Genomic DNA, 69,870 nt, shown 5'->3' on the forward strand with positions numbered 1-69,870 from the left:
GCTTCTGATATGTAAATGAGTTGGGGTGGTTTCTCTCCCCCCTTTTTCGTGTTTTAGTCGTGTCACCTCATCCCACTCGTGCATTTCTGATGTTCCGCTGACAGAAGCTCAACTCACTATTTCACACCCGCAGAAAGTGCGCGAGCACTTGACTCCAGAGATCCGCCCTCGATCGTTTTGGACGCTTTTCTGCAGGTCCAGCACTCATCTACGACCTTAAATGGACCAGACTAATGGATTGGTTCGGTCAAGCACTGTAGCATCCGAGGAGCATCTGTGATCCGTGTGTGTGTGTGTGTGTGTGTGTGTGTGTGTGCGTGCGCGCGCGCGCTGTCCAATCCGGCGGATCTTCATTTATAACTTTCCAGAACGCTCTTGGAGAGGTTTCACTCTCACGGTATATTGGTTTGGAAGATGTCCCTAAAGAATTCCAAGTCAGGATTCTCTGTCCGCGATATTTTAGACCTCCCGGACACGAGCGATGAAGGATCGGTGACTGAAGACACTGAGGATGAGGCGGATGAAGGGTTTTCTGGAAATCAGCAGCGCGCATCCTCTGGAGATGCGCTTTGGCTCGGATCTCCATGTGGCCACAAATATCCATGTAAGTTTACGCGTTTTAATTATTTAAATAAACACTTAAATCTGGTGCTTTGTTATTTTAATATCTTAAAAAAATAAAACAATAAAAATTGCAAAAAATCATATTCAATTGCAAGAAATGCAATCATCATGATCATGGGTTTTACGCATTTACGCAATTACCCTCTTACAAATAAAGGTTACTTACTAGCGTCGGTTCCATAAAGAAACTTAAACAACTATGGAACATAAAGGTTCTTTATAGTGGGAAAATATTCTTTAGATAGTGAAACATTTCTCACACTAAGAAAAACGGTTCTTTTAAGAATTGTTAAGGGGAAATATTGGTTCTTCTGTTCCATCGCTACGAAAACTCCATTTTGGAACCTTATTTTTAAGAGTGTATGATGATATATATATATATATATATATATATATATATATATATAATTTTTTTTATTTTTTATAATAATAATTATGTATTTTCAGCAGTGCCATCCGCATCTCCAGAGGAATTAACTCCAGAACTGTCCACGGATGAGTCTGTTGATCGGGACAGAGAGAGTTCAGAGGACTCGGGGAAAAAGCGCAAAAGGAGAATCCTGTTTTCAAAGGCTCAAACGTTTGAACTGGAGAGACGCTTCAGGCAACAGAGATACTTATCCGCGCCTGAGAGAGAACATCTAGCTAAGGTCTTACAATTGACTCCAACGCAAGTGAAGATTTGGTTCCAGAATCATCGGTACAAAGTGAAAAGAGCCCGAGCCGAGAAAGGAATGGACCCGTATCTGCTCTCTCCGCGCCGGGTTTCTATTCCCGTTCTGGTGAGGGACGGAAGACCGTGCCATGTTCTCAGTCCTCAGGACATCACTGCTGCTGTTCCAGCAGCGGCACCATATTGTGCATTTAATATGAAGCAATTCCCTCAAATTCAGCACTGTCACAACATCTGCTCCAGCATCACGACACATCTGACATCTGTCAGTCATCTGGGCCACATGCAGCCGTGGTCCTGGTGAAGAGCTCCTTATGGAGAGTTTTTACGCAACGGAACTTTCGCTTCACTAATTAGGCTATATTTCTACAATGTGGACATATATTTTTTAAATATGTTTTTTATATGTTTTTTCCAATGTTGCTTAATTTTATTTTCGATAAAACTGTAATACTTACAACCTGGGACATCACCATCTCGTAAAAGTGTTGTTTGTAGATATATTTATGCTTTACAGTGAGTAAATTGAATTCATATTCTATGGTCAAATGTGTCACTTTTCGTTCAATTTAGAAAGATTACAAGTAGGTTACTGACAATTTGACAACGTTTAAGAAATTAATGAATTAGTTTCAGAGCATTTTCATCTGTTGTTTTTATTTTTGTTTTATTTGTATACTGAAATTATTAATTATTCTGACTAACCTGTAATAAACATTTTTTTTTCTGAACATCGCGCAAAAGCGAAATAATGTTTTTTTTTGTAGAAGTGTGTGTGTGTGTGTGTGTGTGTGTGGCTATAGCTTCTGTAAATAACCACGCGCGTCCTCGACATTATTTTGTGATTAAATCTGCTCTTTTTCTGCAACAGTTGCGAGAAAAATAATCGAAAATCTTTTAAAAGACTTTCTTATTTTATAAAAGTAGGAAAAAAATATTAGAACAATGCGCCGTATTTAATTATTCAAATACAGGACCATCTTCCCGTCGCCATATTGTCAGTATTAAGATAGGCCTCCTTGCCCCCACAATCGATTTTCAAAGCCACTTTTCTTCTGAGTTAACTGGAGTTATTTTCTGGACGTTCTGTGTTTTCAGAACGGATTTAAACTGTTTCACAAACAACCCCCTCTATACAGATATAGGCCTATTCAACAAATAATGGGACAGAGTAGAAAATAGCTACTAAGAATAGATTATTATTTTTTTTTTTTAAATATATCAAATGCTACACATAAACAAACAAACAAAACCCGTGGAATTTACCATGGGTCAGTTTTGTTTAAATTTGGGGCATTTTTGTTAAACACTTTCGGTGGCACTGGGTGAATTGTTGCTGAGATCAAGTAGTTGGTTTTATTGTGCCACAGGCAAAAAAAAAAAAAAAGATAACCTAAGAAACTGATGTCACTAAAAGTCACTATAGCTTATTATCTACGAACTGCCGAGCTGATAAATGTGCCTATAACGGGACGCACGCGCACTGCATTCTCTTCAATGACCACTTGGTGGCAGCATTGTATTTCATTATGATTTAAACGAGTTATTCGTGGCTCGGGCCTAGATATTGTAATGAGCAAGCACTAAAAAGACAGAATCTGCTTTTCGTTCAGTTGTAATTCAAATCAGACCTAATAAGTTTTTGTTCAGCTCTGGCTAACAGACAAATAAACTGCAAATAGGCTACGCCTACTTCTCACATAAACTTATTGTAATCGCAAAATGCGTTCGATCATGCAAAACTTTCAAAAGACGATTTTACAGCCAAAAGCAAAACAGAAATACAACCCAACATATATTAAAAGATAAACATGTGAACTTCTTAGTAGATTTATTTAAACTGTAGAAGCTGCACTGTCTTGCTGTTGGTATAAAGGCACATCGGCTTATTCACGATCAAAGTTTCTCTTCTGGACTAAACTTCTAGACCGAAATGAACATGTCCAGTTTAAATAAACATAATCAATTTGATGACATTTAATGCATCTTTAACTGTGCAACCTAAAGGAATGAGCTAAGTAGGCCTGATACAAAATTTAATTCAAAGATACCCTTTGCAAGTTTATATGGTAAAATTATATTAGACAATTATTATTATTATTATTATTTTTATTTTACTCAGATCATAATATCTCAAAACTGACCTTGTCTCAGTTGATCTCTTCATGAAAACCATGTTTTTAATCTTGATCATTTTCACCTTGCCCTCACAAACAACTGTCCATTTGATTCCTCATTGACTTTTGTTTTTATTTTAAAGAGCTCAATGTTTTACAATTATGGGGAGGATATGACGTCAAGGTGGACGCCTGAACGTCTCAAAACAATTTTTTTTTTTTCATAAATAAATAAATCTCAAAATTATAAAGCTGCTTTGAAAGTAAATGGAAGGCTGAACATTCTAAACGTTCTATTTTCTTTGGCCTGGAGGTGGCGACATTCCAAAACAGTAGACCATCAGTTTTGTGTTCATAGTGATCCAAAAGGAGAAGGAACGTGTAAATGTACGCTTTGAAACTTTAAATCACTTTTAATCACTTTACTACATTCAAAAATCCGTTCATTTGTGTAGAAGACTCTGTTAAAAAGTCGTTGGTCTTAAAATTGGTCCTATTAGTTGCTGTTTAATCACATGGTTGAATCCTATTGAATCCATGGAACCTTTTCATTTGTTTATTCAAATATTCTTCACACTAAGAATTTTTTTTTTTTCAAAGAACTGTTCGCTAAAAGGTTGTTTGGGGAATCAAAAATGAAAAAAGAAAGAAAGAAAGAAAAAAAGCTTTAAACTCAGATCTGGCATGAGATGATTTGGCTGGTGCCTCTCTCTGAGTCATGTGTTTTGAAGTGATGGCAGGGGGAGAGATGTTGTGATTCTGCTGATCCAGAACTTCTTTTTGTGTGGTTGTGTTTGCTGAACCTGAACGTCTCCACGTAAAGTCAGATGTCATTTGGTTGTGTGTGGATGTACCTGAGTGCTCTGAGCTTTCTCGAGGGCTCTTCTGAAGATAAACATCTTCACAAAACATCTGCTTACTTCAGCAAATATCATGGAAGAAGCAAATGTCAGTTCGTCCTGACGTCCTTCGTTGCAGTGGAGTGTTGACACAGATGCATAAATAGGCACAAAACAACCATTTCCAGCAAAAACAGACCTATGACGTACAAATGCTTTGTAATTAACAGAGTAATGAAGTGAAATAAATGTTTGCTGTCTGTCTGTCTGTCTGTCTATCTATCTATCTACCATATCCATGTACCCTACTTTATCATTTATTAGCATACAATATTGCCAAAACATAAATACTGTATATTATTTAATGAATCTATCATTCTGTATGTCATCCTATCTATCTATCTATCTATCTATCTATCTATCTATCTATCTATCTATCTATCTATCTATCTATCATCTCCATGTAGCCTACTTTATAATTTATTAGCATACAATATTGCCAAAACATAAATACTGTATATTTAGCTAATCCAAATGAGGACATACAATAGACTTTTACTCTTTTTTTTTATATAGGCTAAAGCTAATTATAATTACTACATTAAACCAAACCAAACACAACCTGAACAGCAAACTTAAATAATAATAATAATAATAATAATAATAATTAAAAACTCTGTCCAGGGACTGGTTTGATGGGGTGATGTGGGTCAGCTGTGGGGATGCCAGGTGGTCTGAACCGAGTCTTTAAAGTGGACAAAGTGGGTCGCCTCTTCAAATGCTGCAGAAGCTCAGCTGCCTGGCCTCCTGCTCATCTCATTTAAACCCGAGAGAGAGAAAGAGAGAGAGCCTGAGAGATTTGCTGCTTTAGGTAAAGGGGAAGAGGAAGGACAAAGAGAGGGAGAGAAGGTGGGTAGGTATGTGAGAAAGAACCGATGGAAAGCTCGGCTGAAGAGGGGGAGGAGATTAGAGGTCAGATGTGAATTCAACAGAGAACATGGCCTAAAAACCCATACGTTTTGTTTTGGATATATTTGGACTGGGAAAAATGTTTACTTAGATTCATTTGTAAGAGATGTATATAATATTATATATTATACATTATATTGAGATATTGCTCATATTGTGGAATTTCTTCTTATTCGTTGGTCGGATAATATTGTGTAAGATTTGCATCAAAGTTTTTACTCCAAGTTGCTAGTGTCCTTGTTTTATAATGTAAATTAAAAGGCATATTTTTTGGCAGATAAAAAAAAAAAAAAAAAAATGTATATATATATATATATATATATATATATATATATATATATATATATATATATATATGCCTATACGACTATAAATTGCACAACAGCCTTAATAGCGCAATTTACTTTGACGTAATACAATTATTTTACTTGTAAAACACATTGTACTGGCTACAGTGTGGGAGAAATAAAATCTAATTATCACGTTAAAAATGATTAAAAATGTAATTATCACATAGCACACTTACCACACATAAATTCATAACCACAATCACAAATTCTTTTTCCAAGCAATAATATATTTAAATCAGTACAGTTTTCTTTTATATAAAATCATGGAAAATGTCGATATAGTGTCTAAGGTTTAGTGTCTCGATGTGCGTCTCGCACAGCAAGGTTTCGTGAAATCTTCATTTAGGCCTATAATTTACGTGACAGAAGCTTAAATTAAAAGGGGCAACAATCACAATTAATATATAATTAATCAAAAACAACATATTATTTATTGTTTGATTAAAGCATGATTTAGCCATAAACATTCGATTTTCTCTACCGTGAATAAAATCTAAATAGCCTGTAGTCTTTCATATCTATGGCCAGAAGTCTTGTTTAGTGTTTTACCTGACACGTTACAGTGGATATTGTGCATTTTTAATAAAAACAATCAGCCTAATTTTTAAAGATGATATTGGCGATATCGAAATACATCTCTAAAAACGTTACTCGGGAGATTATTTGTTTGTTGACTATATTAAACAGACTTTATTTATAAAGCATTATATAAACTGTACATATTAAAGCCTATATTATATAATACTATATATGAGTCTATGGCACGTTCTTTAGATTTAAGATGTATAATAAACGCAAAAAGCATGCACTGTGCAAACACACGAGCAAAGAATAGCCTACATTTGGAGTTCTGCAGCAAAACATAATCCATAAGGAACTGTATATATTACAGCAGCTAATCTGGTCATGAAATCCTACATTTAACTATCTAAAGTTTTACGGTCTTTAAACATCCTTATGCTTTACTTTTTGTAAAGACACGCAGAAAATAACCTATGCATTTCATGTGAACCAACAATCTCTGTAGTTTTGTTAGCGACAAAGAAAAGAAAATGAAACCCTTGTAAAAAATAATAATAATGAAATAAATAAATATATAAAATCGAAAACTTTCAAATCGCCTCTTTCCCAAACTGCAAGGCAGTGATAATGTAAACTCCTCCATTGGCATATTTTGTTTCCCCATCACTTCAAGTAAAATAGTAGAACATATAAGTTTCAAAAGATTGTGTCCCATTTTCATTTCGTTAGATTTTTATTTGAAAGTAATTATGCCATGCACTCCATCTTTATTATTATTATTATCATTTAAAAAAAAAAAAACAAACATGCTAACGTAAATGACAAATAGTCGTTTGGAAATAATGTACCATATTTAGTCTTTTTCGAATGTATTAAGATAGTATAAAATCGATTCTAAGCACCGAGCTCAGGCCTGCAACTCAGTCCGAGTCTTTATTAGGTCAAACAAATCTGTTCGCGGAGCTCATAAAGAAACATGTAGAGGCATTAAAACAGTTCCGAAGGCTAATGATTTTATTAACATTCATTCAAACCTTACCTCATTTGAAATCACTGCAGGGAATTCTCCTTAACTTACACATTTTTATAAACGCGATTCTAATCAAATGCAATGGCAAACTGGGTTTCCACACTGCAGAGGCTTTCTGTCTAACTATTAGCATCATTTCAGTCCTTCAATAACATTAATTGCAGGAGGCAGCAGAAGAAAGGCTGTTTAAGTGCTCTGTCACTTGCGTTGGACCTTTCACCTCATCACAGGCTGGAATGCGTCCTCGAGAGCGCCACGGTGCCACATGTACACCTGGAGATTCACCGTGCACAAGACTCTGGAGGGTAAAATAAAGGCGATTAAACAAAGAAAAGTCGTTGTTTTCTGATTTCCGATTTGGACCTCTCAGCCGCAAATATTTACCAGCTGATTCACGATTTAATTACGCGCAGAAAATAAACTTTTAATAGGCTGAAGGTGTTTTTGAGATGACAAAAGTCACGGTTTACATATTTTAAAATATTAAATCTAATATCCATCAACAACAAACAAAAATAACTTTCATGTGAGGTTGTATTTTACGCAAACAAGTGAAGCCGTTCTTTGTTGTTTTGGAAGGTCTGTTAAACTGCACAATCCAGTTGATTTCTGACGTTAAACGAACCTAAAATTAAGTCCTTTCAGGTCTGAGTGTGTATAAAAATGTAGATAACCCGTGTTATTTATTTACATCATTGCATGAGCTGCGCGCCACGCGCCACGCGCCTCTGACCTTTCCAAATGTTTCATGACATTATATGGAAATCGTGCAACTGTTTCAGGCCTTGTATTTGTGGTGGCGTTTTAAACATGCTTTATTTTGCATTCCCACAGTTGTGGTTGAATAAATAAAATATTACCTTTTCTGAATCTCATTGCGCGCGTTTAATATGTAGATTACACGGTCAAATAAACATCGGGAGTAGGCCTATTCGTTCGTTTACAAACAAATAAGAAAAAAACCCGCACAATCCTCTTCCACGTGGACTAATTGTTAAGATCTTATCAAACAAAAACAGATGATCAGATTTAAATGATCAAGAAGGAATTCTAATAAACTAATTTCTGGAAGCGTCCAGTAAAACACGCTTTGCTTTTTGTGTTTTCGTCCAGACCGTTTCTTATTTCACTATACAACTATAAACAAGCACACGATTGATTACCTGCTGTATTTTTGAGCTTTCATTTCATCGAACCTCTGCCTTCGACTCCTGAGAAATCCAAGGCAATGAACGCAGGAATTATAGGAATATTCACTATTTAGAAAGTTTTTCCTTCGCTTTTTTAGTTGCAGGTTGCTCTCCGCGGACTGTGGCGCTGGGAACACACGGCCGTTTTGTGGTTGTTGGCCATGCCCTCTGACTTCATATTCTACAGGGTTAAAGGGTCCTCAATTTGCATACTGAAAAATCCCACAATTCTAGCCATAAACTTTAAATTGGCTGATGCATCATGATCTTGTATTAAAAACAACAACAACAACAAAAAAACAGAAAACGAATACGCGTGAATGCTTTACTAAACCACATTTATGTGTTTTGAAAATCGTTTTATAACGTTTAAAATGATTTCATACTCGTGTATAAATTGAAACCAGGCTTTATTTAGTTTCGAGTTTTTTCTATAATAAGAACACACTGAATTATAGTTGCGGTTCGGTGCCGTCATTTCAAACCAAATAAATATGTAATCTTTGTGATTTTAGCATAAACTATCATCACAAGTGAAATTGCACAACCTGAGCGTCCGATTCTGACGCACTGCGCGTCTAACCGAGCTCTCAAGTTCGCGTAAAAAGAAATCTCCGATGTTTGGAGGAGAATTCGCCACTTATCATAATGCGAAAGCTTAGATAGATTGATGTAAAAAAGCTGACGCCACTTGGAAGCTCAAAATGATACAAATTTGCGAGCGGAGCCGTTCTGAAGGCATTCTTTGCGCATCTTTTGCTTCGTGAGTATTTTCTTCAATTACTGGGATGTCAATGGCTCGTTTGGCTCGTCGCTCCGCCCCCCGTGTTTGTCGTAAACCAGCAGTCTGACGGGAATAAGGCAGAAATAAGAGCGTCCAGGACTCGCCTCTTTCTCCAGGACGCACACTCGGACCTCGGAGAACGCGGTTACGCACGGCGGACACTTTGGCGTCTGGCGGCAGCGCGCGCACCCACGGGCTTGTGGCAGCTTCAGCAAACTCGCTCGCGGGCTGAACCATGTCCTTGAGCCCCAAACACTCAACGCCTTTCTCAGTGAGCGATATTTTGAGCCCGATCGAGGAGACCTTCAAGAAGTTTGCAGCCATGGAGAGCAGCGCGAGCCTGGCGTCTCCTCTGTACAGACAGACTCAGGTGTCTCAGGCGAACCTGCAGCAGCACAGCATGAGCCATAACACCTACCACATGCCGCACTCGCAGTTCTCGCACAGCGCCATGGGAGGATACTGCAACGGGACTATCGGCACCATGGGAGACCTGCCGTCCTATCAGGAGAGCATGAGGAACGGCGCGACGGCCACGGCTTGGTACGGCTCGAACCCGGAGCCCAGATACCCAACAAGTGAGTCCGATCAACAGAATCATCCTGCGTGTCTTAACGGATCAATATCCATCTAAAAATGTCATGTTATTAAGGCTTTTGCCATTTAGAACCACAAAGATTTCTGTAATCCTCTCGTTTTTAAAGGAAATCAATTAGCTATATTTGTTTACACACTGTCAAGCTGTCATATTATAGAGGCTTATTCTGAATGTATTTCTTTCTTTAGAATAAATAATGCAAGTCCAATGCCTACACATCAGAAACCTGCGCATTTAATATGAAATATTAATATAAACAAATAGGCCTAGATAGATGGATAGATAGATGAAGTTATTAGTATATAAAACATTATTTCAGTACGTTTTACGTATATCGTTTATTTCGGTCTTTCTGCGACACTGAATTCAATTTAATGTTTGATTCCATGTTACTTGCCGTTTTCTTTCACAATTTGAGAAATTCATTGCAATTTCTAAGTGAAAATTGTTTCAAAATAAATCCTACACAATTTTTAGTGTTGATAGAATTTAATTTAAATCATTTTTGTTTAATTCTTATCTTTATTCCATTTAATTTATAATAGGCCTAGCCTATGTGAACGTTTTGTACTCTTGTACACTTTTTCTGTAAAACAAATATATAAATAAATAAAAACTGTAAATAATATATAACCGGCTTAGGCTATAAATGCAGTATAATTTATATGAAATACATTTTAGTTTCATACCAAATACAACGAAAATAAATTTCAGAAACACTCTTTACTCAGTGCTGGTAAATTTCACAAATAAACGGAAAGTAACACATTGAATTAAAAGTGAAAACTTGAAGTATTTTCTTGTAAAAAGCTTTATTTACAATTTTGTGTGTGTGTGTGTGTGTGTGTGTGTTGGGCTTCAAAACACTGCATAAGGTTTTGAAACTACCCGTCGATGTTAATTTTAATTCACTTGCTCTCTCAAGTCTCCAGGTTTATGGGTCCCTCGGCGGGCATGAACATGGGAACATTACCGGGCATGGATGCAAGTAAATCTATGGTGACTTTACACGCGACGCCGCGGAGGAAACGGCGGGTGCTCTTCTCTCAGGCGCAGGTGTACGAGCTGGAGCGCCGCTTTAAGCAGCAGAAGTATCTGTCGGCGCCGGAGAGGGAACATTTGGCCAGCATGATTCACCTGACCCCGACCCAGGTCAAGATCTGGTTCCAGAACCACCGGTATAAAATGAAACGCCAGGCGAAGGATAAAGTGTCGCAGCAGCAGGACAACGGAAACCTGTGCGCGCAGCAGTCGCCGCGGCGCGTTGCAGTGCCGGTGCTGGTTAAAGACGGTAAACCGTGTCAGAACGGCTCCAGCACGCCGACGTCGGTCCATCAGCAGGTGCAGAGCGTGCTGGGCAGCGAGACTTTAGCTTCGGCCGAGGATCTGGAGGAAATGTCGCCCAGTCCTCCTCTGATGAACAGCCTCTCTCAGACTGACGCCGCGCTCATCGAGTACACCAGCGGCATGGTGAGCTCCAACCTGCTGTACGGCAGGACGTGGTGATATTTCCGCCGGCGAGCATTTTTACCACACAGACGATGAGTACGACAATTGAATTTCCTCAAAGACCTTTTTTAAAACTCATTTTTTTAAATCAGCATTCGTCTGATGCAGCGGTCCGAGGACCCTCGCGCGAATTGTATGGATTGTAACTTTAAATCGTTATTGAATGAAAATCTTTGGTGCGGATGAGGAGTGTGTGATGAAGACTAGTCTAGCGTGATGCCATTAATCCGACATCAGTTTTGTTGCTTTGTAAAATATGAGCTGTAGATGAAGAAATGTTTTGTGTACATATCTAACATTGGACAAAGAATGCTTTCTTGAAGTCTTTTGTAAGTTTAAAAGGAAACAAAATAAATATGAGTGCTGCAAATATGAAAGAAACCACTTGAATGCAGTGTTAAATCTTTTTTTTTGTTACTCAAAGTTTGATAGAGCAAACCAAGCAGCGATTACGCATTACATGTCTAATAGAAATAAATAGCTAAAAATAAAATAAAAGCATTATAGTAATTATAATTCAGATCAAGAAAATCTAAATGGTCACTTGGTCAGACTAAATATAGGCCTACGCTAAAAGTTTTTTTCGAAGTTGTAAATTTAACAATTTCAGACTTTCTACTTCAAAATGTAACGTTTAATTAGGCGTTTCACTTAATGTTTCTTTGCAATTAATTGCGAAGCTTTCTAGCATCTCTGAATGAAATTTCATATTTAACCGTGCAAAAACGCTTGTTAAAGAGCTTATCTGGGGCGATTTACATTTAAAAAAAAAAAAAAAAAACCTTTTAGTAAAAGATACTTTACTTTTATTTGCTATAAATTTTGAAAGCAGTTATATTTTTTCCTCTTAATTCCGACTGAAAAGCCACAATTGATGTCAAAGCAAGATTTATTTATTTTTTTACTGTTCATGAAATGCATTTCTTTATGAAACATTTACTAATAAACAGTTTGTTTCCCAAATTATTACATATATTTAAATAATTTGTGTATATTGACCTTTGTTTTTGCATTGGTCAATCTTATTTCACATGATTTTAACGAAAATTTTGTCTAATAGATCAAAAATAAAACAATTTTTTTTTTTTTTAAATTGCAGATTTACTCATGTTGGTCATTTTCATACAGTCCACTGTGTTATTACCGTTTAATCCATTAATTAATTCAAGACTCATTTTAAACAGACTCTCAAAATGTCCATCTGCATCTATAATTGCCAAGAGATGAATGAATATTCATTTAAAGATTAAAATAGACTATACAAAAACTGACTCTGCTCACCACAGCTATTAAGAGTTTATAAATAGCTCTCCATAAAAAATTGGGTACCTAATGAATTCCTAATAAAACACACAAACAAGGAAAAAGCAAAACTCAGCAGTCTTGTCTCTTATGTGTATTTCATAAGTTTTACAGGCATATTCTTAAAAATCAGTACATAAGAACATTTAGTCAGTAAAACAAGAAAAAAATCTTTACAAATTAACAGCCCAAAAAAGACAATGTTTGCATGGAATAGAAAATAAGAAGCCTTCTTTCACATAAGGCTGAGAGTTCAGTTCCAGTTGTAGCGTCGTGATGGTGGAGGCAACCCATAACCCTGTCCAAACCCCTGAAAGACAAGCAGAGCTTTCTATGAGCATGAGATTTTACACCTGCGTGTTTTCATTGAAATGTTGAGGCGGCGGTCAGACCTGCTGTTGTCCTCCTCTGCGGCTGTCCTGCTGGTTTTGAGGGGGTCTCCATCCTCCTTGTCCTCTCTGCTGGTTCTGCTCGTACGCGGTGCTCTGGGACTGCATGGCCCGATCCCAACCGTGAGATCCATGCTGGAACCTGTGGAGATCAGAGCACTCGCTTCAGCAAACACAATGGTCACTTTAAACACTCACAGAAGAGAGGGAGCGAGAGAGAGAGAGAAAAGTCTTCAGGAAGCTTCAGTAAAGAGAGAGAAGAAAAAAAATAAAAATCAACCCGAGCAAGTAGCTAAAAAACAAATTCCTGATAAAAAGCACAATTTCTATCAGTGGAAATATTTCTAGAGCACATCTAGAAAAAAATTTCTTTAAAAGAAATTTCCATTGTTTGCCAGACATTCCATGACTTACCGATTTATTTTCAGTCATTTGAGACTGTTAATAAATAAATAACCAAACAAAATATAACAGCATCTAAATCTATCCAATATTTTACATTTTTATTCTAGTTTTGAAAAAGTTATATTTAGCAAGGATGCAATACATTTATCAAAACTGTCAGTAAAGAAATTTATAATGTTACAAAAGATTTACAATTTAAATATATCTTATATATATATATATATATATATATATATATATATATATATATATATATATATATATATATATATATATATATATATATATATATATATATATATATATATATATATATAAATATGGTTTTCACAAAAATATGCAGCAGCACAACGGTTTTCAACACTCAAAAATGTCTCTTGAGCAGCAAATCAACATATTAGAATGATTTCTGAAGGATCATGTGAATCTGAAGACTGGAGTAATGATGCTGAAAATTCAGCTTTGATCACAGGAATACATTACATCTTCAAATATATTCATATAATTTTTTTTTTTTTTTAAAATGTAATAGTTTCACAGTTTTTTGATCAAATACATGCTCCCTTGCTGAGCAGAAGAGCCTTTTAAAAACGTAAAAAAAAAAAAAAAGACCCTAAAATTGAACAGTTATGCATATTTAGCTAAAAATACTTTTTTTAGGCTTGTATTATCACATTTTTACCATTCCCTGATATTTTCTGGTTTTCCCAAGACCACGGAAACCCTAATCTTTCATTTGAACCCACAAAAATCTCAAATCCAGCAGTACAAATAATGAGATTTCAGCTGAAGTGGCTTTGAAATGCAAAGGCCAGCTCGTTCTTTGATTCCCACTTCACTCATCACCATCAAAACTAGTCGAAAGTCTCCCGAATGCTCCAAATAACACGGCTGTAACCTGCGCTCGACCGTAAACCAGCTCACCTACCCAAACATCTATCATTCTCTAAAGAAGAGAGCTGGACATCAGCATCCCTCATTACTGACGCAGCTCACAATCTTCCTGAGGAATCCATAATCCCTCCTCCAGGTTCCTTGTGCGTTTCATTCGGCTCCGTCCCGAACGGTTAAAGAAACTCTGCTCTAATAACTACTGACCTAAGGTGACACAGGGCCACAATGGGCTGCCGGGCCTAAAAAGTTGAACCAAAAGAAGCTGATTAGTCACTGAAGTGGTCTGGAGCCAGAATCAATGGCGGCTCTGTGCGGCCCCCAGTGGCCCCTGCGCACAAGAGACGGTGAAGCGCAACCGCATTAGTGCTGCCTCATTAAGCCCTGCAAACCTCTTTAAGAGAACATTTGTTTAGCACGCAGAGAAACTAATTCAGTCCGGCCCCCCCAGGAAGAACATCAATAACTCGTATCCTGCACAGGAAGACCACTAACACCGGGAGAGGAAAGGTAACTGGAGTCTGTTCGGTCATTTCAGAGTACTTCACAGATAAATCAGTAGGCTTTGATCGATTATTCCAAGGTATCTGCAGGATTTCTAAAATCAAATTTACGGTATTACAAGATTAAAATAAAACGAATACCGTATGAGCTGGGTAGGGCAATGTCTACGGTAACATGTTAACGGTAAATCGTAAAATGACTAAGAAACATGATTTACGGTTCAGATACAAAACCATTGACAAAAAATAAATAAAAAACCTTTACATTTCAGCCTTCAAAACATTTTTTAATAAAAGGGGTGAGTCAAAAGTATTAAAGGGGTAGTTCACCCAAAAATGAAAATTCTGTCATTAATTTACTCACCCTCATGTCGTTCCAAACCCATAAGACCTCGGTTCATCTTCGGAACACAAATTAAAATATTTCTGATGAGATCCGAGAGCTCTCGGACCCTCCACAGACAGCAAGGATATATTACTACAATCAAGGCACGGAAACGTAGTAAGGACGTCGCTAAAATGGTAACATCAGTGGTTTAACCGTAATTTTACGAAGCTACGAGAATATTTTTTGTGCACACAGTAAACAAAAACAATGACTTTAAAAATATCCTAATTAAATTAAATACCCTTTAATTATAATGTTAATTAAAAACAAATATATCTTGCTGCCTTAATTGTTTAGATTTCTTGAAAGGCATGTTAGCTTCTTATCGATCCAACGGTTCTTATTTACAACTGCGTTAAAAAAAAAAAAAAAACAGGCTTTCATTCTCACCAAGTAGGCAGTGCTTTGTAACAGCAGAAATATAGTAGTTTCCCCGGTAACAGCTTTATTCAAATGCTACTTTATCAGGCATTAATGCCTTCAATACTTATCCAAAGACAGACAGTTCCCTTCATTCAGTGCACAAGTTTTGACTGTGAAATATGCAGCTCATATTTACTCAATGAAATCATAACCTTCAGTAGTTTAATCCAGTCATATTGTAATTGATTGTCTTTCCATCCCCAAATTTAAGACCTCTTGAGATTATAAATAAGATTTTTGCACTATTTTAGGCATTTAAGACTTATGGCCTTAAAATTATACATATTCATATACATGCAGAGCTGCTGTATATCAGACAATCAAGTTAGAATTCTAATTGAAAGTGACACTGACACCATTTTTTCATGTTTAATACTGTAAAGCTGCTTGCTTTAAAGCAGTGTATTGCATAAAGTTTTATAAATAAATGCAACATAACGTAACTTTACTGGAGAGCCGATCGCAGAGCTTGTGCAAACATAGATGCTTTCCTAATTTCTGCCATATGGACATCAACTTGACAGTCACCTCTGATAAGCTAAATATAATGTAGAAACTTTAAAATAGAAACTTAAATTTTCTGTAAAGCTACTTTGCATTGTGAAAAGTGCTATACAAATAAACCTGAATTAAATTGAATGAACTGTTTTCTTACCACTGTCATTGTTTGTTGTGTTAATTTTGTTATTCAGAGGAAAGTGTGCAGCATGTATTTCTATCTAAATGCCGCTCTCAGCAGTGTCGGGTGTTTGCTAACAGTAAAGCGTTGTTTGCATATCCCAAACTTTATTTTTACCCCTAACCAAGGAACGAAAATAAACTTTGCCTCGAGTATATCAGGGCCTTTACACGACAGCATTTTGTGTTTGTAGTTTTGTAAAACCTTCCCCTCACTCTACCGGTTCGGTTTTACGTGTCTTCTATTGGACTGCATGTGGGAGGACTGAATTACAGTCTTGCGCTACAGCGCCCCAATGGTCAAACAGTGGTATTGCAGGCCCTTACATTAGGTCATATGAGATCAAATGACTATTCAACAACAATATATTTTTTTATAGTCAACGTCGTCTATAATGTTGAATACTGATTTCAGCCTTTGTATGCTTGTAGACACATAATCCAGAACAGCTGGAAATGTACGGTCACAGGTGCACCGTAACCTTCGGGACCAAACATACGTGACCATGAGTAAAGAGAAAACGACTTACCTGGGATACGATGCAGTGGCAGCGTTCATTGGAGGCGGTCTGGCATCTGTGAAGATGAAAACAAGCAATTTGTTTAATTAGTGGCATTTACTAAAAGCAGTTCCATTACAGAAAACCAAGTAGTGGTTAAATTAATGCACAATGGTAATAGAAACATGAAAGATTCATCAAATTGTGTGTCTTGAGGAGAGGTGTGACTTTACTTTTCTAAAAAGGTCAGACTTATGATTCCTCTCAGATATTTATTAAGCAAAGCAAACTTGGGTTGAGGTCAAAAATAAATAAATACAAAAAAAAAATAAAGTCTGAAAATAACACTAAAAACATTATTTCCCCCCACCCAAAGAAAAACTTGCTAAATATCTTCCCAGCTATTTACATTGAAGATGGACTCACCCGAGACATTAAGAAACCACCAAGCAACTACCTAGAACATCCTAGCAACTAAAGCAAAAACATATCTTAGAAATAAGAACAACATATTTGAAACACCCTAGCAACCACAAGAATACCAAAAAATAATAAAAACCACTAAAAACACAGACTGCAACAGCAACCACCTAGACTGAAAATACCTTAGAAAGACACTGGCCATTACCCATAAAACCCCAGCATTTTAGCAGCAAGTTTTGGATAGGCAAGCACCACTTAAAAAATAAATAATAATAATAATAATAATAATAAAAAAGTAAAAAATAAATCTGTTTTAAAAAAGAAAATCCAATTCATTTGTTTGCTTTAATGCAGAACCTTGAATCTAAAACTACAATGATTTTCTGAAGAGCTGCCACAACTGGCTAAACAAGATAATATTTCAAATGCTACATGAAGCACTGCTGAGTGGGATGTTTTCTATAATATCAAATTTGTAATTATTCATTGACATTAAGCAGCAAAACAACCACAACAACAACAACTCCAGGCTACAGCAGGGTAAAAGGTCTCAACGCTAAATAAATGAGATAGAATTCATTAACCTAATTTGTATCAGCTTCCAATTTCAGGGAAAACAGTTTGAGAGATGAAGTGAATTGTGTTCAGTAATATGAACAGGATTTAGTGTTTGGGGGACGTCAAAAGTGGCACATTTGCATTTCTTCCCGTGCTAAATGAAATAAGCATTCATCAGCCGGCGCTGCGGCGAGCTCAAGTGCTCTAGTTCCAGCGCTGCAGGTCCTTCACAAAGACAGACTTTAAAAAAAGTAGCAAGCGGCTTCTTTCCTGATCCGCCGTTGCCAAGGTGATCACCAGCTGCGGGGCTCCGAGCTGTTTGTTTTATAGGGGCAGGAGCGGAGATGAGTGTGTGTGTGTGAGAGAGAGAGAGAGGGGGACAAAGACAAGAACTTCAACCCAAAAGAAAAAGCTGTCATTTACAAATGTAGGCTTGAAGGTGGAGTAACAACGGAAAGAAACCAAAATAATTTCCCTGTTTGGAAGCCAAAGGGATTTTATGGCTTTAAAAACAACGACCTAGGGTCAATGCAAACAGAACTTTAACAGAAAATAATAATAATAATAAAAATAAACAACTGCATTTACAGTAGTGCACTTATAAAAGGAAGTCTTTGTGTGCAGAGGGCTTTAAAAGCCTTTATTTATTTTTTTATTTTTTTATAAAGCAAGCTCTAAAACGGCATTCTCAAATCTGGCCCACTCCTGCAGAGTTCAGGTCTAACCCTAATCAAACACACCTGAGCATCCCAATCAGAGTCTTCAAGATCATCAGAAAAATCACAGGTAGGTGAGTTTGATTAGGGTTGGAGCTAAACTCTGATTTGAGGAACCCTGCTCTAAAAGTTGTGAAAATCATTCTTTGAGCAAGAAAACAGGACTAAAATCGTGAACAAAAGAACACTTACTTTAAACTTTAAATAATATTTGAAATTGAGATTGTTACATGCACCCGATTTAATTGACTTTAAGGCAGGGGTGGGGAACATTGATCCTGGAGGGCCACTGTCCTGCAGAGTTTAGCTCCAACCCTGAAAAAAAAAAAAAAAAAAAAACCTGTATCCTGAAGAACATGATCTGGTTGATCAGGTGTGTTTGATTAAAGTTGGAGCTAAACTCTGCAGGGACACTGGCCCTCCAGGATCAACGTTCCCCATCCCTGCTTTAAGGCTTAATTAAAAAAAAAAAAAAAAAAAAAAAAGCACTGTGGAAAGAGGTTGCATTCAGTTAACGCCTCTCTGTGCTCATGAAGAAATCAGACAAATAAATTCACTGAAGTCCATGGAAGTACACTGTAGTCACTGCAAACACAGTTTGTATTTGTATTTCCTAAATGCGCAATAAAGTTCATTAAAGGCAGAGTTCAGCCTCAGGTTATCCAGGAGTTTGTTTCTTCATCAGATTTGGAGAAACAGCATTGCATCACTTGCTCACCAATGGATCTTCTGCAGTGAATGGGTGCTGTCAGAATGAGAGTCCAAACAGCTGATAAAAAACCATCACAAAAGCTGCATGTTTTTTCAAAACAACAACAAAGGCGTTTTTAACTCGACACTGTTGTTTCCAGTGAAAAAGTCATCTCATTTGAATGAGTAGAGAAATATGCACAGATAGAAATATGCACAGTTTACAAGTAAAAATAGTCTAAAACAGTTCTAAACAAAGATGTGGGAGGATTTTGATGCGTTTTTCACTGGGGAAAGCAAAATTATGGTTAGAGGACTCATATTTTGGCCAGAAGCAATAGTTTGACATTAAAAAAAAAAAAAAAAGTATTGATGGATTTGTTTCTTACAAACATGCAGCTTTTCAGTCCACAAGATGTTACCTGATGGACTGGAGTGGTGTGGAGTATTGTGATATTTTTATTAGCTGTTTGGACTCATTCTGACGGCACCCATTCACTGCAGAGGATCTATTGGTGAGCAAATGATATAATTCTACATTTCTCCAAATCTGTTCTCATGAAGAAAAACTTATTTATATATCTTTAATGGGTCTGAGGGTGAGTAAATGTTTATACTTTCATTTTTGGGTGAACTACTCCTTTACTAATGCTTTCCCAATGCTTGTACAGATAGCTTTTTTTTGGTCATAATGGAGATTTAAAGTTGGATATAACTTTGAAAAGTGAATGTTACCAAACATTTAAAAAAAAAAAAAAAAAGTTTTAATTGTGCATTTCAGCTACAGTGTCTTCATCCATCGCATTTTATTGTATACGCATCACTATAAAAGCAGGACGAGAGACACTCTTCTGTGGTGATCAACAGCATACAACAGATGCTGTCAGATGTCCTAGACGTTTAATTCAGCAGCCAATAAACACCTCCAAAAATCCAGTATGAGATCTAATGACCAGAGAGAGAAAGAGGCCGGACCACCCACTTACACCTCCATTATCAAGCACTAATTCATCCCGGCTCATCTCACAACCAGTCAAACGAAAGACAAAATTACAGCCAATTCATCCTGCTCTCAATAAACACCATCCACAGTCCACACACTGAATGTTGGGAAGTTAAAGCCAGTTGACACAAAGCCCAAATAGGATTACGCATTAAAAACACAACAGTAAACGGTGTTCTCATTAACTTAACACAGGGATTACATCGTCCCAGAGCGCAGACGTACACACAGATGGACCCTGATCTCTGTAATGAGCCTGTAATGAACCTCTACAATACAGCTTATCAATATCCATAGAATGAAGACCGCAGGACTGTAATACACTAGTTGGTCCTTTAGCACCAGCTGTTTTGATTAGGGTTAACAAAAGCCTTCAGCGTGTCGCGGGAACTCCGCATTGAGCCGACACCGCAGGAGGGAGAGGGAGAAAGACAGCGAGCTGGGAAAAGTTAACAAGGATTTGATCACTGGCACACAGACACACTCCTCACCAGCAGAGCGGTCTGAGAAAACGTCACGAGCTTATCAGTGCAATGACGTGACTGATGAAACTGTTAAAGGAGAAGTTCAATTGCAGAAAAGCAAAGAATTTTTTTTTGGTGGAACACAAAAGGAGATGTTTAGGAAAACACCCATGCTGCTCTTTTCAATGAAAGTGATTGGGACTGTGTTGAGCAACGAGGAACCAAAAAAAAAAAAAAAAAAAATCTGCATAAAACTGACTTGTGTCAGTTAATAAATTACTTGTGTACTACTACATTAAGTCATCATCATGAACAAAAAAAACAAAACAAAAAGAAAATAAATCAGACTTGTTGACATAGAACTAGAAGTAGGTTGCATAATGCAATGTCAGAAATCTTTCTAATATGCCGATTTGCTGGTAAAATAATAATTTCATATTTTTAATCAAAGTTGAAAACAGTTGTGCTGCTTCATATTTTGTGTAAACTGATGCTTTTTGTTCCAGGATTCTTTGAACAAAGTTAAAAGGAACAGCACTTATATGAAATGGAAATCTTTTGTAACATCAGAAATGTCTTTAATGTCCCTTTTGATCAATTTAATGCATCACTGCTGATTAAAAGTAATCATTCCTTAAAAAAAAAAAAAAAAAAAAAAAAAATTCATTTTAGAGTTTGGTATCATAAATCACCACGTTCATCATATGGGAAAAAGAACAGCATGAACATTGTGCTAAACATCTATTTTTGTGTTCCACAGAAGGAATGATAAATTTGCACAAATAAAAGAGTCTAAAACTGACATTAAGCCACTATTAAAGTTGACTAAAAAGGAGCTGATTTATATAAAAAAAATAAATAAATAAATAAAAAAAGCCAAATTATCTCTCAGATCAGCTTAAGAATTGCAAGCAAAAAATTCTGAATAATTACTTTGATTGCCTTATTCATAGAAGCATGAATGGCATACAGGCGGGTTAGTGTGCTGTACGTTTAACTGGAGGGTTTTGCATGAGGGCCGCAGCGCACAGGCCAGTGAAGAGCAGAAGTGATCAGCAAAAACCCCCAAACCTCTATTTGCATCAAGTGGCAGCAGGGCGGCTTCCATTCGCCCACAGATGCGATTATTCATCAGCTTGCAAATTGCCACATCAAAGTGACGGCGGAGGAGAGCAGCACAGGAGACAGGAGCCGCTCACGGGGGCGACAGAGGAGGACAGAAGGTCACTGTACACGTCAAGAGCGACTCCTGTCCCTCAGTGTCACCAAACTACTGTATTAAACACTGCTTAGAAACAAGAACATTCTCTGGGACACTGGACTAAGAGTGGACTGTATGACAAAAGCCATGGTATGAGGAACCGCATGTCATAGTAAGTTACTTTTACTGGATATTTGACCAATAAACGATCTTCTTTCTTCTTTGTTGGATGTTGAGATAGAAAAAAAAAAAAAAATAAATAAAAGTATGCTCATGCTGCTATTAAGATCCAAATATTTACTGGAATATGCAGTACACAGAATATTGTCATTTTGCAAACATTTTTTTGTTAAATTAAAAGATTTCCAAACAGACAGTCTCACTCTTGGAAAGTGTAAAACTCACACTGGTTTTGAGGGTAGTTGTCTCTTTGGGGTGGACGGTAGTTTCCTTGGTGATAGTTTCTGGGGGGCGGGGCATTGCTGTACTGACCGCCCCTATGCTGAGGTGGGCCGGAGCCAAACAGACCCGCCCCTTGATTTCTGTCCGCATAGTGGCTGAAAAGAGAGAGAGAGAAAACATTAACGGAAGAGATATATATATATATACACATACATACACACATATACATACACACATACATAAAATCAGGGTTTTTAGCCTCTGGAGGTCATTGAGGTTTTCAAAAATTGTATATAATTTCATCTTAAATACTTAAAAATTTAATGGGTTATTTCTGGTCCATCATTGGTTGGATTGTCCCAGAATTGGCTGACAGTTTAGGAGAGAGATTTTTGGGTTAAGTTGTATTGAAAAGAGTTTTTGGCAATCAAAATGAAACTAAAATAAAATTCAATTTATACATTTAATAATACATTTAATATTTAACATTCAATTCTATGAAAATGAGAAACGTTAACTTGGCAACTACTTGAAACAAAATAAAATTTAAGTTGAGCTACTAAAATAAAAACAAATATACACACACATTATATATATATATATATATATAGATATATATAGATTAAAAATGATAAAAACAAATTACTGTAATTTAAAATCAGTCAAATTCAGTTTAATGTTAAAGCATCAAGAAAAACTACATTAGTATATCACTGATAATAAAATAAAAGTTGAAGTACTAAAATTACTAAAACAGAAATAAAAAAAGGCCAAACAGAAAAATAATTCATTATATTTTTTATTTTATTTAAAAACTAATACAAAATTACAAAAAGCTCATAATTACTAAAACTTAAAAAAAAAAAAAAAAAAAAAAAGTCAAAATATTAATAAATACTATAATAAGATAAATAACACTACAATAACATTGTTTTGGGTTGGAAAAGGTCGATAACGCCGATCTAAAATAGCAAAATATCCCTATTAGGACAAATATTCAGACAAAGTCTTCATGAAATAAATATTAAATATAAGAGATCACAGAACTATCCGAAGTCAAAGAACACCTGTCTGGCACCATCCAATCAAACCCAATAACAGCTTTCATTAAGAAATTAAGTCTTTGGTGGGCATCATCTGCATATATCTCCTCTAAACACCATGCATAATTCATCTCTCGTCACTGAAGCCTGAATTCGCCAGATGTTTAATTAGCCTGTTTTATTCAAACTATTGTGCTAATTTGGTTTCTTCTTACACCAAACCACTTAAAAGCATTAAGTGCAAGAACTCAACCAAATAAACTGATGGATTGGGTGGGATTTGTATAACTTACTTGAGCTTTCTGAAAGCTGATTGGTCCAGATGGGCTTGTTGGCGGTTTGGGTTAAATCCCAGTTGAGGTCTCCACGGGCCGCGGTTACCCTGCTCCCAATCACCCGGTTTAAGAACCTTGTTAGGGATCCTGAAGTGAGAAATTGTAATGCATAAATATAAAATATTAAAACATCACTGAAAAGCCCATTCAAACTCGCTTTCACGTGGATATTCAATAGGTCTTAATACTGAATAGTGCAGCACTTACTTTGCCCCTGGTAGGATAACAGCCTTGAACACAAAACCATCATCGAACTGCGGATCCTTGAATTTGATTCTGCCAACCAGAAACCATCAGTATTAAAGTACAAACATTTAAGTGCAATGCCTGGATATATCTCATTCCAGAGCCATTCAGATGAACGGCATAAATCCAGACTTCATCTAAAGTTTTTGTTAAACATCTCAGGGTTTCATGCCGTGTCTGACCTCTAGAGGAAGCAGTAAATATAAGCAGGACAAGGCCGATGTTTCAATGCCTGACATACGAGTCCTTGAGCAGCTCAAATGACTCAGACTGATACACAAACTAATAAACCAAATGAAAATAGCAACTTAAAAGGAATATAGATCTATATACTGATCATCAGTCTAATGAAACCGATGATATTTGACCACTTTGAGATTGGCTGATAATCGGTTGATGTGCAAAACCAACTCTTACCCAATAGCATTGTTGCTGCTGATGTCTCTCAGTGTTGGGATCGGTGACTCCACTGGTCTGAGGAAAACAAAAATGGTGTTTTCACAGGATTTGTGAGGCTTTAGTTTCAAGTGCCTCAACAGACATCGCCCAGGTAATGACAAAACACGGAAAAGCATTAAAAAAAAACAAGATAAACGTGTTGTCTCCTTACTTATCTGGTAGAATAGGGTCTTCATCTAGATTTAATATACCTTGGATTCCATGGCAAAGTTCTGCAGGGATCTCAGTGACCTTGAGAGAGAGGATTGGAATATTAAACTTCAGACTAAAGGATTATTGATAACACTTTAGATTTGGGATCACATTCACTATTACATAAACGTTTTCCTTCAATAAACTCTTAATTTGCTGCTTATTGATAGTAAGGTAGTTGTTGTAGTAGCTATGTTAGATATGGGGTCAGGTTAAGGGATCTTGAATATGGTAATTCAGAAAAAGGCATTAATGTGTGCTTTATAAGGGCTAATAAACATCCAATATTCTAGTAATACGCATGCTAATGAGCAACTAGTTAATAGTGAATCTAAAGTGTTAACGGATTATTTACACTAGAGCTTTTGGTCCAGATCAATTCCATTTGTGAAAAAGCTGTCCAATTATAGAAAAAAAATTAATAAATGACTTTTATTTTGGTCAATAATGAGAACAATTTTTTTTCAAACTTATTTCATGCAATTATTGAAATCAATAATTTAAAGGTCTTTTAAAGAAGTGAATTGTGTTGAAACACAATGTTTATAAAAGGAAGATCAGTAAATGAAGCTGAAATAAATATTTTCTACATAACTTTATATATAAAATGAATAAATACACACACACATATATATATATATATAACTTTTACGTATGTATTTTAAAGAATATAAAAATGAAAAAACTAATTTTTAAAATGTTTCATTTTATGTAAATTATCTTTGTTTTTATAATCAGAGGAAGATCAGTACCTCATGAGATTCTGCAAGGTAGAGTTCCCGGATGAAATCACAAAGGGGGTGGGACTTCCCCACAAACAGGACATCACTTCCTAGACTGTTCCTTCTCACTGAAAACAACCATCAGATGGTAGAGTCAGGTTACAACACTGAAGATAAACCACTTAAGCACAAACTAATTTTTTTTAATGAAAAAAAAAAAAATGCAACATGACTGGCCAGTATTTCTTTTATACTGTTTGGCTATAAAAGAATATGCCTCACCCTCCTCTGGGGACAAATGAGGGTAGACGTCTGCTAACGCTGCTCGTAACCTCCGTTCGTCGACAAACGGCAACAAAGCAACACCTGTCGAGAAGAGAAGAGCAAATCACAATGACAGAAAGCATAATAGAGTACTCGCCGTTTCTGTTCAGACTGTGAAGCTCAAAGTTAAGTGCTGACCCTGCCAGGCGTACTTCTTCCCATTCAAATCAATGGCGAAATCATCAGGGTAGAAATCAATGATTGAGGATTCCTGTTAAAGACAGATAAAAAAAAAATGCCATTTACATTCAGACATGTCCCTGGTCTTACTATGCACAATTATGCAGCAGTATGTCAATATAATAAATAAAAAAATAAAAAAATAAATTAAAAAAATTTGTTTTTCTTCTAAAATAATAAAACACTACAAAAAAAATTGAAAAATAAAAATGACAAAAAAAATAAAATGAGAAAATCAAAAAAATACCAAAACAAATAAAATATTATAAAGATTAATATTTTTCTAAAATCAAAAAAAAAAAAAAAAAAAAAATCAAAACAAGTCTAAAATAGAAAGAAAAACAAATATATTTTAAAATATATAAAAATACATTTTCATGATTAATTAAATTCTCAAAATTACAAAAATCAAATGTAGATCTGCATTCTCCATCACTTAAAATGCATTAGTAGTAGTCAGAGGTAAATGTGTCACTCACTGGGTCCGTCATCAAAGCTCTCCATGTTGTTGGCAGGAAGTTTCCACTGGCAGCAGGAAATACACCCATAAGCTGCTCCAGAGGTTTGAACTACAAATGAGGAAATTACACCCAGTTAAATCTACAGTCAACACATCAGCAATACAAGAACAATGCACTGACACACAAACACTTATGCAATATTTGTTTTGGCTCAGTGCTGCAATGCGTTTCAAATTACCGGTTTGGTCCCTTTCTCGAAATCACTGAACATGCCCTTGATGTCTTTGAAGTCAGAGGCAAACGGAGCATAATGAAAGGGAAAATACCACTTCCAGGACGCGCAGCCCTGTGACATAAAAACAGACACTTAGAGACTGTCCGTCGTACCACACAAAGACAAGTTAAATACATCTTCAGTTACTTCAATCAGAAATGCTCGATTTTGGAAAGACCTTCAATCCAAGTCATTCTTAAGACCTCTTCCATTAGCCTGTCACACTTACACTTTCAATGGGAGACCTTGACACACAGTCAAATTTACAGCTCAATTAACACTCCAGAGGGCATTTAGACCAGACAGTTTAAGAGAGAGCCAAGAGAGCCTCAACAAAAGACACAAACTATTAAGACACCACAATTCTGGATTTAGTCCATGTCCATTATCTTTAAGGTCATCAACATTTACAAGAATTTTTAAGTAGATACACATTAAAAATGTACAAGCCCAATAAAACTGATCCAAATACAAGCAGAGAAAATGCATTAAGAAAGAAAATAAGGACAAATTTGTAAATGTCTGCCTGTATCTGCATTTCTTTTACTATGGTTGGGAGTTAATTCATTTCTGAAAATCAATTCTTTCAAATGGCACTTTACAATGAATCTTGAAATCAAAAGATTCAAAATCTAATGATTATATTATGTGTCACGCAAAGCTATTCATAAAGTCCCAGTGTGGCATTTTACATTTTCTGTCAACATCATATGTAGGTAAATATTTAGTATTAATAAATACACATTTTTATTTATATAAATAAATATTGTTAATACGTTTTTTGTATAGCACCTTTCACAACGCACAGTTTCAAAGCAGCCTGACAAAATCATGATGTTAATGCTTATAATATTAATATCTTTATGCCACAGATGTTGCAAGTTTTGAGTGAGTGTGCAATTGACATGCTGACTGCAGGAATGTCCACCAGAGCTGTTGCCTGTGAATTGAATGTTCATTTCTCTACCATAAGCCGTCTCCAAAGGTGTTTCAGAGAATTTGGCAGTACATCCAACCGGCCTCACAACCGCAGACCACGTGTAACCACACCAGCCCAGGACCTCCACATCCAGCGTCTTCACCTCCAAGAACGTCTGAGACCAGCCACCCGGACAGCTGCTGCAACAATCGGTTTGCATAACCAAAGAATTTTTGCACAAACTGTCAGAAAGCGTCTCAGGGAAGCTCATCTGCATGCTCGTCGTCCTCATCAGGGTCTCGACATGACTGCAGTTTGTCGTCGTAACCGACTTGAGTGGGCAAATGCTCACATTCGATGGCGTCTGGCACTTTGGAGAGGTGTTCTCTTCACGGATGAATCCCGGTTTTCACTGTACAGGGCAGATGGCAGACAGCGTGTATGGCGTCGTGTGGGTGAGCGGTTTGCTGATGTCAACATTGTGGATCAAGTGGCCCATGGTGGCGGTGGGGTTATGGTATGGGCACAGAGATACCGTGATGAGATCCTGAGGCCCATTGTTGTGCCATTCATCCACGACCATCACCTCATGTTGCAGCATGATAATGCACGGCCCCATGTTGCAAGGATCTGTACACAATTCCTGGAAGCTTAAAACATCCCAGTTCTTGCATGGACTGGACTCACCGAACATGTCACCCATTGAGTATGTTTGGGATGCTCTGGATCGGCGTATACGACAGCGTGTTCCAGTTCCTGCCAATATCCAGCAACTTCGCACAGCCATTGAAGAGGAGTGGACCAACATTCCACAGGCCACAATCAACAAACTGATCAACTCTATGCAAAGGAGATGTGTTGCACTAAGTGAGGCAAATGGTGGTCACACCAGATACTGACTGGTTTTCGGAGCCCTCCCAATACAGTAAAACTGCACATTTTAGAATGGCCTTTTATTGTGGCCAGCCTAAGGCACACCTGTGCAATAATCATTCTGTCTAATCAGCATCTTGATATGCCACACCTGTGAGGTGGATGGAGTATCTCGGCAAAGGAGAAGTGCTCACTAACACAGATTTAGACAGATTTGTGAACAATATTTGAGAGAAATAGGCCTTTTGTGTACATAGAAAAAGTCTTAGATCTTTGAGTTCAGCTCATGAAAAATGGGGGCAAAAACAAAAGTGTTGCATTTATAATTTTGTTCAGTGTATATATATATATATATATATATATATATATATATATATATATATAAAAAATAGTCATTTAGCTGAGCGACAATATAATATAATATTATATATATTAGGGGTGTCAACGTTAACGCATGCGATTAACCAAAAATTTAACGTGTTAATATTTTTTTAATGCAGATTAATTGTTTGATAAGGTTTGACCCCAACTTGCCGTCATCGCAGCGCAGAAGGGCAACGGCACAAGTGGGCTATTTTGAAAGTACAGTCACGGGAAAAATTACAGAGCCGTTTTTTGGGCTACTTTTATAATGTACGGCGACCGCCCAAAGTGTATATAGACAAATACAAATTAAAATAGATCCTTTTACTAATGTGTATTATACTTGGAATGTATACCTGATAATTGAAGAATTGAGAGGTGGTTGTAACATCACGAACAACGTGAGTTTCAGAAGAGCATACAGGCTTTTACACAGCAGAAATAAACATGACAACAGCCACTATAGATTATATATAAAATAATAAACACAATTACGATAGATATGGTCTGTGTGTGATCTTCTTGAGATGAAACCGTACATCTGAAATGCTAATTTGTGCAGCTATATAAAAGGCTATAAATAGCATATTTTAACAACAGTAAACGACCAAATTCCACATGTGATCGTAAAAGGAAGTTATTACAAACACTCGATGGTGGTTTGAAGTGAGTTCTGAGTAAAAGTGCACTATTAATCTAATAAATTGTCTTATGAAGCATGATGCTAATGTTAGCTCTAATGCACCTGCAGAACAGGTCCAATTCTTCTTCATAATGCATTTTGTCATAATACTTCACGTAAGGTCGCAAAAAATGTTTTGTTGCATTTATTTAGAAACACTTTTGATAATAGTTGGGTAAATGTATACTGGGATTGAAGCGATGTGGCTTGGTAAACGTTTTATTGCCAGTATAAAGGCTGATAATGGCTGAATAAAAACAAAAGAATAATGATAAAAGAATAATAAGGATTATGTCTCATAGCTGGCGGAAGTGTGAAAGGTTCTGCTTCCTTAAACTAGTTTGTCATGCATTTCTTTTTCAACACATTTACAGGTAAATCCTAGTATTTTAAATTTGTGATTAATCACTAGGGCTGGGCGATATGGCCAAAAAAATCATCATGATAATTTTTTTCATATCAGTCGATATCGATAATTATCAAATCTTTATTTCTTTGACGTTTAAAGCCAGAATTTTGCTCCAAAGTGAAAGTTGTAGAAACCAGACCATTAATTTTCCTTAAAATAAATATCTAACTAGAAAAATGTATTTCTTAGGTGCTGCATGTTCTAATGAGTGATATTGTTTCAAATCAAGAAACAGGTTTGGTTTGCCTGATAATATTAATAATAATAATAATCACGTTTTTGTCTCTTAGAAATTCACATTTGATAGTAGCTTGAATTAGGATGCAGAGGTAAATTTTTGTTCATTATCAAAATCAGTAACATCTGTACAAATTGTAGCAACCTCAGTTTTATATGGTTAAATTTATTCTGACCAAGTTTTTTATTTTTTATTTTTTTATTAAGCATTGGTCTCCCATAGTAGCATACATTTAAATCATGATAAACACAGTTAAAACCACACATATAACCGTGGTAAAAAATATATATATAACTATGTGGTTTTTAGGTAGCCTGTATGAAAAACAGTAGTCTAAAAACATTCAGTATAATGCACACATGCTATAGCTTAATCACAAATACATACTATTATTTTACACCATTACTCCTGTAATAAAATTCAATGTGGATATTCCACATTTCTGCCACAATACCATGGTGCAGTGAGTGTTACTACAGTAAATCCATGGTAAATGGCGGCGATGTGTAGACTTGAAAGCCTTCTGACTGTCTTGTTGCACACAGTGTTTCTCCTGTTTGGCTCTAAACTAGTTTAAATTAGAGAATAATTTGTGTTCATCGCTGAATGCAATCGCTTCGATCTCACAGCGCTGTTTACTGCTCGCGTGACCGTCTCATCCACGAGTAAACGCACCTGCTCTAGTGAGCTCGCGCCGCGCGGCAGTTTGACTTTGATCCGAGCAGATAAACGGTCCGTGTGGCACGATTCAAATGAGTCGTTCGTGTTTCATGTTTCGTTCCGCTTTTGGCGCATAAACATTATATCGAACATTTATCGACCTCTTCATATCGTTTTATCGAGGAAAAATTATATCGCGATACTTATCGTTATCGAATTATCGCCCAGCCCTATTAATCACAGTCCACGACTGTGATTAACGCAATAATTTTTTTATCGATTGACAGCACTAATATACACATACAAATACACACACAATATAAATTTTGCGAGAATATAAACACATTAAGCACTTTTTCTATATATTACACAACACTTAATATAAGTAATGTATGCAGATAAAGTTGAATGTATTATGTTCAACTTTAAATATAATTGTTGGGTAATAGTTTTTTTACTAAATAATGATACATTTAAAAAGATAAGCTCTTCTAGCAATAGCTTGGATTTACTGAAATATTAATATAATATTTACTCAATCTATGACTAATTTTCTGGGCAAAAAGCCCTTTTAATTTCTAACAAAATATAATTTAAGTGTATACATTTTTTTTTTAATTGATTTAGGATTTATTGGCTCAAATTTCCAAATGAGTGAGAACATCTCTTTGGAACAGCAGTGGTGGCAGCTTTCTGCTTCCTTTATAGAGTCAACCAATCTATTAATTTCCCTTATTTAAATTGACATTCAGTCAAGTGGCAAAAAGCAAAAAGGTGTAAGAAATCCGTGCAATAGAAATTATACTCGTGACCCCTCAAATGAAAAAATAGACACCCTAATGTGGGTAAATAAAAGGCATGTAGAGATCTGCCCCTGAACACACTCTGCAGTAATGCCTCCTCTCATCTACCATTTGGCAGCATCTGTCTGTGTGTGTGTGTCCGTGTGTGTATGTGTGTGTGTGTGTGTGGTGTAAATCAGCGAATGTGGCAGAAGGGAGCAAACACGTCTCACGCAGCAGTGAGACTCCATAATGAATCTGTTCAGTGGTTCCCGTGGGACGGCTCTTGTCCGCTGAGCACATGGAGCGAGCGCAGGCTGTGCATATATATAGAGCTCCAATTACTGCAGACAAATCCCTGCACACAGAACTCTAATCAACCAGAGATCTGCTGGAGAGAACGGAGCTCTAATGACTGAATTTCAAGCTAAAGATCAAGACCCTGCATTAAAACTCAACTAGATAACACTAACCGGCTCAAAGAGCAGCGCAAACACAGAGCACAGCTGGTTGATCCTCGAGCTGGTGAACAAACAGAAAAAGCGAAGGAAATTCTTGAACATTTGATGGATCCGCTTTAAAACGAGATATGAAAACTGTTCATTTCTGACTCATAATTCAAAAGGAGTTAAAATATAAAAGGCTAAGAAATGAGTGTGATTTTGATTAAAACAAAAGACAAAAGTGTGTAATACGCATGCCGGCTTTAGGCCGTCTACACTGAAGCTGCACATCATCTCACAACACTAACTAACTGTGAATCAACCAGGTTAAAGCCCAAGACTTTAGCAACTGTGTAAAAAAATTAAAAAACAACAATATGGGAAGTTATAAGTAATATATATAATTTCACCAAAGATGCATTAAACTGACTGAATTCCAAAAAAAAAAAAAAAAAAATTCTATTCAAAGAATCCTATTTAAAAAAAATAAAATAAAAAAAAGGGGATAACATTTCCACAAAATATTAAGAAACAAATGTTTTGAGTAATGGCTGCTAAAAATAAACTGTCAACAAGTGAATTAAATTTTAAAATGCTTTTTTTTTTTTAATTTGCAATAATTCACAATATTCCTGTTTTTACTGTATTTTTTATCAAATAAATGCAGCCTTGAAACAGCAACGAATTTCATTATCTACTGGTCTTATATTTTTGTTATATTCTCAAAGCAAGCATTTGAATTTTGCAAAACCACAAGCGAGTAAATTTTGCATGAAATTGGAACAGAATCATTCTGATCAACTAAATTCATGGTTAGGAAGTAAATAAACAACTAAAACTTGAAATTCTATGCAATGCAAATTATATTTTTATACACATGCATAAATGTGTGCCTCTTACCTAGTTTAAAGTTATTATACCACCTTTCTTTTTATATAAAACCATTTTACATGGAATGTGTGGATTTATTATATAGACACTATGCACATTGTTTGAAGATCATTCAGCACGATGTGAAATCAGGGTTATTATTGTTAAGTAAAGTAACCCCCCCCCCCACACCCATACCCACGTTGATGTAATAAAATAAGCTACATAAAAATATAGCTAAATTCATTCATTACATAGACACTATGCACATTACTTTTGAAGAGCATTAATCATGATTTATAAATGTTTAAAGGGGTCATAAAAGAACATTATTTTGTGTATTTGGTGTAATGCAATGTGTTTATGTGGTTTAAGGTTCAAAAACACATTTTCCACATTCTGTATATTATTGTTGCTCCTCTATGCTCCGCCTTTCAGAAATGTGTCGATTTTTACAAAGCTCATCGTTCTGAGAAACGAGGTGTGCTCTGATTGGCCAGCTATCCAGTGCGTTGGGATTGGCCGAATACCTCAAGCGTGTGATGGAAATGTTACGCCCCTTAACGTATTGTGATGGCTTTTCCCGGCGCGATGAGACAAAAACAATAAAACCCATTATAAATGAGGCATTTGTTGCATCCAGTGGGGACACAATTACTGATTATAATGACTTATACTGTCTTTTTACATGTCGTGTTGCATCGCGCCGCATAAACATTACCATGTCTGCATTTGTGATCGGAGAAACAACAAGCACTACTCTACACTGCTCAGAACTCACGTTTGAATAGTCTGTGGCAAATTCTTTAAATAAGAAAACATACTTACAGGACACTTCATTTCTAGCGATTATCGCCGATTTGATTGCACAGATACTATTTAAACTAAACTGAGCTAGACAATGACATCTCTGAATTCAATAGTGAAATGCCTTTAACTGAAAATTGAGTGTTTAATCTTATTATACATTACTGACACTCTATCCTCCAATTTGATACTGTTAAGTGCTTTGACAATCTGTATTGTTAAAAGCGCTATATAAATAAAGGTGACTTGACAGGCTGTGAGTCAGAAGCGCCAGACTGTCCCTACAAAGTTGGAATTGCCCCACTTTATAGAAACAGCCTTTGAGCACAGCTGGGATTGTAGGCTACTCTCCCAGGTTCAGGAAATAGTCCTCCGTAAAATGCGCTGCACACACTCTAATATTTGGGTTGAACTGTTCTGGAGCAGAAGTAGTTTCGCTTCCACAACAAAACACAGCGTCTCCAGGACATGGCGCCGGCGGCAGCAACAATACTACAGTGAGAATGAAAATCACACCCTCTTTCTTTGCGTATACATTTGGGCGGTGTTATGAAAATCTCCCCACACCATGATGTAGACATGTAGACAATATCTCTTTGGGTTTGAGACTTTAGTCTTTGCAACTTTAGGGACATTATCTATGCACAAACAGCTTGTAACACTCCAGAGAGAAAGGAAAACTTGAAATCACATCATATGACCCCTTTAATAATATAAATCTAAATACACACACATAAACATGCATTCATATGCACACATACATGTGTAAAAACCTAAAATAAGTTTGACTTGATGTAATATAATAAAGCTATATAAAATAACTATATAGACAAAAATAAACATAGGAATAAAAAAAATTAAATTACTACTTTAAAAATCAAAATTGAAAAATGTACAAAAAAAATCAATATTAATAAAACTATAATAGTATTTCAACAATACTAAAATAACACTGTGTGGAAAATCCAATTAAATGGAAGACATTATGAAAAATACATAATCGATCTAATGAAGCCTGTAAACAGTAGTTGAGGTGTGTGTACAAGTGACTTACCTGATAGTAGTACCTGAGCACCCAGCACAGGCCCTCCACATACGACTGCACCACTTTCTTTCGAAACTCATCATCTGTCGCATCCACGTCAAATTTGGTTTTGTAGTAACGCTGTTTCCAGCCATCCTCCCATAACCTGTGAAACACATTTACAACACAGTCACAGATACATACACCTCTCAGTTTATCGTCTTCATCAAAAGATGGGCCTGAATTCATTAAACCGAATCCAGGCTCTCCTGTGCCAAACCGAGCGGGTTCACTTATATGCATATGCACGCCTATGAGAATTTCCCACTTTGACGGGCTCCATTAAGAGGCGACGGGAAACTTGTTTTCCACCTTAGCGCTGGTCAGGATGTTTTGACATGCTCTGGAAATGCAGCTCACATAATCAAGGATGAGCTGCATCTGTCTAGTGTAACCTCTACAGCGTCCCACATGGGACATGGAAAACCTCTATGAATACCAATTGAACCCAATCGATTTAGACCGCGTTGGAAAGCTAATCACTGAAACATTTGCTGTATTAATCACTGGCGGTACAGAGACGCATCAGTGAAAGACTCCTGCAGGATTCACACAGATATGTGGGTAGGGATGTGCAAAACATTTTTAAAAAATCTAGTTTGTGGATTTCCTTATCGTCTAGTGGCCTTAAGGAAGGCTGGTATTATTAAGCTAGTTTCAGACTCGCCTGATCAGAACTGGAAAGGTATATGGGGCATTTGCATACAATACACATTTTAAGAACAGAAAAACAAAAGCACATTGCAAAAGTCTTGAGATACATGCTAGACTACATCCAAGTTGATGCAATGCTCCAAAGAATAAAAATAAAATAAAATAAATAAAAATAAAATAAGATACATCATAACACTTTACAACAATTTTCAGTTTATTAATATGAACAAACAAAATTCTACTGTAGCTGGTTAAAGCATTTATTCATCTCTAAAAGCATATTAAATTTTAAAAACAGAAAAACCAAGAGCAACAACTATTTTCTCTAAAGAATCAAAAATAAAAATAACACTTTACAATAAGGTTCCACTTGTTAACATGAACATTAAAAAAAATAATAAAGTTGACAATTTGAAGCATTTATTAAATAAAATAAAAAAACCTAAGTGCAACAGTCTCGAGATGCATACTAGAAATTTGGACTATTTCTAATTTGATTCAATGCTCTACGGTGCAAAAATTATATAACATTTCTATAACAAATAAAAGATAAGGTATCAGTAATTCTTTACAATGAGGTTCAATTTGTTAACATTAACTACATCTAACAATGAAAAGCAACTCTACAGCACTGATTAAGCTTCATTAAATGGTCATTTCAAAATTTACCAATACATTATCTGTTTACAATATTTAATGGACCTGGGCTAATATGAACTAACAATGAACGGTAGTATTTTTTAAATTATTATTAATTATGGTTAACAAAGATGAATAAATAGTGTAAAAAAATGAATTGCTCATTGTAAGTTAAATTTTAGGTTAATGCATTGGTCAATGGGACCTTATTTATTTTTAAAGAGTTTCCAAAAAATTCTATTGTCTAGTCAGCTATTGGACAACTACTCAGCATTGTGGCACATTTAGTGTTTTATTGTTATTACCTGACATTATCTTCTGGTTCCGGTTCACTGTCACTGTCCTCAGCTTTACGTTTCACACCATGACTATCCATGTCATTACTGGCTCCAGCAGTACTCTGAAAGGAAGCACAGAAACACTGTTATACACTTAAAATTAATGAGAGTCATATCCTGAGGTCGCAGACACTGTCAAAGCATAAAGCTGCTTAAATTATTTTACAAATAGCAGGAGCAAGAGAAAGAGATACATGCCTTCCCATTTCTCATCATGGCTCTCAAGGACTGAGCTGCTTCCTGAAAAATACAGAAACAGCTGACTTGAGCAAATGTTCAACCAAGGTGACAAAAGCATGAAACTCAGGACGGATACAAAAGCTGCTATACAGTACAGCAGTCAAGTTTTTCAGGTAAAAATCCCATTCACGTTCTCCAAAAAGAACGTGATTTTAACAATAGCGTAGGATTCTTTCACTGCAAAAATACACCGAAAAAAGCTCTGAGAGGTCGATTAAACAGTGACATGATGCTGTGGAAACCACAAGTTGGTTTAATTATGTTCAATGGAATTTATTGCAAAAGAGCTCAGAAGAATCTATTATATTTACCAGTCAAAAGTTTGAGGTCTGTAAAAAAACTTTTTAATGTTTGTGAAAAGTCTCTTTAGCACGTCAAGGCTACATTTATTTGATCAAAATACAGTATTTTTGTGAAACATTACATTGATTTATTGTAAAAACTGTTTTTTATTTGAATATATTTTATAATGAACTTATTTCTGCAATGCAAAGCTGAATTTTCAGCATTATTACTCCAGTCTTCAGTGTCACATGATCCTTCAGAAATCATTCTAATATGCTGATTTGCTTCTCAAGAAACATTTCTGTTTATTAGCAAAATTGAAAACAGTTGTGCTGCTTCATATTTTTGTGGAAACTATAATTTGAGGTTTTTTTAACACTCATGTTGATTTACTGTGGTTCATATGAACAAATCACAAAGACAGAAATCAGACCTGATTGCGCTGATTTCCCTGCATCCTCATTTCATATGCAGCTTGTCTGGCGTTTTGCACTGCCATGGGTCTGTCTCTGCCGCCCAGAGCCTGAGGGGCAAACTGGCCACCAGGGACAAATGATGGACGCTGGTCTGCCTGCGAAGAGAGCAATTCACACGTGTTCATGATTTGGATACTTCTGCAGACTTTAGATATACCACAATGAAAGTTCTGCGATTTTAAAAGAAACGTGTTATATTGGTTCATGTGTGTTAAAATTTGATTTACAAATCTTAAATCTTAGTTACTCAGCTCAATCATCCAGTCCTTCTAATTCACCACCATAAAAATGTGTGTATTTGCATGATTTAAATGCACATTCATTGTGAGTGAATGCATGATTTTGCAGGGTCAAGATACAAACCATTCAGCCACTGTCAGCTAAATTAAACGACCTTGTGAATGAATTCAACTCACCGTCTCTCAAAGGAACTGTGGATGTATGTTAACATTTCAAAAGGAATTATTGCAAAACCTCTTCACATTTAATTGCTTCCAAAAACTGTTTAGAAATAGGAGCACATTTTCACTCACTTTCATTCGTTTTTTCTTTTCCTTCATTCTCCGTTTAAAACTCTCCTGCAAGAAATAAAAGGCCATGATGAGCCCAATGAAGTGCACATTTCTGTACATAACCATCGGCGTGAAGAGTCAGAGGTCACAAGCCCTCCGCTGTGCCGTGTTGACAGCAAACAACATCTATTGTGTGGTCTCACGTCATCGTCTTTGCGCTTTTTGAAGATGTTGTCCTCTGCCACCCCTACGGCTTGCATAATGAGCTCGACACGCTCGAGATTGACAAAGCCGTTTTCTGTCAAGTAGCCCTACAGAGAGAGAAAGAGAGCTTATTTATACATTTTATCCATTTGGAATTGACTGAAGGGAGAAATCAAGTCACGTCACTGAATATAAGAAGTGAAAACCATTTGATGTTGACTTCAAGCATACAGTACATGGGATACACGGACATGGAACTACTCACTCCGGTTTTATGCACAACATCTTTGTAGATGCCAACCAGACGATCGATGGCGCCCTCTCTGTTAGAAGACAAATGAGAGTCAGAACTCACAGTAGAGCACACTAAAATGACAAACGAAATAAAGCAGCTTCTGTAAGTGTACCTGATCTCAAGAGACGGTAAATGGGGCAAGAAGTCGTTTCCCACAAAGAAACACATGAACACCCAGTCATCGACACTCCGCTCGAAGTTGAATGGGAACGGCAGGCTGGCCATTGTTAACTCCCTCTCCAGATACTGTGATGAGGAAAAAAAAAAAAAAAAAAAAGATATACAAACAAAAAAAAATCAGATAAAATATATTATCTGTTTTCTAGCAATATGGTTTTGCAAACATAGCACACATTACCCAGGTTTTGTGGCAGCAAATTTTGCACATGCAAACATCACATTATCCTTATAAAATATAAAAATCTAGCTTAGACTACTAATAATCTGACACATTTAAACTATGTTAAAAGCATAAAACACTTAAATTTGCTGAAAATTCTCTCACCCTCAGGCCATTCAAGATGTAGATGAGTTTGTTTTTCAGATTTGGAGAAATTTGGCATTGCATCACTTGCTCACCAATAGATCCTCTGCGGTGAATGGGTGCCGTCAGAATGAGACCAAACAGCTGATAAAAACTGCAAGTAACCCACATTAACTGCAGAGGATCCATTGCTGAGCAAGTGATGCAATGCCAAATTTCTCCAAATCTGAAAAACAAACTCTATATCTTGGATGCCTCAAGCTGAGCAAATTTTCAGCAATTTTCATTTCGGAGTGAACCATTTCTTTAAAATGGAACAAACAAACCTCTCGTAACACAATCAGTCGGATGAATATGAACTCCTGTTCTGATCCTGGAACTGTGTCTGCAAATTCATCATGCTGAGAGAGAAAACACAAAATATAAGTTCATACATAGAGTTAAGGTGATAAATGAATGGAGAGGATGAGTCAATTACCTCGCCCTGTTTTTCTCGGGCCAGTCCCTGACAATCTTTGATCTCGTGGCCCATCTGACTACACAGGGCACAGGGTCTGGGTTTGTTGGGTTTAAACTCTTCTCTTATAATGGTAAAGTTGGGTTCATGTGTCGCCAAACCCAACATGATCAAATCAGCTGAAAAAGAAAGAAAGAAAGAATTAAACCTGTAATTATAAAGTTCACTGAACTCTTGTTTTAAAATGGGCAGCTCATAATACTTTTCAGCCAGTAAAGTTTTAGAGAATGGTGACTCCAGAAAGTACAAAAAGATAAAACGCTTATATTACATAAACATGCAGCTAATGTTCTTCATAAATGTAAATAATGGAAGCTTTCAGTCAGATTGATATTTTGAAGTATCTCCTCTCCAGACTAATCAAAGGCAACATACATTTCCTCATTCATCCACTTAGTGCATTAATACTACAGGATAATGTTGTGCATCAGATCCCCTTATACATACTAATAAAACCAGACAGATTTAATAATTCCCTCTCAAAATCAGTCCACAAATTTTGTTATGTTGTGCAGCTTAAAGTCATCATGAAACTTAAGTTGTGCCAAATTTACAACAGCATTGAGACATATCTTCAGGTGAAATGACTTTTGAATAAGAAAAAAGTTGAACAGGGCTTTTAATTATTTGTGCACTGGATTGTGAAACATCTGAACGTGATTGGCTTATTAGCAGTGCAAATTTACATGTATCATAGACGTCAAGTGAACATATTACAGGAAGAGCAAGTTAGGAAATTAGTCAAATTCAATATAATAAAAACAGGGGTTAAAGCAAAAACTGAAATCTTCCTCAGCCAAACCCCATTCCACAGCCATACCTGTCACACACCCAGTTTAAGAGCAGTTTTTTTTCTTCTTGTAATTAGAGCGCTTGTTAATAACAACAATAAATTCTGATCAAAAATTAGCCTTCTTAATAAGAGGTGACATTTGACTCAAAGTGACTTACAGGGGTATTTTCTTTTTATCTTTGCAATGCATTTTCAAAATTTTTTTTCATGTCAAATTCAAAAATTTATGTTTATAAGCTTTTTAAAATTTCTATTTAAAACATTACAATAAGAAACAGAATAAGACATAAGTTCCCAATCATGTGAAATTAGTATTAATAAAAAATTAATTTGTACTATAGAGGTGGCACAGAAGAACACAAAAGTGGCTTGCAGGTACATTTTCAAAAGTTTAACGAGGCTCAGAGGTGGCATGAGTGAAATTAAATTAATAGATTCATGTTGAGATTAACGTTTTAAATATAAAATTTTGAATACAGAAATATAAAATGACTTAAAATAACTGAAATTATACGCTAAAAATGAAACTGAAACCGCCAGCAGGTGGCAGCAAGTCACTGATTTTAATCACAGAATCATTCATTCAATTGATTCGTTCGAATGGCTGATTCATTCAGAAATGAAGCAAGTGACTCTTTATGAACGGGTAATCATGAATCACTGACTCACTAGATTCATTCAAAAACGCACTTTCATTCATGAATGAAACACCGCTGTGTTTGCTTTTAGAGATGTGCAGCGGCTCAGCTGTTACTGTAATTGGAACTATTTTCATTGATGATATAGAGCATGCAGTACTTGTTTATTGATCAGTTGTATTAAATCAATATCACATTTGCAAACTCCCTTAAAAATTATTAAGCCGTCACTCTACTTATCGCGATCTGTGGGCGCACAGAAACTGAGAGCGCGCGAGTGAGCTCTCAAGACTCAAAAGCACGTGCAAATGTGATGCATTCCGTCGGAACCTGTGGGAATGAGTATAATTATTAATAGCCGCAGTCCTGCCCCGAAATTCATGTTCTGCTATGTGTTCTCTGATAATAACCCGACTGTGAATGATGCGAGCGGCGTTACTATGTTGTCAGTGAGAAGCTGCAGCCGTGGCGGGGATGATTTTTGGTGAGCCGCCAGAACAACAACAACGCACTACATGTCTTTTTCCCCATTTTTCCCCAATTGACAGAAATCCAAAGCAGCGATGGAAAACTTTAATCCCTGATAACTTTTAAAATGGAGTGAACCCGTAGCAGTTTTTCCTTGAGCGGGAAAGGAAAACCCGGAGTGGACCCACAGCTGAGTGATCACAGAATGCTTAGAGTGGAGAGAGGAACGCGCTTTCGCTCCACTCCAGGCTTTGATCACATACCCCTCAGCCTAGTCTTTCCTTAAAGGGATAGTTCACCCAAAAATGAAAATTCTGTCATCATTTACTCACCCTCAAGTAGTTCCAAACCTGTATTAATTTCTTTGTTCTGCTGAACACATAGGAATATATTTTGAAGAAAGTTTGTAACCAGGCTGTTTTGGGGCACCATTGACTTTGAAAAAAAAATACTATGGAAGTCAATGGTGCCCCAGAACTGCTCTGTTTCCCACATTCTTCAGAATATCTTCCTTTGTGTTCAGCAGAACAAAGACATTCATACAGGTTTGGAACTACTTGAGGGTGTGTAAATGACAATTTTCATTTTTGGGTGAACTATCCCTTTAATTTAAGACCCATTTAAACTAAAATTAAGACATTACACTATTTGAGAAATGTAATTTACGGCCATAAAATCATGAAGTGAATTTAATGAATTTAAGACATTAAGGACAGGAGGTAACCCTGCAGTTAACGGAAATCCGTCGTAGAGACAGAGAACTTTAATCCCTGCAAAAAAATAAAGCACCAATAAATTTAGATTCATAAATAAGACTAGTAAAAACCTGTAAGAAAATATGTAGGGTCAATTTTAATTTCCTGGTTACACTTTCAGAGTTCTGTTCACTAAAATACACAGCCAATTTCAACATTTTAAAACTTTAAAAAGGTAAAACACTTTACCATCAGCTCCACAGAGACAGTGATGCGTGTTTGGGTCATGATTTGGCTGAGCTGGAAAAAGAAAATGACCCAAATGAGATATTATACCAATGAAAATCTTTGCTAGTCACATTTCAGACATTATTAGTCTTATCCTTAAGCATCTGCATGATTAGAATAAGTTGCTCATTTAAAATAACAGAAAAAGAAAAGGCTTCAATGAATAAATCACAACAAATCAAATCAATAAGACTTTCACAATAAGACCATAACCCAAATTCTCAGATCTACCTCTCTGTCTTCTGATGAAGTCCATAATTTTATGCTCTCCTTCTCCGGGAACACTGGCATCTGACAAGAAAACCTGCATGACAAAGTATTTATTTATTGATTACATCCCACAGCAGAATAAAAACTCCAAATGTTACAGTTGATTTGAGGAGTCATATGACCTACTGTGATATTGCGCCATCCAGGGTCATTGGTCAGTCTGTCTGCGATGTAATATCGCAAACATTTGGCCAAATTATCCATGAATTCGGTCCCCTAAACACAAAACTACTCATTACATCTGACAAAAAACACAGACTAAGATATTCTGCAGTCCTTAAATTTTGAACAAGGAAACAGGACACAACTTCATTAAACCATCCAAAAATTATGAACACTTACAGGGGTGATACAGTTACTGTCAAAACGTTCTTTTATTTCCTCGGATGGCAGGTAACCACCTAAAAAGAGAAACATCTATCAAGCTGGGAAACCAGAACATGTACAAACACCAAATCTAATTTAAGTGCACATTTAGTGTTTACATGCAACTCAAACATTAATAGATGTTGTGATGGTTAAAGAGGTGTAGCATCTCTCACCTCTCTGAATAACTTCTTCCCTCATTTTCTTTTTCTCCTCTACAAGCTCCACTCCTTCTTTAGACGCCCGGAAGCGTCTTGAGCGTTGCTGGTTCATTTTGGCACGAGGAGCCTGCAAACAATTCAAGAACACAGATGAGGAGCACAAGAAATGGTTACTGAAACTGTTGACTACAGTATGCATAAATGTACTGAGATTTTATTTCAAGTATATTAGAGAGATTATCGACGGTCATTTTATTTACTTGAGTCCTCAGCTTATAAATCAGGTGTTAGAACAAATTGATAAACTACGTACTAATATTCTGCATCAATGTCATTCTTTGTTTTGTCATGCCAGCTTCTATTTTTTCTATTACCTTTCAGCAAACTTTTATGAACTCCATATGGAGTCATATTATAACCATATAATTTCCAACTAGTTAAAAGAAACTTAACATTTAATAAAAGACATAAATATTAGTTTCTAGCACTTAAAATGTAACTACGATTTCACCACCAGAGTTGGTAGAAATTCCCAGTGGCCAACTCCTAAATTTAAGTGCATTATTAAATGAAATATCCAATTTAATGACCCAGAAATGACTATTTTCTGTACAGAGGTTCAGCAGATACACTGAAAGCACAATGTGCATGCAGTGTCAACCAGGCCTAATAGAGATGTTATGAAGGACGATACATACCACGCCATCGATTGCCATGTACAGAACCCGTCTCGGTCGAACGATGTTAAAGAGACGGTCTATATATTCGAAAATGGCAACCATCATTTCGTCTTCATTTTTAGGTGCTGGCCTGCAAAGAGTTAAAATATTGTTGTAATAAAGTCACTTAAAAACATACCGAATAAATACATTAACGAGAAAATCTCACTTGTCCTCTGGATGTGTGCACGGATGAATAATTCCATTCATGTCCAGATACAGGTTGTCAAACTCCACTTCATTTGGATTGGGTTTGCTGGTATCAACTGGGATTTTAATGCCATTGTACTCCTTGGCCTGAGAAGAATTTAAGATTATTTACATATATAAAGATATTAAAACCTAAATGTGACCCTGGACCACAAAACCAGTCTTAAGTCGCAATAGCCAAAAATACATAGTATGGGTCAAAATTATCCATTTTTCTTTTATGCCAAAAATCATTAGGACATTAAGTAAAGATCGTGTTCCATGAAGACATTTTGTAAATTTCCTAATGTAAATATCAAAACTTAATTTTTGATTAGAAATATGCATTGCTAAGAACTTCATTTGGACAACTTTAAAAGGCAATTTTCTTAATATTAAATATTTTTTGAACCCTCAGATTCTTGCCCTCAGAAGCTTATTTATTCAGCTTTCAGATGATGTATAAATTTCAATTTCGAAAAATTGACCCTTATGACTGGTTTTGTGGTCCAGGGTCACATGGGACATGTTTTGCCATCGCAATCTCAAAACCTAGTAAACTTTCGAACTACTTCAGTTACAATGCATTACAGCCACGTTTTGAAGCGAAATGTTACTGATTTGGTACTTGAACCCACTTCCTTGTTAAAAAATTGCATAATTGTCTGTGATTGGCTGGTCGTTCGAGCAGTCTTATGCATGTAGGTAGTCTAAAAATAAATGCTGTCTAGGTAATAAACTTTCAAGGTGTTTGGGACACAACCATACATTCGCATCTTTAACGTAACCAGAGTAAACGTGTGTTCGACCAAAACATTAACCGCAATTAAAACCACGTGAACTGAAAAACACAAATACGACCTGTAAAAAAAACAGCAAAATCACAGCTGAGAGCCAGGACCGTAAGGCTCATTTGATTACAACCAATATGAGCATAACTAAATGATTAATTACGCAGTTCATTAAACAGTTAATGAGATGCTAGTATGTCTCACCTTCTCCTCAAGACAGTGTACTATTATTGACGGATACTTCCGACTCAACCAGCGGAAAAACGCGGGGACTCCCATCTCCCGTAAAATACAGCACTTCTGAACGAAAGAGCAACTTTAAAAACGATTAAAAACAGCGGAACACGCAGAAGGATGAAAACGGCTACCAAACACAGCGCACGCAGCTTATTTACCCCAGCACACTATGAGTGACTTCCGGGTCATCAGGAAGTGACGCTAAACGCGCCCTGCGCTGGCTAAAACGCGAATTGCACCTCCAAATCAACTGCTACAAACAACAATAAAGGTGTGAAAAATAATAATTAAAAATAGATAAATAATTATAAGACAATGAGAAATGAGACTTGATATTTCTTATTAATCATATTATTATAAATTGCGATTAGCCTATTATTAATAATTTGATTTCAAAAATCTGATTTTTTAAAGCAAGAATTCAATTTTTTTAAATTAAACTTCAAACAAATGTTAAAAAATTACAGTTTTAACTTAAAGTTGCATTTAAGCACATTTTTCAAAAGATAAAAATTAAAAGAAAACATAATATTAAGACTTGTTATAAAAGCTACTAAGTGATTTTAAGTGTTTACCATTTGAACAATAATGTAACCAGAATTTTGTATCAGTGAATAAAGGTTTATGTGTTTTAAATGCATTTCTTTTACTACACAGTGGCAGATTTCTGTAGCTCCTTTCCAATGCAAATGAGCATCATATGACAATCTATGGAGACTTGAAGTATTCAGCTGATTTCAGTGAAGAGCTGTTTGATCTTTGGTGATGCAAATTCAGGAGTTTGTCCTTATCTTCATTTGCTCTTGAGTCTTCACGTTACGTCTATGAACCCAGCGGCTCATTCATTGATGAAGCCTCTTGTCACACAAACATGGAGACACACGCACGCACGCACACACACACACACACACACACACACACACACACACACAAACATTTATGCAGTTGTGGCTGAAATTACATAGACAAAGAACGAAACCGATACACTTAAAAAAGAACCATAATTCAGCCCTCCATACAAGCAAAGTAATGAGCAAATATTTACCTAAACCAAAAACACATTAAATGTAGATGCACTGGATCTCTTGAATAAAAATGAAAACACTGCAGAGTGCAATCCTTTAGGTGATTATCAATCAAATCACATTTACAATAATAATAGTCTTTGTAACTATTTCATGCAGTGACATTGCATTCAACATATAGGAAAAAGCTACCAGCAGCTCTTGTAAGTCATTTTCAGTGGGAGCTAGGAATGGCATATATACTTTCAATCATATACTTCTCCATAAACATAAACCAAATCATGTTTAGGTCTAATATGTATATAAAAACGTCCATTTTTGAAGAAAGCGATATGACAAGATACAATGCCAGTAAAAAGTATCTAAGTCAATAATATAAAAGAGTGCATTCTGTTGCAATTTTCAGTTCATTATGTAAACCACTGCTACGGTTTAGTTGCCTGTGCTCAAGCGCCTGCAGGTGATTCTCCAGTGAACAAGTTCCTTTCTGCATTCCCGTTCATAGTCTGACTGCTCCCTTGTGGTGGATTGTGGTACTTCAGATGCCTTTTTCTTTTTTTATTGAGCCTCTAAATATTTTTATCAGGGCCTGTACTGACTCATCATTTGCTACAGAGCTCTAATGAATCGAGATGAGGATGCTCCCTCATTAAAAATAAACAGAGCAAACAAAACATGTTGAAACCGAATCCTCTGATGCTCACAAGTACAATGAAAACATAAATTAATGCAATAGTTCATGCAAAAATGAAATTTTGCTGAAAATGTACTCACCTTTAGTCCATCCATAATGTAGATGAGTTTGTTTATTCATTGGAACAGATTTGGTGAAATTTATCATTACATCACTTGCTCACCAATCTTCTGCAGTGAATGGGTGCCGTCAGAATGAGAGTCCAAACATGTGTTTGTTTCTTACAAACATGCAGCTTTTCATTTCACAAGACGTTAATTGATGGACTGGAGTGGTGTGGATTACTTGTGGATTATTGTGATGTTTTTATCAGCTGTGTGGACTCTCATTCTGACGGCACCCATTCACTGTAGAGGATCCATTGGTGAGCAAAAGATGCAGTGCTACATTTCTCCAAATCTGCTCCAATGAAGAAACAAACTTATCTAATGTACATCTTGATGGCCTTGAGGGTAAGTATACTTTCATGCAAATTTTAATTTTTAGTGAACTATGCCATTAATGAAAGTACTTAATTAAAATATAAAACATTTGCATGCAAACAAAATGCATTGCATGAAAAATTGTCCTCTTCTAAGATAAAATAAAATTCATATGCAAGAAAACGTGAAAAGGGGAAAAGCAGCTTCAACTTGCTGTTTTTTATTTGTGTTAAACTAGCTTAGCTGTACTCCAGCTGATAAGTACTTCAAACCCCTGTAAAACCAGAAAATCAAACATTGGTGCCCACTTTGGTTTAGGGTTTATTATGTTTTTATCTCCTGCAGGGATTTGGACATGAGTCCATGTTTCTGTAATCAAGCTGTAAGCATTTTTATAGGAAATAAGCATTGTAAAGGTGTACAAAATAAAACGACAATGTTACAACCTGAAGAAATACACAGAAAATATATAAACCACACTCTCAGAAATAAAGGTACAAAAGCTGTCACTGGGGCGGTACCTTTTCAAAAGGTACACTTTTGTACCTATTAGGTTCAAATATGTACACTTTAAGTACTAATATGTACCTTTAAGGTACCAAAATGGACCCTTTAGGTACAAACATGTACCTTTTGAAAAGGTACAGCCCCAGTGACAGCTTTTGTACCTTTATTTCTGAGAGTGCACTTTCAAATAAATCATCAGATCACTACAATTACATGTTCACGGTTCTGACTCAAGATGTAGGTGTGCAGGTTAGTATGTCATTTTGGAGAGCCAAAAATATTACACCTTGAAGAACAGCGTCCTCTGCTGGACAACACCTTTCTTTTCACTTTTCTTGATGTCCTATTTAAATGTTCTCAACTAATGCTAATATAACTCACTATCGAATATACACATTCTTGCTTGTTTAATATTTATGTCTGTTTATGTCTAATGCATTTTCTTTTGCTGTTGTCAAAGACAAAACCTATTCCATAACAAACTGAGTGGATAATAAAGCATAACGCATGTTTGCAAAATTATCTTTGCACCCTGCAATAGATCACAACATTTGTTCTGATATATATTTGACCAAGTCCATTTAAAGCAGCAAAAGTAAATAAGACACATTCATAATGTATATAGAATACACTGTGAACAGAATATTTTCTGAATTCAATTAAGTGAATCAATAAAGTCATTTAACTCTCAGCTGAATGTGCCACATTTGGATTTACAACTTGTTCAGTTTCATGATCCATTTTCCAATTTTCCATTGCATCCTTTACAAATGTTAAAATTATGGTGAAGCATCAAATTACTCTTTATACCAATGCAATAAAATAAAAGATGTCAATGGCAAATGTGTAAACAGTTGCTCTTTTGTGGAGGACGCGGTAAATTATTCCTCATGGTTTATTGGCATTATTCCCATTATTATTATTCAGGGCAGGACAAAGTGTTTTGGCCTTTCAGTGGAGTAGCGGGTTTGACCAATGAGGATTCACCCGCACATCTCATTCTGGATTCATAACATGAAACCTGACAACAATACATCTCTCAAAGGCTCCTGAATGGACAACCTTAACACTCACATAAACAACCACAGACCAATTACTTAATGAACTGGGTGAACACATAATGAGTTTCCTTACAAATGAGCATACGTGCATTTATGCACAAGCAGTTGCAGGAATGAGCATCTCTGCTTCAGAAATAGAGGGTTATTACATTATAAAATAAGGCAATTCAACAGGCATAATATTTTAATATGCAAAAAAGGTCTAAAGGGTGCTTAATTATCATGCAAAATGAAATTTCATATTTGATTTTGGTGTGAAATATGACTTGGATATGTTCTGTGAGATGTTACAACCACTTGTAAAAACTGCATAAAACACACACTCAAAACATAGATTGAGTGTGTGAGAATGACTTGTTATTTCTCAAATATTCTCTTCTTTCCCTTTTCTGCGTTTAAAAGTTGGAATGTGAACACATGAAAAGCTCCGTCTCAATTCACATGCTACAAAGGATCATTTTATGCACCCAAGGCTGAGAGCAGGCCTTGAACCACGGGCTTGGTTCTGAATGTCTAAGAAAAGAAACCCACTCAAGATGGTTTTGTTTATAAAACCATAAAAAAGCAAAAGCAATCCTGCCCAACACAACTGACATTCATTCATATACCATCACAATTAGCATCTTCTAGCAGGATTTTGCATAAGTATAATATAAATTGGCTGTTACACCTCGGGTGTGCATTATTTTTCTAATAATTCAACGGACCGAAGTCAATTATTCCGCTTATACTACGGTTTCCACACCCCAGGACATCGATCAGATGATATATTTCAAGGAATTCGTCCGGTTTTTCAACTTAAATCGCTATTGTGAGTGGGATTATTTCTTCCGCATCTCATCCAATGCCTCCGTTGCAAATTCCAAAACGTGATTTTAAACCTAGTAATGGAGGCTTGAGCCGTTGATAGCAGACTAATGCAGTTAATACAGTTAATAATAAGTTATTAGAGTTATGAGAGAGAGAGAGTCTGTGCGTCTCTCAATAGTGTTTGGCAGCAATGTCTATAGTTATATTGAAAGGTCATGTTAATTTTCTTCACGAACAGCGCCATTGTTGTTACCTGGCTTGTGAGAAGTCATGTTGTTTTTAAGTTGTTAAACTATGTGACTGATAAAATCGTCAGAGTATATGTATATATAATATGTCAAAGTGTGTGCAAACTGTCTGTGAGGGAGAGAGAGCTGGAGAGATAGCTTTCCGTGCATAATAAAACATAATTTTGTGGCAAAAACACATGGACATGATCTGTCGTTTTTATCCTTTTGTTTACTATATATATTTGTTTGGCCATAAATGTACATGAAAAGAGAGACAGCGTAGAGATCGACCAATCAAAACCAAGTATTTTTGCGCGCCGTTTATTATTGTATACAAATTTGATTGGCTGACATTCCAAGCGCGCACAATATTACTGCGTTTGACCTTGTGTTTTATTGGCTTTCCATCTGGGGACGTAAGTTCTCTAATATTAATTGGTTAATTTATGTATATAATTGTTGTATAAAAGCAATATTTCACAATATATTAACATACTTTAAGTGTTATTTTAGAATTTTTGTCTGCTGGGTTATTGATATTTAAAGCTGTGTTGGGAATTTGCATATACTGTGCACAGCAGCTCGTGTAGCGTAATATATTCTTATTTGTTCAAATGATTTTGTAGTCAGAAGTCCCAGTGAATTCAGTTAATGAGAACAGGCGTCTTTCCTGTCTCATTTCATATTGAAATAGAATGTTTTTTGTTAATTTCCCTGTTTTTTGCAGCTTGACAGCTAGATAGCATTTGATTGGACAAAACTGTGTGAGGTGCAGGATGAGTCTCAATATTTTTGGTCTATTTTTAATTCAAGAAAGAGTGTAAATTTGTTATTTTTCCTACTGACAGTCAATGATTAGTAGTACACTGCCTTATAGATGATGATTTCATAGATGTTCAAAACTTTCATCTGAGTTCCTAAAATTGGTTATATATGTTATGATTATGTTCATTGTCTTTAGCCAGTGGTGCATAATGTAGTGATGTTTTTCAAGTGCACAGTAGTACTGCTTAGTGGCATTCATAGTTAAGGCTAAAGCGTTGAATTCTGCTTCATTTGCGCCGACCTCGCAGTACGGTATTGAACAGAAAGTAGGCGCAGTGCATTTCAATGCATCAGTGAAACCTGGATCTTTATCTTTGAGCTTAATTGAAAAGAGTGGGTTTGTAACGTGGCTCTAAAATGCTCTTCGTGCAGGCAGAGCGCTTTAATTGGGCTAAATTGATGAGAATTGAAAGCACTCAGTTAAAAGCAAGACACCACATTGGCAGGCGGCCTGTTGTGCCCAGTAACACAAAAGCACAAGGGCTCTTACCTGCACATTAGCATAGAGATGCCAAGGGTGAGGATCCGCCGTACACGATTTTAATAATAAACATTTTCCCGTTAGCCTCCAGCACAAGAGGGAGTCAAACATTTTCAGAGGCCGTTTGTCATGCTTCAGCTCATTTCAACCGTAATACAGAACTAAAACATAGTTTTAGTCATTATGGCTGCAGCATATTTTGTAAAATGGATACAAATTGAGTGTATGTTGGTTGTGTAAGATTTTTTTGCTAGATGGAGACTCAAATGATCACCCTGAACTCACTAATATAACATTGTTAGTTAGTTGTTGTTACCTGTTAAAATGTTTATGGGCTGTTAAAAGGAAGTCTGCCTTGCTTTGTACGATTTTATTCCTAGAGTCTGAAGGCCATTACAAACTATGAGATATTTTTCAAGGATCCAGGATACCGTCCCTACTCACGTTAATGAGATTCTGAGCTACGGTTGGGTCAAGCTCTGTCATTTAAAGTGTAAATGGATGTGGGTCACACACTCAACGGCTGTCATTTCAATGTAAGTATTTTAAAGGAGTTTTTCCTCTTTGCGTTTCTAACCATTATGTCATTTTACACTATTGAAAGGAATAGATGTCTGTGATCTTGTCCAGCTGAGCTCTAGTGCTGTAACAATGCCTCTGGCCTTCAGTCGTCCTGGTGTCTTGTGTCTCTACCTGCTGACCTTCATGAACATAGGTCACATCCGAAGCATTCTTACCTCTTCAACCAGAGCAAAAGTGTTGACCTTGTGTGGTTAGCATTTCTCATTCATTATTGCTTACCACATTTTCTTGGTAAAATAGGTTTATACGAACATAATGCTGCATAGAAAAAGCTCTTAAGTCAATCACTCATTAGTGGCTGCCTATTTTGGGATCAAATTTTAGTTTGTAATATTATATTATTAAGAAGATTTGAGCTTGATGAATGCAGGGGGGAAATCATGCTTTAAAGGTGTACAAAATGAATAGCACAGCTAAATGTTGTCTTACAATGAGTTGTATAAGTTTCAATTTTTGCAGGATTGAAGGTCAATAGGTGAGACAGGCCAAAATCATACAGATCTTTGATTATTTATAAAACAAGCTTCTTTGTTACATAGATTTGGCTGATGATAGACTGCTTCTTGTCAGGTTGCTGGTTTGATCTCGCGTGCCGTCACATTGTTTTGTCTTGAAAATGAATGCTATCATAATATGTTTGAGAAGTATTCTTGAGAGGAAGATAAGTGTATCTAATTGCTGTCAAAGGTGGGCGAATCTGTGTTTCTCTTCATGGTCATAATTCTCTCTATGATCTATGGATGATTGCAGTTTTGATGGACAACTGGACAGAACATGCTGTTGCCTTAAAAAAAACTGGACACTGAAGCCACACTTATTAATGTCTAATGTCAAATGTCTGTATCTGAATGTCTCAAATCCTGCATGATCTTTTCTCTTCAGTAACTTCACCTTTTAATAATCGTTTTGGAAGTCTCAAGGTCCTTTAAAGGAATAGTTCATTCAAAAATGAAACGCGGAAAAAAAAGCGACCTTTGCAAATCATGTGAACTTTGTGTCAGTAGTACGTCATAAAAAGAACTAGGGATTTACTCTCGGGGATTTGTCGTGTGCGCTGCATCCAGTGTAGATAGCATCACTGATTATAATGGGTTCTGTTGTATTTTGTCGCACTGCGCCACTTGCGTCCGTTGTAGACACGGTGAGAGCCACAAAGATGCACACGAACACTGAATTCTGTTCATCTCCGCATCTATTTGTGTCTGAAATGTCACATACACGTGAAACTATGTCAAAATGCATGTCTCTGAAAGTATCCTTGTAAGCACGGTTGCTTATGGCTAAGGTGAAGGTAAACAATTGAGAAAGTAAATTGATAGTATATTGGTTGACAGCAGTTTAATGTTCATGAGGCTTTCTGTGTCATGAATGTTAATCAAACAACAAAACACACTTTTGTAGCTTTAACACAGATTTATTAGATTTAATTTATACAGTGAAGACTCTGCAGTGTTATTTTACATTTGATTATTCAATTTCTGTACCTGAATACTCTTAGACTTACCTAAAGAATGTAAAGCACTGTTAATTTCATTTGTATCATTTTTCTATTATATTGATCTATGTTTGTAATTTGCTTATTTTCTATGCTGATTTATTCACTTACAAAAATCACCCCAATAACTGATTATTTTTTTCCAAATTTTTAAGTCATCTGGTGAAATTTTTTTTCTTCTGATATCGCAATGTACATCGCAGAACAAAAACAATATCGCTATGTGAGTTTTTTCCGATATCGTGCAGCCCTAGTCCATAATTCATAAAAATGCTTTTTCACACAAGAAATTAATTGTTCATATATTTTGTCTTCATTTTCTCACCCTCATTCCAAACCTGTAAGCATTCTTCTCTCTTTTTTTTGTCCAAACAATGAATGTCAATTGTGTTCAATGTTACAATGGAAACATCTTTCAAAATATCTTCTAAATGATGACAGAATTTTCATTTTTGGCTGTCTATATGCTTACTATGGCTGCATTTATTAGATAAAAAATAAAGTTGTTTTTTTCAAAAAGTTAATTTAAAATAATGGTTTTCTATTTTAATGTTTTGTAAAATGTAAATTATTCCTGTGATCAAAGCTGTATTTTCAGCATCATTACTTCAGTCTTCAGTGTCACATGATCGTTCAGAAATCATTCTAATTTTTTTAAAGAATTTTTTTGACTAAAAAGTAAAAGAAAAGAAGAAAGCATTTATTTAAAAATAGAAGTATTTTGTAGTATTATAAATGTCTTTACTGTCACTTTTGATACGTTTAATGTGTCTTTGCTAAATAAAAGTAATCACGTCTTTCAAAAAATCTTTTATTTGTCACATTTTCTCTCACAATATATCAATCATGACTGATCGTGAATGATGGATTTCCATATTGGCATCGATAACTAACTAAAAAAACCTTTGGTCTTGCATGAAGCTGTATCCACTTGTGTCAGTATAAATCCAAGATTTTCTGAGCGGCAGTCAACAGAACAAACCTTGTTTTAACAAGACAGTATAAAAATTACAGGGTGACTTCAATATCTAAATACATTTAGGGGACACTGACTGTATCCAACAGTCTTGCATGTTTGTTCTGTTTCCTACCACTCAGAATAACAAGATCAGTGCAGGGTAAATCTAACAAAAGTCCTGTTAATGCACAATGACACAATTCAGACCATGTTATATACTTTACATAGCTCTAAATAGCATATTCTTCTACAAAATGAGGCAAAGTAACTCAATTACAGCCTCATCTCTATGAATAATACATGAATAATAGATCTGATCATTCTCCGTCTTTTCTGTCTTTGTCTCGTACACGTTCTTAATTCTCGGATTGGCATGAAATGTATTCAGCACGCAAATTACACATTTATGGGACACAATAGCGCAGGTAGACCTCATTAGAACGGTATGCATGTGAGATGGAGCCCGATCCATCAGGCTGGGGCTAATGGAGCTGTTCAGAAATCCTCTAAAGTGTTTAGCGCTCTTGCCTGCGTGCTCTCTATCGTACGGGTCAAGTTCTGTCTGTCTGTTCTCTGGGTAAGGACCAACAGTGGGCTCTGTTCAACAAAGAAAAAAAAATATTGTGGCAAAATAAGGTGCAGTAAAAAACGGTGAATTGAACTGAACTTTTTTTTGTTGTATTTGTATTTCTAGTATATTTGGACCATATTTATGCAAGGAAAACATAAAATATCATAAACATAAAATTGCATAAAATATCAAACCAAGTGAGCATTTTTTTGAGCCAAATGTTTCACAAATGAATCCCGCCATGTGTGCTTCATGGGTTCAAATCCCAGGGAATGCATGAACTGATAAAATGTATACTTTGGATGATTTTCCATTCGGTTTTGTTTTATATTGTATTACCTTGCATGGCAATCTTTTTTTAACCCTCTGGTGTTATTCAGTCATTTTTGGTCATTCCATAAAAATGTTTGTACATTTTAAAAATCGCTATACTTCATGTGAATAGTACAAAACTCTGTGACTTTTATAGCAGTCACTATGCTCCCCCCCCCAAAAAAAATCGTGGACTTGATTCAAAAAAGTTAAATGGTCTTTAAAACAAATAGTCACACTTATGTTGTTTGTGGTCAAAAATGACCGCCATGAGAAATAAATGGGAAATACGCAGAAATACAGAGATGTTTTTGTGTGTACAATCTACAAATCAACCACAATGCAGAAAAAAAGTGCATGGCATTGAAGGGGTGACAATTTTGCCTGAAAACACTGCTCAGTGACTAAGGAATACACAGCACTAAATATATATGGCTATACTGGCATCTAATGGTGACACCATGGTATTACAGATGATTTCCTTTATATTTTTTTCACAAGGTGGAAAAAATATAAAGGAAATCATCTGTAATACCATGGTGTCACCATGGTATTACAGATGATTTCCTTTATATTTTTTTCACAAGGTGGAACAAATCTGCCTCAATTGTAGGGGTGTCGAAATTAATTGCTGCATTGATGCATCACGATGCGTACGTGGACGATTCTGCCTTGATCCAGTAATAGACCATAATCTATTATAGCCTACTGACGTCATTCGCATACGCTTGTCACGCGAATATTAAAAATGCCCCCCCCCATTTTTAAATCTGAGCTTGACTATTTTTGAATACTTTTATGATACGAAATTGATGCAAATACAGTCAGTTATGTTTTCAGCGCAGGACAAAACATCTGATATATCGAAATATATCTGTGCATTACTGTGAATGCAGCCTGTTAAAGCTGTCACTGTCTATGATCTCATCAGTACTAATTAAAAAAGAAAAACCCATAACTATGATTGTCTAAGCTTCTGGGCCCCCATTTATCAACAGTGCGAACGCACAGATGTGTGCATAAAGAGTGCGTAAGAACAGTTTCACGCAAAGTGTGGGATCTACCAACTTGTACTTGAATGTGTGTAAATGTAAGCACAACTCTGAGCATGCTTGCGCAGAGAATCTAGTGATAGAATGGCAATACTACAAAAAGAACGTGTTTTTTCAAAGAGCGTGCTGATCTGTTTAGTGAGAGCACAGAATGTCTTCTCAGTCGGTACCGCTTTGCCATGACACCGGTGAGGACGTTTCCATTCATGTGATAAAGGGAGGTGTTGTCACCATATATGGTTCATTGGAGGCGTTTCTGAATGCAAATGACCGTGAATGAGCATGGTGCTTAAGAACATGTGGGATTTATCAACAATGATTACTTACTGGTGTGCGCAAGAACCACGTGCGCACATTTGATAAATACAGATTTTTTTGTACTTACACACATTCTAAATTTCATTCGCAGGACAAAATATAGAACTTTTTCTACACACTTTTTATTAATGAGGGCCCTGGATACTTAAAGCACACTCACATAATCGTGAAGCATTGTGATATTGAATTGAATCGAATCATGATAATTGTAATCGAACTGAATTGTGAAACCAGTGCCGATTCACGCCCCTATTCAAGTCAATGGATTTTAAATACTTTTGCTCTATTTATAACTTAAATACTGTATTAATTGAAAAGTTATATAAAATCATTATTTTATAATTTCTGTTTATATTTTATACAGGAAATAGTTATAATTTAGATATGAATCTTAATTCGTAACATGAAATACACTCAAAATGCAAAGTATTAAAGAAAAAACATTATTGAAATTAAATATGGTATATTCACAAAAATAAAATTATTACATGTTTGTGGCCAGTTTTGACTGCAAACAATACAAGTGTGACTCCCAAATGACCAATACCAGAGGGTTAAATATAGGGAAAGTAGTTTGGTTGTACTGCTCAGTAACTTGCAAAATACTCTTAAAATCCAACATGAAAAAGTATAATAAGTTTGTCCACTCCTTTGAATGCAAGAAAAGTCACTTTAGATAAAAGCATCAGACAAATGCATAAATACAAATGTTGAAGGATATGGTGTTGACACCTGACTTCATGCATCCAATCACCAAACACCAGCTGATTCAAAGACATTGAGACTAAAAATGACTTTAAGTTAGTGAAGAGAAAAGATTTTGCAGAATTTGAGAGCAGATGCTATTTTCTTTCATTTCTTGTCATCTAATGCGGCAGCATTCAGACACATTTAAGCCTTTCTTAAGTGTCCATATATATATATTTTAAGGCCACTCTTATAGATATATATCATCAAAAATAATGACGGTGAAAATGGAAAAGAGGCAGGACAGTCAAATTGGTTGAATTATAAGACAAGAGTAAACACAAATCATGAAACCGGCTCATTGAGAAAATAGCCACATATAGATGTAATCTGTCTGAAAATGGCACATATGAGCATTTTGTTGGTTGAAAGATTATATCACCAAGGTGATGATTGTGTTTTGTTGCATAGAAGAGACTGACATCATTGCCAGTATTGCTATGGTTTGCAGAGAGCGAGATCACTATAATTGCAGTGCTCGGCTCAATTTTGCATGGGGTTTGTTTTTTTTCTTCCCAACATTCTCTTGGCAATTCGTAACTTTTACATTCTGACAAATTTTACATGGTGGCAATACATTTACAGTGTCATTTGTACATTTTTGTACAATCTGCTTTGCTGGTTAAGTTTAGAGGTAGACCTTCATGTTTAGTTTTTTCTGAGATGTTTTCACTGTAAAAAAAAAAAAAGTCATATTTTTAGGTTTCTGTACAAATCACAAGAATTGATTCAAAATTCATAAAATAGGCTAGATGCATTTTCTCATAAGATCAGATTGGATTTTTTTCTCTTTACTAATGTTAAGTCAGTTACGTGTTTAATGCATAAGCGTGGCAGAGCAACAGTTTGAGGAAGAGCCTGCAAGATAGTTACATTAAAAGGATAGTTCACACAAAACTATTTATCGCTGAAGAAAGTTAGACTCAAGTGTTAACTTAGGTGAAGATTATCAGTAAATTGCTAAAATTGTACATTTATTGCATAGTTGCAATGTTGTATAAGTTCAAATGTTCTTCAAAAGAAAGAAATGAAAATTCTGTCATTGTTACAAATCTATATGCATTTTTATGGGTGAACTAAAAGGTTAGACTAATGTTTTGACAGTACCAGTGAATGGCAAAATGTTACAGTATTGCAGTGTTATTTGTGCTGCAGTATTCTTCAGAATTTCTTCTTTTGTGTTCTTCAGATGAAAGAAATTCATAGAGATTTGTAACAAAGACAATTTTTTTTCAATTGATAGGTGGAATATCGCTTTAAGTAAGGTTAGTTCAGAGGTGGGTAGAGTACCCAAAAACTGTACTCAAGTAAAAGTACTTGAATAAATATTTACTCAAGTAAAAGTAATAGTCTGAATAGTTACTTGAGTAAGAGTAAAAAAGTACCGGATAAAAAAACTACTCAAGTAGTTAGTTACTAGTTACTTTGGATCATATACTGACAGGGTTCCCGCGGGTCCTTAAAAAGTCTTAAAAGGTCTTAAATTTACTTTATGAAATTTAAGGTCATAAAAAGTCTTAAATTGTCTTAATTATGATTTCAAGAGGTCTTAAATTTGGGTACAGACCAGAATCGCGACACAGCTTAATGATTAAACTTCAAAAGGCTATAAATAAAATATGAGCGCTGCACGTTTCGCTGCGTTGTGTTCTGCTGTTACCGGGGAAACCGTTCCAAAGCGCCTCCTGCTGGCTGAGAATGAATCTGCATGTTCAATAGGGCTGTTGTTGTGAGCTCCGGAGGCTGTAGTTTCAGAACTGGATTTCTAGCACCCTATAGTTTTTTTGTTTGTTTGCTTGTTTTTTAATTATTTAATTTAATTTATTTATTTTTTGCATCTATGTATTGTGTCAGGTCTTCCAGCCAGTTCTATCAAACCTTTACAATTAATCCAGAACGTGGCAGCAAGATTAATTTTTAATGAGCCAAAAAGAATGTAAGAGAGAATGAAGAACGTCACACCTCTCTCTATTCTAATTCTATTCTTTAAAAAAAAAAAACCTAACACTAGCTTTTCTAATCTTTTTGTATTCTGTTTTCTTTTTATTTATTATACAATTAACAAAAGCAAAAAAGGCCTCTAACACTAGCTTGCTCTATTCTTTTTCTATTCTATGCTTTCTTTTTATTTATTATATAATTTAAAAAAAATCTCTTGCTACATGTACTACGTTAGGCTAAATGAGACTTGTTATAGCACTTGCATATCATTGCTCTTTTGTTGATTTTGATTGCTTCCATTGTCCTCATTTATAAGTCGCTTTGGATAAAAGCATCTGCTAAATGACTGAATATTAGTGGCTCATACTATTTTATAGCACTTGGTATTCAATTCTGTATATTATTACTTTTAAGGAATTATGTAGTTATTTAATTGTATACACTTAATTATTGTCCTAACCAACTCCTAACTCTAAACATACCCGTTGGTAACCCTCTTGAAATGAAGCATGGGATGTTGGTTTGAGCTGATTTAAGCTGGTCCACTGCTGGTTTATGCTGGTCCGACCAGCTAAGGACCAGCATAAACCAGCATCCCAGCTTCAAAACATACCTAACCAGCATATGCTGTTTTTTTCAACAACACTGGTAATAAATCAATATATTTGAATGATTTCTGAAGGATCATACGACTCTGAAAACTGGAGTAACAGCTGATAAAAATTCTGATTTGCATCACTGAATTAAATTATATTTTAAAGTATATTAATTATGTATTATAAATGTATATATGTATATAACCTCTGACACGGAGAAGAGTGAAAACTCCTCACATGATGACCGCTACAAAACATCTGAACATAACGAAAAAAATGCACATTGACGGATCTTCTTCCGTCTGTTCTGCAAAATGTAAACAAATGTAGCCTTTATTTCTGCAAGCGTAAATATTGTGAAAATATCAATATTAATTGTGTCTAGGCAAGGCATTCCTCCTGGAACTAACGCGGGTTTGGCGGGTGTTTATTTCATACTCTGTGATAGCTTATTTAATGAATCAATTATACATTGTATTTAATGTGTAAGGTACATGTACAACAAACTGGTAATGTCATAGTGGTATCGTGTACTGTAATCGAATCTATATGCCTACCTGTGGAACGCGGTGTTCGTCTAATAAAGATCTTCATAGCTAGCAAACCATAGCCTTTGCAGATTTGCTTTCAACTGACTGTAGATACAAAGTCACGTCTTCAGCGCTCTCGATGTTACAACTCTGAGTGAGAACCGCTTCAGACGACTCAGCGCGTGCGGCAGGGAACTGAACGAATCATTCAAACTGATTCGCGAACCGATTCACTGGTTTGCCAACTGGTTTGATCAAGCCTTCGAACAGAATTGACTCAAAAGAATGAATCATTCGCGAACGGGCATCGCTCATTGCCCAGAAAAAAGTAGACGCGCGCTTGGAATAAATTGAAGGATTTTTAACTTGTATTGCATTAAGATAAAGTAACGAGAGGAGTGTCGCCCACAGTAACGAAGTAAAAGTACCGTTTTTTCACTAAAAATATATTTGAGTAAAAGTACCCATTTTTAAATATACTCTAAAAGTATTAGTTACCCAAAAAATGTACTCAAGTAAATGTAACGAAGTAAATGTAACTCTTTACTACCCACCTCTGGGTTAGTATTATAAGTTTTGATAGAGGGGAAGATGAGTGAATGGCTAAAATTGCACATTATTGCAAACACTGCACTCTATCACTTTTCATTAACACACAGCTCTCTGTCCTGAAACCAAACCCAAATACCTGCGAATGCTGGTGCACAGCGTCTCTCACCCCAGCCCAGAGTGTGTGCCCTCTCATTTATCACAATAGATCTCTCTAAACCGTGTGTGCGAGTGTAAAGCTGTCCCTGGGGGGCCGTGACGGGCTGGACCACCAACAATCCTGGCCAGCAGACAGGGTAAACAAACCCAAACAAAAGCGCAAAGGCACCCGAAGAGGAGTCTTTGTACCCTCCGACTCGAGGGATTTCCATTTAGCCCAGCAGCATTAGTCTGTTTCCTGTTGGCCTTCTTCCACAAACCCAGAGCTGCCCCTTTAACAAGACACTGGGCTCATTAGAGATAGATACCCTCACCCTGGAGCCCCCGTGTGCTGGGGTTATTGTGTGTCGCAGGCCTGCATGTGAAAACATATGTTTGAAGACGGACAGTAATGGAGGGCAGGTGCTGAGGGGGTGGCGTTGAGCTCATCCTTAAGAACACTGAAAGGAACCAGCTGTGGGAGAGACCGACATTAAAGGACACTTTTCTGTTTAATGATGCATTGCTCTACTTTACAGCTGGTCTTATTAAAAACCAATTTAATTAACACTGAAGTTGCTTCTCCTTATATTTAATGTCAGGGTTATTATAGTTAACTAAAACTAAAACCTTGAAAAACATTACTTGAAATAAAATAAATTGTAACTGAAATAAAATAAAATTTCAGTTTCTTTTATTTCAGCTAGTTGCCAAGCCAACATTTCAATTTTGTTTAGTTTGAATTGCTAAAATTGTTAATAAACTTGAATAAATAATAACTATATAAATATATTACAAAAAAACAAAAACTAATAAAAATGACAAAAACACAACATGAAAACTTTAACTAAAACCAAACTGAAAACAAATGATAAAAATAAAGTCTATACTTCTATATGTTTACATTTTTCTAATAATAGTAAGTGCAAATCACTTTGTATGAATTCGTAAGAAAATGCCACCATATAGTTACATTTTTAGAAAAAAAAGAGGATAAAATGACAAATACAAATAAGTGATAAAAACTTGTAATCTATATTTTTCTCTGGCTTTTGTCAACATATGTCAAATTACTTAAAACAACCTTTTTGTATTATAATTTAAGTGAAACAATCTTTAAAAACAAAAACTAACAAAACTGAAAATCAGTTTATCTTGCATGCTTAAAAAGGCAATAAATGCTAAATCTGGTTTCTGTCCAAAGTACAGGTGTAAATTAAGACCTAAATTACTTTTAGAAAATGTATGTTGTTAAGCCAAACATTAATTATTAAAAGTATATATTTATTTATTTATTTCATTCCTTCTTTCTTTCTTTCTTTCTTTTTTTCTTTCTCTTTCTTTCTTTCTTTCTTTCTTTCTTTCTTTCTTTCTTTCTTTCTTTCTTTCTTTCTTTCCTTCCTTCCTTCCTTCCATCCAAGACAGGATACTGCTTTTATGGGGATCTGAAATGACATATTGATCTTGTGTTTTTAGAATTCATCTTCTGTCATTTGTTTTCTATGGTGAATATTCTTGCAATTGTGTTTGTTTCCGGTCACAATGTCGGCAGCGCTCAGCCCAGTGTAGTTCCTCATGGCCAAAGCTTTTTATTCCCTTCTGTAGATCGTTACTGAAACTAGTAAAAGTAAAACATGTTTCCCATTCCTCCTATAATGGAGTTGTGTGTATACTCTCACACAGATATGGGCTCCTGCACCATTAACAGACGGCTTGCAAATCTGTCTTTTTGAAAATCAATACTGCAAGATGTGTGTGCTTTACTAATTAGGGAAGTAGTTCTTTAGGTACAATTGGTAAGAGCTCCACTAAAAATATCTATCTAGCAGGTATTTTTTCATGATAAATGGAACATGCATAATGACTTTCTGTGTATTTTAGACATCTTATATGTTGTTTTGAAAATAAGAATTATGTTTCCTTCCATAGGGAATAATTTGTCTTCATACTGATCTCAGATCAATTTGTGAATGGTTGGATGTGTGTAGTACAAGGAAACCAAGAGTGGATAATTAATGTTCTTGGTTTTCAACTTTTTGGGTTGCATGAGTTTCTTTAACTTGAAATCCCACCATATGTTTGTTATTATATGATGTGACATTATGTGATGTAATTGTTTCCTTATTTGTACAAGTTTTAACATATAGTTAAGATTTTAATATATCAGCAAATTATTATATTAAACATTTTCTGATCAGTCATAATCGAGTTTGATCTTTAATGTAATGTAATATAATATAATTATTTAGTAACTTGTCTATTCACTTCTTTACTTACTTATTTAGCCCAAGATTCCCTCCTCAAGTCTCTGATATTCAGGTCATCAATAACTGTCTATGTAAAAAGAAACAAAAAGGTCAGGCGACATGTTTACAGTGAGTACACAATAGTGATGCCCAGCTAGCAAATATGAAACAGAAAATCTGGTGCCACAATCCTCACATAATAAGTGACAACAGCAACCGTAACAATAGAAAGCCTAAAATAGACTGACACATGAAGAGAGAGATACACACAAAATGAGAGAAATGTGTGTATATGAGATGGATGGATAGATGGACAACGATTGAAAGTGTGTGTGTGTGAGAGAGAGAGAGCTTCACTGTTGTGTCCTGTAAGTGTTCAGGTGTAAGTGATGCTACAGCTTATTTTAATGGCCACTTATAGGGTTTGCTCTTTTCCACACAACCGTAAATGCATCTCTAGTGCTGTCTCTGTGTGTGTGTGAGTGTGTGTTTGTCCAGTAGTGTGCAGCATATTCATAGAAACCCAGCTAACAGGGAACATTCCCATATCTTTCACTAGTCTATTTAAAGGGGTCATATGATGCGATTTCAAGTTTTCCTCTCTTTGGAGTGTTACAAGCTGTTTGTGCATAGATAAGATCCCTGAAGTTGCAAAGACTAAAGTCCCAAAACCAAAGAGAGATTCTTTATAAAAGTTAAGACTCGACCACGCCCTTTTAAACCGGCTCATTCAAATGCGCCCCCACATGTCTACGTCACGGTGTGGGAAGATTAGCAAAACACCGTCCAAATGTTTACGCAAAGAAAGAGGGCGGGACTTTTATTCTCTCTGTAGTATTGTTGTTGACGCTGTGCTTCGTTGTGAAAGCGAAACTACTTTGTTTGGGCTTCCAAAAGAGGACACAACTAGAAATCAGTGGTTAAGTTGTATTTACAACACTGTTCCAGAACAGTTCAACCCAAATATTCGAGTGTGTGCAGCGCATTTTAATGGAGGACTATTTCCTGAACCTGGGCGTATCCTGCCAGCTGCTCAAAGACTGTTTCTATAAAGTGGGGCAATTCCTGACTCACTGTCACGGTGCACACAGCAGGGAGGGACGAGGAACACGGAGACGAGGGTAAACTTCCAAATAATAGTCTTTAATAATGACATCAAGGCAGGGCAAGACAAGGCAAGGTTAACACAGACAGGAACACCGGGGAATAACGAGTAGACCAGACAAACACTAACTGAACAGACAGGACCTTATATACACACACAAGACAATCACACACACCTGAACAGAATAAACTAATAATCACACTTAACAAGGACAGGAACATGACCAAATATGGAAACAAGAGGCGGGAACACATGACAGACACAACAGAGGACGTGACAGTACTCCCCCCTCCCGGAAGGCGCGTCCCGCGCCTAACAGTTCCAACAGGGAGGGAGGGTGGGCACTCTGGAGGCCCCTCAGGACAGACATGGACAGGAACACAGGACGGGGACCTCCAGAGCATAACAGAGAGGCCATGGCAGGGCTGGGAGCTCAGGCGGCCATGGCAGATGGTCTTCGTGGCCGTGGCCTCGGTCCCTCGGCCCGGCCACTCCACACAGAGCTCTACTACCCCCCCCCCAAAATTTCCTAGGGGAATCCAGGGGGTATCAGGAGCCCTCCAGGGCGTAACAGACAGGACACGACACTGGCCAGACTCACATACAGGACCGGATAGCCCTCCAGGGCGTAACAGACAGGGACAGGACAGGGACAGGACAGGCCAGACACACAGACAGGACAGCCCACAGGAACAGCTCGGAAGCTGAGGCTTCTTCTGGGCATGACAGGGAGTCAGGGGCCCTGTCAAGGTCCCTCAGCAACCGCCTCCGCTTCCACGACAGGGAGGCAGGCGGCTGGAATGGCCTCCATGGCCACAACAAGAAAAGCCGCCTGCCCCAAACGAGTCTCCGCGGACAAAACAAGGCAAGTTTAAAATGTTCCTGTGGGCAAGACAAGACAACACCGGCACTCCTGGCCGGAACGTGTGGACTTTCTCCACGGGGACCCGTTACTGGACTGGAGTCAGCGGCATCCGGCGGGCTTGAGTCAGCGGCATCCGGCGGGCTTGAGTCAGCGGCATCCGGCGGGCTTGAGTCAGCGGCATCCGGCGGGCTTGAGTCAGCGGCATCCGGCGGGCTTGAGTCAGCGGCATCCGGCGGGCTTGAGTCAGCGGCGGCCGGCGGGCATTGAGTCAGCGGCGGCCGGCGGGCGGGAGCTCCAGGCGGGCTTGCCATACACGCTCCAGGTGGGCTTGCCATACGCACTCCTGGCGGGCTTGCCACACCCCAGGCTGGCTAGCCATCAGCACTTCCAGGCGGGCTCGGGTGAGCCGCAGACGGCGGCGTGAAGGGAGGGAACCGCCGACGTTCGGGTGGGCTTTCCCCGTAGTCGGCGGCGTGCTCGAGCGGCAGCCCGTGAACAAGACTGAGGACAGCCGCAGACGGCGGCGACGATTCTCCCGCGAACAGCGGGCTGAAGAGCCGTGGACGGCGGCGTCGATTTTCCCGCGAACGGCGGGCTGAAGAGTCGCGGACGGCGGTGTGACTTTTCCCGCGAACGGCGGGCTGAAGAAAGCCACGGACGGTGGCCAACTGGATAGGCTCGCGGCCAACGGACTCGCGGCACTCGCGGCGATCCCGCCGAACTCCCACGCCTAACCGTGGGCTGGAGCGGGAAGGACGAGCGGCGACTTCCATGCCGCGGGACAGACAGGACCAAAACCAGAAAACCAAAACAAAAGACTTAAGAAAAACGGAAAACAAAACGTGGTGAAGGGGCGCCGCTTACTGTTAGGTCTGGTCTTCTGTCACGGTGCACACAGCAGGGAGGGACGAGGAACACGGAGACGAGGGTAAACTTCCAAATAATAGTCTTTAATAATGACATCAAGGCAGGGCAAGACAAGGCAAGGTTAACACAGACAGGAACACCGGGGAATAACGAGTAGACCAGACAAACACTAACTGAACAGACAGGACCTTATATACACACACAAGACAATCACACACACCTGAACAGAATAAACTAATAATCACACTTAACAAGGACAGGAACATGACCAAATATGGAAACAAGAGGCGGGAACACATGACAGACACAACAGAGGACGTGACACTCACAGCCTGTAAGTACGTTTTCTTATTTAAAGAATTTGCCACTGACTATTCATACGCGAGTTTTGAGCAGTGTAGAGTAGCACTTGTTGTTTGTTGTTTCTCCGATCACAAATGCAGACATGGTATTGTTTACGCGATGCGATACAACATGACGCGTAAAAAGACAGTATAAGTCATTATAGTCAATAATTATATCCCCACTGGATGCAACAAATGCCTCGTTTATAATGGGTTTTATTGTTTTTGTCTCGTCGCACCGGGACACTGCATCACAATACGGTAAGGGGCGTAACATTTCCGTCTCAAGCTTGAGGTATTCGGCCAATCACAACGCAATGGATAGCTGGCCAATCAGAGCACGCCTCGCTTCTTAGAACGATGAGCTTTGTAAAAATCAGCACATTTCAGAAAGGTGGGGCATAGAGGAGCAACAATAATGTACAGTATGTGGAAAATAATGTTTTTTTAACCTTAAACCACATAAACACATTGCATTACACCAAATACACAAAATATTGTTCTTTTTAGCAACGTCATATGACCCCTTGAAAGGTTATGTACATGTAAGGAAAAAACTTTCTAAAAATAGTGTTTATGGAATGTTCTTATAATTAATATTTGATATAGCCTACATTTTTGTAATGTTGTGAGGAAACGTTCTTAGAACAATGTTCTTGGAACGTCCTTATGATTTTAATATTTGCTCACTGTTTTTGTTATGTTAGCAGCAGCAAAAGTTGTGGCAGTAATGTTCGTGGAACATCCATATGATGTTAATTTGCCAACATTTCGTTAACAATTAACATTTTTTGACCATTATTCTCCAAAAGTAATCATTAGAAGGACCAGCTATCAGGGAACGTTCTCAGAACTTGTTCAGAACTACGTTCAAAAATGTTTTTTAGTAATTAACAACATTCTCATAATGTTTTCAGCATGATAGAATGGTGTGTTCCTCTAAAAATTCACACAACTAAAATAGAAACATTAATACATTAAAAACATGCTTAAACATTTAATAAAATATTAAGAAATATTCATGACACTTTCAAAATGATAAAAATTGAATTTTCTTCTAACGTTCGCATAAACAATGAAAAAAGAGAACATTCAAATGTAACATTCTCATAACGTTTTCAAAATGTAGCGTTCACTTACCCAAGAAATAATGTTCTGGGTACATTTAAAAAAAAAAAAAAAACAGTTCAGAAATAATGGTTTCAAAATGATGAAAATGTAATGTTCCTCTAACGTTCGCATTACCAAGAAAAAAAAGCCTTGTTTAAATATAAAAAGGGTGTTTTAAACAATGAGAGAACATTCAAATGCAACATTATCATAATGTTTTCAAAATGATAGAATGGAATGTTCCACTGAGATTCACAAAACCAAGAAGAAACCAAGTCTTAGTATATATAAAAAGTTAGAAAAAACATCCAGAAATAAGGGTTTTATTACTTTGCTGGGAATGTTAGCAAAATGTTCTTAGGATATATCTATATTTTATTGTTAGCTGGCAAAAGACTTTGGAAAGGAGCACCAGTGTTTAAATGTTTAATTATTCATCTTGGATAGTGCTAAAGTTGTATCTAACCTGGAATGTTTGTCATTTATCACAGCTTACATTTTACCTAATGCTTCAACAGGTCATCTGTTTCAGCCAATCAGCAGTTGCTCCTCTACTGAGGTCATGACAGAATCTTCAAGAGTTTCCTTTTGTTGAGAGGGACTTTGGAAGGTCAGACTCAGGACCAATAAAAGAGGGTTTAACTAAACATCTATTAGTGTAACCCAGGACAGCATTCCTGCTCAGACAGCAACCTGTTTAGTTGTCGTGTTGTCAGGTGGAAGTGCTGGCTTGTCTTTATTAGAGTGTCGTCTTGTTTGTTTTTAATTAAGAGAGATCGCGTCAGTTCAGTCAGATTGCATGAAACAGATGGGAGGGCTTTACTCAAACCAATAATCAACAAGAAAGATTAAGATGTTAAATGTATAAAAAGAGAGCTAAATGTCTTTAAAACAATCATAAAATATAGAAATATATGTATGCACTTCAGCCAAGAGCCCTGTTTTAATCAAGAACCATTTCTTTCTTTTTGGAGAATAAGGTTCTTTAGGTTAAGTTTCTTCAGACCAGCGTTTGGGTTTCTGGAATCGTTCAAGGGGCAAGATGGTTTATTTGTGGACTTAAAATTGTAAAGATCTGAAACAGACACGTGTTTGCAGTACAAACGCTTCTAGCTGATCAGCATTTGATTTTATTAGCATGTACTGCATTTTAAAAAGCATATTATTCTATGGTTGGTTGTCATTCAAGTCAAGCAATTATGATGTTAGTTTAGGTCAACTGCAGCTAGATAAAACGTTAACTAATTTTTCCATTGTAATTTCTCTGCATTCCATTTTAGCAGTTTAAATAATTTTTAAAAATCATGTCTAATCAGATGAATTAATACAACTTTAACAATTTATTACAATTTTATAATGATGACATTCATAGCTAACTTGAACAAGCAGGTTTATAATGTAGAAAGTTTTCCATTAGCTTTCTATTTTTCTCAGTTGGCTTGATGAGCATCTTTGCTCAATTATCAATTAAAATCACACACACACAAACATCTCATCTTATGTAGACAGTGGTGAACATAGCTGATGTCTCTTAAAGATATGTGTAGTGTAATAGCAAACACTAAATCACTGATCGTACATGAAATGTTGGCCACTGTGCAACTCCCATTGGCTTTAAACAGCTTCGTAACTCCATACCGCTGTGCCAGTGTGACTGTACTTCATCTGTGTACTTCATGCCGTTTGCCAGCTGAAGCGTTGCCATGGTGATGATGCCCACACATATGATGATGGACAGTGTTTGGAGGTGTCTTTCCAACATGAATCACCACATAGAGGATATATCCTCTATTTTATGGCCAAAATGATTAGGCATATTAATTTATGCTCTGATCTCGTTTGTCCTCTTATCACAAATTAAACAGGTTCTAGCTAGAGGTGTTTCTCTTATTAGGGCTAGTCATTTGAATGAGCCCCTAACATTTACAAGGACCAGAAACGTACTAGTAACCATTAAAAAACACCCACCTAGCAACCTTCAAACAACCACCCAGAATGCCATAGTCGAGGCTTCAGTTCAGTTGAATGATAAGGTTTGCCCTCTTTATGTTTGGTAAACTGAATGTACAATGCAGACTGTTAGCTGAAATATCAACTAAACAAATAACACTGAAAAACAACAACAACACTGATTTATCTGTCAATCAGATGCACATGAAGGTTGTGTTCATTACTATAATAGCAACAGTAGGGTCTCTAGCGTGTTTTCTTTCAGAATCATCATTGGTCCAATTAATTTGTAATATTAAAATAAAATGATATACAGCCTAATTAAGACACCCGGTGCTCTGATGCTGCTGTAATGTTGTTTTTACTTAATCAAAAAGTGTGTAATTATTGTCTGATGAATATGCTAACGTAAAAATCTCTCTTTATTAATTATGAGTATGTTGGGGTAGTTGGATGCATAGATATTTATAGAAGCCCTATTCGACCGCTCCGGATATGTTGATGCGTCCGCCATCTTGGAACGGTCAACTTGACGTCATTCACCATAATAATCAATGAATATTCAAAGATATACAAGCGTATAACTTGCTGTTGTAGACGCACACAGTCAACGTGCTCAAAGGTTCACAGACCGTTCCAAAAATGGTGGATGGCTTGCGTATCGCGGCCCATAGAAACCTTCGCTAATGAGGCATCTACGTATATATATCTGTGGTTGGATGGGGAGGGAGGTGTTGTCTGCTGTGTCAAAATGTCAAAATTAAATATGCCCA

The 69,870-nt window shown here is 36.5% G+C and overlaps 3 protein-coding genes across 4 annotated transcripts; 2 read left to right on the forward strand and 1 right to left on the reverse strand.

Moving 5' to 3' along the window:
• Positions 1 to 351: 351 nt before the first annotated feature.
• On the forward strand, positions 352 to 1,658 carry nkx2.2b (NK2 homeobox 2b). 2 transcript variants are annotated; one of them, XM_058756645.1, is made up of 2 exons: positions 352 to 604; positions 1,072 to 1,658. In XM_058756645.1, exons 1-2 carry the CDS (start codon positions 415 to 417, stop codon positions 1,599 to 1,601), a joined length of 720 nt encoding a protein of 239 aa, XP_058612628.1. In that variant the 5' UTR covers positions 352 to 414; the 3' UTR covers positions 1,602 to 1,658. The 2 variants fall into 2 exon arrangements, with proteins under 2 accessions (XP_058612628.1, XP_058612629.1); XM_058756646.1 differs by having other exon boundaries at positions 1,075 to 1,658.
• A 7,205-nt stretch (positions 1,659 to 8,863) lies between these two features.
• nkx2.4b (NK2 homeobox 4b) lies at positions 8,864 to 11,732 on the forward strand. The gene is made up of 2 exons (XM_058756192.1): positions 8,864 to 9,676; positions 10,622 to 11,732. Exons 1-2 carry the CDS (start codon positions 9,334 to 9,336, stop codon positions 11,200 to 11,202), a joined length of 924 nt encoding a protein of 307 aa, XP_058612175.1. The 5' UTR covers positions 8,864 to 9,333; the 3' UTR covers positions 11,203 to 11,732.
• Positions 11,733 to 12,082: 350 nt separating this feature from the next.
• Positions 12,083 to 44,966, reverse strand: xrn2 (5'-3' exoribonuclease 2). The gene is made up of 31 exons (XM_058755956.1): positions 44,734 to 44,966; positions 43,719 to 43,846; positions 43,529 to 43,640; positions 42,846 to 42,957; positions 42,646 to 42,704; positions 42,430 to 42,519; positions 42,265 to 42,337; positions 41,995 to 42,045; positions 39,113 to 39,270; positions 38,961 to 39,035; positions 38,263 to 38,396; positions 38,121 to 38,178; positions 37,855 to 37,962; positions 37,673 to 37,717; positions 37,097 to 37,234; positions 36,337 to 36,378; positions 36,106 to 36,200; positions 34,478 to 34,613; positions 26,342 to 26,449; positions 26,122 to 26,211; positions 25,601 to 25,673; positions 25,421 to 25,504; positions 25,169 to 25,266; positions 24,376 to 24,455; positions 24,183 to 24,239; positions 23,727 to 23,795; positions 23,478 to 23,606; positions 22,145 to 22,296; positions 16,715 to 16,760; positions 12,900 to 13,038; positions 12,083 to 12,817 (listed from the first exon to the last, which is right to left on the reverse strand). The coding sequence occupies exons 1-31, from the start codon at positions 44,806 to 44,808 to the stop codon at positions 12,761 to 12,763; spliced, it is 2,871 nt and encodes a 956-aa protein (XP_058611939.1). The 5' UTR covers positions 44,809 to 44,966; the 3' UTR covers positions 12,083 to 12,760.
• Positions 44,967 to 69,870: the final 24,904 nt, after the last annotated feature.

This window comes from Onychostoma macrolepis, chromosome 20, assembly GCF_012432095.1.
Source record: "Onychostoma macrolepis isolate SWU-2019 chromosome 20, ASM1243209v1, whole genome shotgun sequence".
Taxonomy (NCBI): Eukaryota; Metazoa; Chordata; class Actinopteri; order Cypriniformes; family Cyprinidae; genus Onychostoma; species Onychostoma macrolepis.

What these genes read in the sequence shown, in the direction of transcription:
- nkx2.2b (XM_058756645.1), top strand. Translation starts at nt 415, where the DNA reads ATGTCCCTAAAGAATTCCAAGTCAGGATTCTCTGTCCGCGATATTTTA. An exon ending in ATGTGGCCACAAATATCCAT is followed by an intron (nt 605 to 1,071) that starts GTAAGTTTACGC and finishes ATGTATTTTCAG; the next exon opens with CAGTGCCATCCGCATCTCCA.
- nkx2.4b (XM_058756192.1), top strand. Translation starts at nt 9,334, where the DNA reads ATGTCCTTGAGCCCCAAACACTCAACGCCTTTCTCAGTGAGCGATATT. An exon ending in GGAGCCCAGATACCCAACAA is followed by an intron (nt 9,677 to 10,621) that starts GTGAGTCCGATC and finishes TGCTCTCTCAAG; the next exon opens with TCTCCAGGTTTATGGGTCCC.
- xrn2 (XM_058755956.1), bottom strand. Translation starts at nt 44,808, where the DNA reads ATGGGAGTCCCCGCGTTTTTCCGCTGGTTGAGTCGGAAGTATCCGTCA. An exon ending in TGCTCAGGTACTACTATCAG is followed by an intron (nt 26,450 to 34,477) that starts GTAAGTCACTTG and finishes TTTATGTCACAG; the next exon opens with GGCTGCGCGTCCTGGAAGTG. An exon ending in TCAGCTTTCAGAAAGCTCAA is followed by an intron (nt 22,297 to 23,477) that starts GTAAGTTATACA and finishes CTCTCTTTTCAG; the next exon opens with CCACTATGCGGACAGAAATC.